This window comes from Colias croceus, chromosome 20 (genome assembly GCF_905220415.1).
Source record: "Colias croceus chromosome 20, ilColCroc2.1".
NCBI lineage: Eukaryota > Metazoa > Arthropoda > Insecta > Lepidoptera > Pieridae > Colias > Colias croceus.
This window is the reverse complement of record NC_059556.1, coordinates 7,711,963-7,784,051: the sequence shown is the minus strand read 5'-3', so window position 1 is coordinate 7,784,051 and position 72,089 is coordinate 7,711,963. Positions and strand designations below refer to the sequence as shown.

At 31.5% G+C, this 72,089-nt stretch overlaps 2 protein-coding genes and 1 non-coding gene across 3 annotated transcripts; 2 read left to right on the top strand and 1 right to left on the bottom strand.

The window, feature by feature from the left end:
• Positions 1-14,191: 14,191 nt before the first annotated feature.
• LOC123701052 lies at positions 14,192-16,449 on the bottom strand. The gene is made up of 4 exons (XM_045648465.1): positions 16,246-16,449; positions 15,634-15,826; positions 14,923-15,041; positions 14,192-14,416 (listed from the first exon to the last, which is right to left on the bottom strand). Exons 1-4 carry the CDS (start codon positions 16,447-16,449, stop codon positions 14,261-14,263), a joined length of 672 nt encoding a protein of 223 aa, XP_045504421.1. The 3' UTR covers positions 14,192-14,260.
• A 20,916-nt stretch (positions 16,450-37,365) lies between these two features.
• Positions 37,366-37,448, top strand: Trnal-cag. The gene has a single exon. It is a non-coding gene; the product is annotated as a tRNA-Leu (tRNA).
• A 7,175-nt stretch (positions 37,449-44,623) lies between these two features.
• LOC123701051 lies at positions 44,624-51,042 on the top strand. Its single transcript, XM_045648464.1, has 4 exons — positions 44,624-44,836; positions 44,916-44,993; positions 50,440-50,587; positions 50,870-51,042. Exons 1-4 carry the CDS (start codon positions 44,624-44,626, stop codon positions 51,040-51,042), a joined length of 612 nt encoding a protein of 203 aa, XP_045504420.1.
• Positions 51,043-72,089: the final 21,047 nt, after the last annotated feature.

The window sequence follows — 72,089 nt, the reverse complement described above, 5'->3', positions numbered from 1 at the left end:
ATTTTTCCATACAAACAAAATTAATGTCATTGAAAAAAAAATTAAATACAAATAAATTCAGTATTTTCTGATTTTTTCCTTTGTACACTCACTATTACCTAGCTGATTACAAAATTTGAACTTTCTAGGTCATCTGGAAGTGGGTTAGGTTTTGTATATGTCTATAAGTCAGTCAGTCTTAAAAATTGCGATTTTTGGATATTAATATCTACGCAACTGTTTAATCTGTATTTATGAAATTTAAGGTTCTTGTTTATCTTGAGGTCCTCTTGATATGTACCAAATTTGGTTTATGTAACTTAAATAGTTTTCGAGTTATAAGGGGGTGAAAAGTGGCTCGAAATGGTTCGTGTAAATATACACACGGCTGCTGCTCGCCAGTTCTCTTCGCTTGAACTCGGCTTGACACGCTGCCGCGTGTCTAGATAAATGGAGAGATAGAGTTTGAGTTTATGGAAATAACATTAACTTAGTTTTAGTAAAAAATACGAATACTAACGTTTAACATTGTGAAAGATAATAGATCAGGATACATCGGCCATTTTTGCAAGTGACTACTATCAAGCTGATTTTCCGTTTGTAGCTTTATTTTGATGAGACACCGAATAATTTCGTGTACGAAACTCTCGATTGTGGTAGCTAACAGAGATAACAAGGATAAAAATTTTTGATTTGATGGTTCTAAAATATTTATTACGCAATTTGTAGGACAATATGTCTGTTGAATTATATTTATAAACATTAACTAAGTGAAAACAAAAAAATCAGCTTGTTAGTAATCATTTATGATGACCTCGTTATCGATACACTTTGGAAAGGGGGACTCTTTGAACCAACCATAGATTTTGTAGGACAAATATTTTTTCGAATAATTTAGGTAATTATCTTGAGATTGAACCAAAAAAAAAATTCAGTTAGTAATAAATATTTGAGAACCATCAAATCAAAAATTTTTATCCTTGTTATCTCTGTTAGCTACCACAATCGAGACTTTCGTACACGAAATTATTGGGCGTCTCATCAAAATAAAGCTACAAACGGAAAATTAGCTTGATAGTAGTCACTTGCAAAAATGGGCGATGTATCCTGAACTATAACTTGAGAATTGTCAAATATGATGATTTGGTAAACGTTTTCTTTTATTGGATACAATTTAAATTAGTACACAATATCTTGTAAATATATTTTTGTGATTTTTTTGGTTCTCATATTATTTACTATGGTAAACAACTACATTTACGTCTTTTTTTATGTAGATAAATTAAATAATGTCTGTCTATGTCGAGAGCCCCTGCTAACCCTTACCATTATATTATACTGAAAGAATAAAACAACGCACTTTAAATCGCATTCCATCAGCTAAATCCAAATTTCCATTACATCTGCATTATGGTTATCAAAAATAAAAATTCTATTTGGTTTCCATAAATCATATATTACCTGGTAAGATTATAGCAAGGGTTGTGGGTTGAGACAGGCAATTTGTCATATACCCAGTCGAGCAAAAGACGATTGTTCGCAGATTTGTTATGTTACGCTTGCATGGTTTTGGTGGATATGTAAGACAATTCTTTGGCTTCTGTTTATGTGATGAGTTTAATTTGGATTAAAATTCAAATTCAAATTGTCTTTATTTGCTGAATATAGTTACATAGCTGAGGTACAAATTTTATAGGTTCTTAGACATTCTGCTCGTAGTTGAGCGTGCAAATCGTAATGAAAATTTCAGGGTGAAAATAATAATAAATGGGTTAAAATGAAATAAAAAAAAAGCTTAATCTCATGAAATTATTGTCACAGATCGTTTACAACTAAAAAGTTTAAATTAAACCTTTCTGTTTCAAATAGGTCAATCAAGACTAAAAAGCTCGTCGTTTACGTACAAACATACAAATTTAAAACAGGTGATGCTCATAAAAGCGTATTAAAAATTAATATTATTCCTAAATAATTCTTAACGTTTTCGTGAATAAAGAAGTTTTTAAGTTTTAGTGTTGTCATGTTAAAAAATTGATGCTTTAAATTTGGCTTTTTTAGTAATGTGTGATTTACTTTCTCTTCATCTATCTTATCATACCCATATCTTATTACTTTTTTGATCTAGTCAAGTGATATGATTGACAATGCATACATATACAGATTAATTAGAAAAAAAAACATTGCAAATAAACTCCACTTACCTCACACGTTACGCACGGGTAAAAATCACCCATATTTTTTCAAATCAACCAAGGATTAACACATCATTACGTTACGTAAATCGATGCTTTACCATGTTAATTAAGGAGATTAACAACATATCCGCATGACCTATTTTTACCCCATGGTGTTATTTTACCCCACAAAGGGTACGATCGACCGGCTCTGAATAATGTTAATTAATTAAGGAATATTGCTCGTTTTTAATTGGACATCTATCTGGTGGCTTTGTGATATTTTTTTTTAATTACCACTTTTATATGGAGCGAGGGTAAACGTCATTAATGGTAACAATTTACCCTACGTATGAGTATAGATTTTGTATCCGGTTGCATAGATTTTTATATTATTTTTTTATGTCATAGGGTTAAAAATAGATGTGTCGTTAGAAAAGCTCTCTAGCTCTACATTCTCGTGAAGTTGCAGTTCGTTTTATTTAATAGTTTTTGTTGATAAAATAATATCCTCTATGTCTGTCTCATCTATGACGTCAATATTTTTGAACAATTTTGCTTTAATAGTCTTCATGACATATTAATTAATTGGGAGAATGCATAATAAATTTATTTTTGTAAAAGCTTAACAATCCATTCTGCTTTATATTGAATAAATGCATGAAATGCATTAATTGTGTTTTAGTGCCATTGAACTATAAATATTATGTCGAAATATGTTTGAACTTTCAGAAAATTTCCATTTTTCTTAATTATATTTTATTTAAATTATTAATTATAACAATGTAAGTTATGAATACCTACTATAATAACCGTTAACTAGATACAAAGACTTGATAACTCGTCTCAGGTGTTTAAGGAAATGCCATCTTCACCCTAATTACGTCATGAATGTTTTGTAATAAAAATAATGTCCCCAGGTGCCTTATGGCCTCGTTAAATTGCGAAATTTCGTAAACTAAGCTCCAATGGATAATAAGAATACAGAAAACCAAAACCTTTCTAACAGCTACCTATTTACAATTTTTGTAAAATAATTTGAACTCGCTTTTTATTAGCTTCACTTGTAAGTATATTTTGTACGGAACCGACTCGTTTAATCTCGATTTTGACCCACTTTAAATGGACAGATTTAATACAAACTTTGTACACTTTTGAAGTATAGGGGTCAATACGATAATTTCATGTTTTTCTTGTTATCCGTATCATATTTAAAAAATAAGCGTGCGTTTTTTATATAATATATTTATTAAATTTAATATGTCTCTATATTTTACTTTGTTAATTTTTCAACACTAAATTTATTATTTTTTTGATTTAAATATAACCGTAATAAAAACATAAACAATATTGAACATTAAAGTATTACAAATGTCTTTGATCTTAATATTAATTACTTAGCGCTTTTACCGTAATAAGTTTCAAAGCCTTGGGCCTTAGACAAACGTACGTAAAGCCATGGAATAGAAACTGCTAACGCTAATTATTGACATAAGCTCATGACATTTTGGTAATGGTTCGATCACACTACCAACGACGCAGACGACCACGACCAAAGTTCCAATCTTGCCGAAATTTGTTCAAAATCAATATTAAAATCTCCCGTCATTCTGGTACTCAGGAATAAAAAAATTCGAGGTCAATCAATAAAAAGAAATAGGGTTTTTTGCGATTTTCGCCGAGACGGTAAGTTTATCATACAATCACCTGAACCAAAATTGTATATAATCTAATTATCTATAAAAAAGGTTAAATACATTTTTTTCTAGGAGCCACCGTTTCTATGAAAAACCTGTTTGTTTATCCATTGATCTCAAAATTTTTTTTTCCAAACACCAATACGACAGGAAATTCTTAAATTTCATTTTTAATTGTGTTTTGCACAATTTTATTTAATTGCGACTGGATGAAAATTTTGTTCGTGGTCGTCGTTGTCGTTGGTAGGGTGACCGAATCCTTATGCAAAACATCATACGCTTATGTCAATTTCTATCGATAGCGTATTCTATTCCTTGGCGTTTTGCCGTTTGGCTAAGGCCTAAGTGTCGGATTATTCATTCACTTGTAAAGTCGACTTAATTCTTTATGAAATAATTATAAAGCCTACTCATATTTGTGAAGTTTATTACGGGATTATCTTAATAACTTCTAATATTACGACGACTGAACCAATTTTGATAAAATTTAATTCAGAGATAGATAAAAGTATTTTATGTAACTAAGTTTTTCCTATATTACATTTATATTTATTTTCATTGCTTAAGTATGTTACGATGTTTTACAACAGGAAAATTATGAATGAAGTCGAATAATTGAAACAATTAATAAATAAGGTAAGTATTATTCAACTAAACTGTTAACAGCTTTCAACATGATGAACCTAAATTTAACACCCAAATACTTACAAAATAGATTAAAGCGTTTCTCTAAATAATTAACAATATATTTTCAGATAAACCAAAACAATGAACCCAGCTAAAAGGCGTAAAACAATGGAAGTTTTGTCAAAGAAATGTCTAAACAAAACAGGGCTCGTTCACCGCATCATTTTCACCCTTATTTCTGTTATAAAAAACAAATGATTACTAAACTTTCAGGTTAAGGCTGTTCAGACGATGGATGAATAAACTAAAGTTATCGGTGATGAATATGAATGAATAAACTATATGTGAGTATTTTTGTAGAGGAAGTGTTTAAGGATTTTGTTTACTTAGCCTATTTTGTTGAGGTCTTTTGTGAAGTTGTTGTGAAACTATCTACAAGAAATACATAAAAAAATAATAAAGAAATCTTTACTTAAACCGTAACAATGTATTCATAGCATAATGTAGTCCCGTAATAATTTCATGGAGATTAAACTTGAATTCTACACTATGGTAAGGGTTAAAAACAGGTAGGTAGGTACAATTGAAAATTACCCATGTTTTTTAAAGTTTACGTTTTAACGTTTTAGTCAATTGTGTTCCGAGTTTTGATAACCTAAAGTGTTAGTTAAGCTAACCATATACACTATAGAGAAGTCCTCTATAGATTTTGTGTTTTTCTCGTCATTCAGTTTGTCTGAAATGCCAAAATTCTGTGTTTTTAGTTCATTAAAGGTGCGTGCGAGCGGAAACTGTCTCCGGCGGATGCCTTTTCTCGAGCGGCTACACTTTGGCGGCAAGATCAATGGAGTGACGTCATCGTGACTATGATTTGTGATTTGCTGGGACGAGGAAAACGGGGACTTTATGAATGAAGGAAATAACATATTTGGAGTGTTATTGGTTGGCTTATAGTTGTGGTTATTTAGCATTTTATTGTATATTTTTATCTCCCAAGGCATAGATCTCTAAATCAAAAATCATTCAAAGGGTTCAGAAGTCAGTAAATTCGCATATTTAGTATGAATTATATTCAATTAATTTTATTACACCTCGCTCTACAGTTTGCTCTATCTCCAATTATTTATTTTTATTTTTATTTATTTAGCATATATTATATAGAGTACACTATATACCATTATATTATAGAGTACACTTTGCTCTATCTACGGAGATAGAGCAGAGTGTAGAGCATCTATCGTAAAACGCTCCCAATTCAATAGATTACCCAAGGTTAGAACATAAACCTTACTTACTCTTACAAAATACATAATTCATATTCACCCTACATTTGTTTGATACACCGCCGCATAAACAATTACATACGAAATGAAAGCCTTCCTTCCTCAGGGAATTTCTTTTGTCAAATGATCATTCTTAGTATCTCAGTTATTTACCAAATGGCTTTCTATACGGGCTTAAGCTTTTGATCATTTTTATGGAAAATGACAGTCGTATCAGAATAATTATTATGGTAAGATTATTGCGCATTTTGTGCTTTTGTTTGAATTTATATGAATAACTAGTGGTCCGCCCCGGCTTCGCCCGTGGTACATATTTCGCAATAAAAGGTAGCCTATGTCCTTTCTCGGGTATCAAAATATCTCCATACCAAATTTCATGCAAATTGGTTCAGTAGTTTAGGCGTGATTGAGTAACAGACAGACAGAGTTACTTTCGCATTTATAATATTAGTATAGATATGGATACTGAAATTAGAAGTGACAAAGTAAAAAGCGTTTTTCTGTTGAAAATTATAATGATTAAACTACATTATAACAACAACTTACAGCATAATAATTAAATTATTTTTGATAAAAATGTATAATTTTGAAAACACGTACATGAATGTTATACCCAGAGCTTAAGATTCCCTTCATATGCTTAATTGCTTAATATATTCACAAAAAAAATTATTCTGTACAAAAAAATATTCACAACTTAACACTCCTACAATCTCTATTATTTAAATATATTTTCCATTTCCTACACTTATTTGTCAATAAACCCAAAAGTAAATTGAATCAAAAGAAAACTAAGTTATCCCTTGCGGTCCCAAAGCAAATAGAAAGGTGTTGGTAGGAAATTGGTACAACCTGCTCCAAATGAGGGTTAATGAACAGGAGATGAATCGCTTGACCCGTAATATAAATAGAGAAGACTTTGGTATTGAATTCTTTCAATTTATAGAATCTATAGTATGTAATATTATAAAGATGAAGAGTTTGTTTGTTTGAACGCGTTAATCTCAGGAACTACTGGTCCGATTTGAAAAATTTTTTCGGTGTTAGGTAGCCCATTTATAGAGGAAGGCTATAGGCATTAGGCATATATCATCACGCTAAAACTAACAGGAGCGGAACAATGCGGGTGAAACCGCGCGGCACAGCTAGTTGCCAATCCAGTATAGTTTAGTGTGTTAATGTGTACTTACATGATTTTTTACTTATGATTTAAAAATGGTACTTCTCTGTTTTTATACTGGCATAGTTTTTTCTACTCTGGTTCTAAAAAAATGTAAATAATAAAAAATCTGTTTGTCAGAGCATGATTCCATAATTTACTGAATATCCTAAGACACACAATTCACTGTAATATAGAAAATATTTTCTCTTTTCTCTTTAGCGCATACTTTAGCACCTCTTTTCTTGTTAAATTCAATCAAATCTAATATGTATTGTATGGGGAGTTGCGTCGCTACGTGCGTGCACTTTCATACTAGCCCATAGGTGGGAGAGACAAAATAGTTGCGGAGACAAAGTTGCTCTTGTGCGCTAGCTCGAATTTTAGTAGGTAACCCGTAACCGCAGAATATAGTAGCTAAACGCCCGTAACCAAGTTTTTTAAAAAACGTATCTTGATGTTTGACTGTTATAAAGAATGAACTCAAAAAGCTTTTCTACGGATCTATGATAGAAATTCAAGCTGAATATACACATCTGACCTGATTGCAATTCAAAAAGCTACTATTAATCATAGTCTCGATTCAAGTCCGTAATAATATCTCACAGTTTGATTCAAAAATCCGTGTTGCGATGTTTTTTATTCCTAGAAGAAGATAAATCTTTTAAATGCTTGTTATATTTCAATGCTTTTATAAAGAATCAGCAGTGTAGTTATTGATCGAAATAAATTTAAATTTTGTTTGTATCATAAGTAATAATTGTTAATTATAATCAACATCATTATATATTTTGTTCTTTCTGGAGACAGATGCCTTCTATAAAGCCAAGTGCAGGTTGGAACCTAGATGTCACAAAATGTTATCGAACTTTTGGTTCTGGAAAATGCTGGTTTCTTCAGGATGCTTAAACAATGTGCAAATGTAAGCTCTAAAATTACAAAAGATATGATAATATAGATTAAATGGTCTAAAAGTAATTACGCTATCTTAAAAACAAGTAAAGTGAATGAATAAATAACATTCCACCTGAAATAAAAGGATAGTAAACGTGGGAGTCCCCAAAAAGTAGTTAATCGTATTTAGAGACCGACTCGCAGCACGAATTGCTTCATTTACGATTTTTATTTCCGATTAGGGATGTGCGCGTTTATCGATAATATTTATTTTGTTGATCGCGAGTATATTGCGAGTAAATATAATATTCTATTTGACATTTCTTTGTATCATATCATAATAAATAATTATGCATCATCAAAGTTGTAATTCTTTCGTTTTGTTTTTGTTCCACTGAATCATCCCAAGAAAATGAAAGAAGTTGTCAATTATATTTGTAAACATTTCAATATTTTATATCCAGACACGGTTATTGATTATAAAGATGTTTCGTTGTTCTACTACCCATATATACAAAAATTTAAGATATTTTTGAAAACTGGTGTTTTCAAATATTACTTTGTTCAATGGAATTAAACATTGTCATCGATAATTTAAACTATCGATATCCACACATCACTACGGATAATAAGGGCTATCGGTGTATTGAGATTAACTCGCTTTTATAGCTGCAGGTTAGTGTGCATTAAATTTAACGATCCTACTTCATTGTTCCATTGCTCTGAATTGCCCGAGACAGTAACTATGCTGACTGTGCTAATAATTTACTAGTTGGTTGACCGAGCTTGAACTCGTTTCTAAGGTAATTATATAAAATAAGTCGAATATGCGACTTTGTTTGCGTAAAATAAGAATTCGCGTAAAAATGAAGCAGATTTCGCCAACATCTAGACACGCGGCAGCGTGTCAAGCCGAGTTCAAGCGAAGAGAACTGGCGAGCAGCTGCCGTCTGTATATTTACACGAACCATTTCGAGCCACTTTTCACCCCCTTATAACTCGAAAACTATTAAGGTTAAATAAACCAAATTTGGTACATATCAAGAGGACCTCAAGATAAACAAGAACCTTAAATTTCATAAATACAGATTAAACAGTTGCGTAGATATTAATATCCAAAAATCGCAATTTTTAAGACTGACTGACTTATAGACATATACAAAACCTAACCCACTTCCAGATGACCTAGAAAGTTCAAATTTTGTAATCAGCTAGGCAATAGTGAGTGTACAAAGGAAAAAATCAGAAAATACTGAATTTATCTGTATTTAATTTTTTTTTCAATGACATTAATTTTGTTTGTATGGAAAAATGGAAAAGTTTAAAAAAATAGAAAATAGTATATTCACCTTACTAGTCTTAAAAAATAGATCAAAACTAATCAGTGGCCGAAAAAAATTTTGAAATCCATCAATAAATGACTGAGATATAGATTATTGAAGTTTACATATTTTAGGACGAAACATCTGTAGATTCGAAGCGCCTCTGACATCACACTCACTCGCGCTAGTATCGCTAGGGCGGATTACTTCGATTGCATGATTTCTTTATTCAAAACTGTTATTAAACGTAAAATAAAATAAAATTGTAATAAAAATATTGCTCATACAGTTAAAAATAATATATAATTTTACATATATTCACATTTACTTATTCTTTATTTATGAGTGTTTACTGTTTAGTTTAGTTTTAATTTCAGTGTAAATAAATAAATAAATAAATAAATAAAATCTTTATTTTACTTTAAACGTGGTATTCAATGGTGAATGGTGATACAATTATATTAATAAAGCACAAACATGTTCAGCCAATACAAGCATGCAAAAATAATTACCATAAATGGTGTAATGGAAGAAGGCTTCGTCGAAGGTCGAAATGAATAATTTGCGTAATATTAATATGAGTGAAACATCTTTAGGCGCGTTTAGAGTAAAATTTTAAGATCGCGTCATGGCAATAACGTAACGTCATGGAGTAAGGCGACGATTCTTCTACAACGATCTTTGCATCTTGGTAATAGTGTGTGTACAAATTCACGCTGGATGTGTAGAAAATCATGTAATCTTTTAAACAGAAAACGAGTTTAAAAAATTGCAGATAATGACGGGGCAATGTGCGCTGACATTCATAACATACAAGAAAATATAGAAAATAATACTAAACAAACCATACAGAGAAACCGCAAGAAAAAATAAAAAAAATCGTATATATAAAAAGTAAAGTAAATCAACTTTGCAGAGTAAGTAATTTTCTGTACAAAAAGTAATGATATCCTACCAAAAACATAAATGTAAAATTTGGAGCCGAGTTCAATCGTTGACTTAATTTGCCAAAAAAAGAAATGAGATCTAAATGTGTGCCAAGTTCTGCAGACAGTCCAGAAATTTATTTACAAAGATGTATTAAGTTCTTAGGTTGACTGAAAACTCAATTGTTTTATTTTCACTTAGAGAACAATGTTTATTCCAAAATATAACTTTTTTAATTTGAATAATATAATTATTTTCACAAAGCAAACAACTAATGACCTATTGAACCCCATAATTTAATTAGGCTAGTTTTTAGAACCTCACAAAATATAAACAGTATGTAAAACTAGCCTCATCAAATTATGGGGTTCAATAGGTCATTAGTTGTTTGCTTTGTGAAAATAATTATATTATTCAAATTTAAAAAGTTATATTTTGGAATAAACATTGTTCTCTGAGGGAAAATAAAACAATTGAGTTTTCAGTCAACCTAAGAACTTAATACATCTTTGTAAATAAATTTCTGGACTGTCTGCAGAACTTGGCACACATTTAGATCTCATTTCTTTTTTTGGCAAATTAAGTCAACGATTGAACTCGGCTCCAAATTTTACATTTATGTTTTTGGTAGGATAAATAACGACGACGAGACGAATTAAAACCTATCTGTCTAATATTCATGTATTTGTTCTATCTATCTAACTAATTTTCATGTCTTGACCACATTGTTTTATCTACATATAAACTAAATTCTAAGTAAATTGAATTAGCTCCTTTGCTCGCATTTCGCAAGGTCTTACGCCACTAATTACCTTTCCCTTCCACCATATGTATCCTGTCAGTAACACAAACAAAAATAACTAATACCCAGAAAGTACCCAATATTTATCCAACTTAATTACATCCCATACCCTTATAATGACATGTATCACACACAAGCTTTAAAAAACAATTATCAGTGCAATCTAAAGCTCCCCACGCTTGCGGCGACTAATTAGTCGCATGACTTGGCGTCAATCGCTCTGTCGCAGGCGGGTTGATTAAAAATCGTGCGGAAGCAAGGAGACATACTGAAAGTGCTTACTTGACCGGATTAATTGTGTGTCACGAGTGAATGGCGAGCTTTAATGGCTATGCGATATGATATGAGTATGAATGGGTATTGTAGTAGTTTGTTATACGTTTATTGGTGTTCTAGCTAGAAAATGATATGAACGTTGAAACTTTATTACGATAAAATTTAAGCATGTATGTAGCTTTAGAAACAGTAGGAAAACAGCAATAAACAAGGAAATAAACACAGGAAGATCCTCTTTAAACTATTTGCTTACAATTATTATTAATAATTATTACCTACATAGGAACTAACGATGCTGCTGCTAAATTCAGTACCTACGTATTGAAGCGACCAGGACTGAAATCTTCTTCAGTTCTTTCATCTTAAAGAAACTTACCACATTCTACTCACCTCGCGATCCATCTGTTTGCATCCATAAAAACGTTGAATTAGAAAGGCAGGTGTCCATAAACTCAATAAAGACACTCAAAATCGTACAATAAAATTAGAAAAAGTACCCAAGAGACACGCCCTTCGTCTCTTTACGATCCTATTATAAAATGGTCTTTATGAGACGTTTTATTGCTAAAAGACTTAGGTAATTTCGTCAAAGCCGAGATGAGATCTGGAGTTAAATAGCTATTAAAACTTTTGAGAGGATTTCGGTCAGTGTAATTAAACCATTTCAATAGGGCACGTTATATTCGTTTTAATTAAGGTTTTGGTTTGGTGATACCGTTTCTCAGTTTATTGTTACAGGATTTGAAGAAAGACCTGTTAAATAACCATCATGTACGTAATATGTTCTTTTCTAATCAGAAATTTAATCCATACTATTACTAATATTATAAATGCGAAAGTAAACTCTGTCTGTCTGTCTGTTACTCAATCACGCCTAAACTACTGACCAATTTTCATGAAATTTGGTATGGAGATATTTTGATACCCGAGAAAGGACATAGGCTACTTTTTACCCCGGGAAATAGGATAGGTTTTATCCCGGAAATCCCACGGGAACGGGAACTATGCGGGTTTTTCTATGACTGCGCGGGCGAAGCTGCGGGTGGAAAGCTAGTTAATAATAAGCTATAGTCCTCTCCTTTACCTTTTCTATTCCTTTGTGTTGTTATTCTAGGTTTTGCAGAATGACCTGTTAAATTTTCATCATTTACCTACATAATATGTTCATTTCTAATCATAGATTTAATTAATAAAAGCTATAATCCTCTCCTTTTACTTTTTGTATTCCTCTGTGTCTTCTGGTTTTTCTGTAGTTTACATTTTCGAAATTCTTTATGTATTCGACTTCACCTTTGTATCGGACCAAGTGAAATGACGCGCATCCTCCAAATTTCTAGCACTATTTTATAAAATCGGGTACAAGTACACAATTTTGAACCTTAATCCATTGAAATAAGCGATAAATATAAAATATGATCGAGGTATCAATAAAAGGGGTATTCAATCAAAACGTATAAACAATAGATATAAAACAAGCGAACTGGAACACCCTCTAGGATTTGGCGGACTCGACGTTTTGTTATGCCTGTCACCGTATACAGGGTGTTCGAAAACTTGTCTTTTCGTTTTGATTATTATCTTACAATCAATCTGTTACATAATTAACACATATATTTTGAAAGATTTTATTATTTATTTATTTAAATACTTTATTGTACTGCCAACAAAAAATTTGATTGTTTTTCTTATACACAATTTAACGTGAAAGTTTCAATCATGTAATTCAATCATGCAAATTCAGTTCTACTTCTTCTAACCTTATTATATATCTTTCACTATTAGAAGACATGTTTCATTCTACACTATATTCTACGTAATGAAGCATTGTTCATTAAAAATATAATTTTCCCTATAACTTTAAATTGAATATTATTTGATAATACTGAATAGACTATAATATTAGAACATCCTGTATATCTTATTTTATACGACTAGATACATAAGTAGAGCTGCCCGATACAGAATCAATCACACAGCGGGACACACACCTGATGTCTGTCTGTCAATTCGTCAATATGTTTGTCTATACATAGTATAGCAGTTTGCTATGCATTTACTAGAAATATATTCACTTCTTGTATTAAAATCTCTCTAATATTATATTTATAAAATTCTCGTGTCGCTGTGTTTGTAGTTATACTCCTCCGAAATATAGACCGAATCTCATGACGTTTTGTGTGTTACACTAAAATTTTATGTAATTTGAATAAGAGTAGCTCTCGTCTGTTTTTTGGATATTTGGTTGTCTACAAAAACATAATTTCAAATGTTTTCTCAAAGGCTCTATATAAATTACCTTGTAAATTTTCCTTACTTCTAATACACTAAATATTAAACTGAATTTTCCATTTTTCAATTTAATTTTCAATTAAATTCATTCACCTTATAATATATCGTGATATGGTTTCGTGCGAGACAACAATTTGTAACCTCTTCGACCAGAACCGTAAATAACACTTTAAAATATGTAGCTTGAAATCAAGCGATTAGCTGCTCGAATGAAATTACATTTATCCTCATGTGAACTATTATTTGTAGAATTATTCGTGTAATATAAAGTGAATTAATAAAATTTTGTTTTCACTTTAATTGTTCACTAACTTCACATTTAAATTTCATGTTACTTTATCTAAAATTCTAAGTTGTACAAAACCTGTATTTTAATGATAGATACTTCATAACACTGATAAGCCAGAATAAGTAATTGCTTAAAATATTTAAATAACAAAAAGAAAAGTTGTATCACATGGTGTGATTATGGAAAGTTTTTAACAATTTACATTGAAAGTATGAAAGTTCAAGATATTGAAAAAAATGTGTGCGTGTACTAGCTAGTGTACACACGTAAGAAGTGAAACTTCTTTACAACCTTATTTTTCAAAAAAATAATATTTTACTATATGCAATTTTACAGATAATATCACGCGTGATTTTACAGATAATCACGCGTGGTAGGGATCAGAAAAAGATGGCGCGTAACGAAAAAGCGTTACACTAAATTTTTTCCAACCCCGCTATAGAAGTTTCACTTCAATAAATAAAAGAATTTAGAATATTGGTCATTTATTTAATGAATATTAAAGAATTACAAACCCAATAAAAAATTATAAACATTTTGTATTAATGTAATATTTTTGTAAGCATAGTGTAGTTAGTCTCTTGTTTTGGACTTGTTGGAGTCAATAAGTCTAAATTACAAAGCTTCGGTTCGACCAGATTTTTTCTGTACATCGAGAGGAATTCATATGCAGGTCGAAGTTGCTCTATTTGCACGTCCTGTAAAATCAACAATTATTATTATTATCATTATCTATAAATAATAATATCATAAAAATATAATACATATACATTAGGTATTTAGATAAAACATTAGATATTTGCTGTTTTAGCGCATGCTGATAATGTCCCTGGTCGCATATTTATTATATTTTAAAATTCATGCATATTAGATAGATGTTTTTTTTAACCGACTTAAAAAAAAAGAGGAGGTTATCAATTCGGCCGGTATGTTTTTTTTATGTATGTACACCGATTACTCCGAGGTTTCTGAACCGATTTACGTGATTCTTTTTTTGTTCGACGCGAGATGGTGTCGAATTGGTCCCATACAAATTTAATTCGGATAGGCCCAGTATAGTTTTTATTTTATGAGCATTTTTGTCTGTATTTGTAAATGTTGCAAGTGCAAGTTTGAAGTCGGTTGTTTTTAATGCAGTTATCACTTGTGTAAAAAACACTACTTATTTCATATTAAATATACATTAGTTTTATTAATAACTTACCAAGTCTCTTTTATATATTATGGCTGATATTCTTCCCCAAAGGACTTGTAACAGAAATACTCCATAATCTGTCTCTAGTAGATGCAAAAGCGTCGGTGAATCTAAAGTTTTTGATTGATCTGAAAAATAAAACATAATATCAAAAAGAATAAATGAATAAGTTTAGTATTCAGTCAGTTCTTATGTCCGTTGTTAAATAAAGCTGATTTGAGCTATAGTTGTTTCTATTTAGTATAATTGTTTAATTTTCTTATTTTGTACTAGCTATATTTCACGACAATTATTATCAACTAGCTGTTGCCCGCAGCTTCGCTTGCGTGGAAAAGATAAATTTTCATCCCCTATTTTACCCCTCCAGGGGATGAATATTCTAAAATCCTTTCTTAGGGGACGCCTACGTTATGACATCTAACTGCATGCCAAATTTCAGCCCGATACGTCCAGTGGTTTGGGCTGTGCGTTGATAGATCACTATATCAGTCACCTTTGAGTTTTATATATATAGATTTGTCCATCATCTATTACGAAGTATAATTTACCAATGGCTCACTAACATTTTCAAAAACTTTACTAAAGACTGATAAGACTATCCAGATTTACATTAAGTATATGATGTCTTCAAAAGGCTACTCAGCTACCAAAGAAACAAGATCACATAATATATATTCTATGCTTTAAATCAACCATCTATATGAAAACATATCTACATACTTATATCTTTCTCATTGCTACTTAAATCAAGCAACTGTTTATAGCATCCTGTCACACCAGGCACCGCCTTGGACCAGATGTCAAAAGGTTCGTCTGTATGGTACCGAAGGCGGATCACCTCCCCTGGGACCTTATCGATTATGTCATCAAATCGTTTGCCGAAACGTTCCTTTATCATCCATTTTAGGCCAGCCTGTAAAAATAGATATATTTGCATGGTTGATATAAATATCATATTTAATATGAGTATACTATTCTACATGCAAATGAGAAGTTCTGCAAAAACGGCAAAGCTACGGAGGGCTACGGAAAAGCTCAGAAAATCATGAAACTTGATTTGAATTCTCTTTACGTTTTTACGTATGTAATATACAGTAGTATTATTATATTACTACGTAAGCTTTTTGTAAGGAAAGATTAGATTTCTATGTTTAAATACCATAAACTATTCTTACGATATTGACAATTCTTTCACCAGTAAAAAGCTAAAGTGTTCATAATTTTATAGGTTAGGTCATTTCTAGTATTATTTTATTTTAATACAATCTAGCAGCAAGGAAAGAGAGGGATCACTTAATTTATATATTTCTGCTACATAAGATACACAAATACCTCATCAACTTCACTAAAATCCACTTGATAGCACGAGAAATTAGTATCGAGTTTTCTAGAGAAATTCGTGTCCGGTATAACAGCGACCACGTGCCACGGGCCTATAGCCTTCTTTATATCGAAATCGGTTTTAAACCCGTCACAAAACTCATGTTCTGCTCGTATTATAGTGAAGACAGAGAGAAGGAGGATGATACGATACATCGTAAAAGACTGAATTAATGTTGGCTAGGTTTATCTTGAGTGGTTTAATTTTGGGGGATTAAGAATGGTATAGACGGGACGGTAATTGACGTGAGTTAATGGAAAAATTGAACAAGCAAATAAGTCTAAATTGTCTGCATTGAGATTTACATTTTTTTTCTGTATATAAACTCTGTATACAGTCAACTAATTTTTGTTTAAGATTAGAATGTTAATCTTTGTTAAGGGGTTTCATCGTTATTTTCTTATAATACTTAAATAATTGAAATAATATTAAGCTCTACATCAATTATTTATTTAAGTACCATTCATTATTATGTTGTTCCAAATTTGACAAAATACGTATCTTCAAACTATCGTTCACGATTCTATAACAAACACATACTTCGCTAAAGCGATGTATGAAATTAAATTTTGGGCGCTCTAAACTTTATAAGGCTTTAGTAAATTTAGTACAAAATTAGTACAACGATTCACAAATAGGATAATAGGTTAATAGCGCAAATACGAGACGTTTAGAGTTACAACAGATTACCTACGATTTGTAACTATATTACGCATGTACTAAAATTTCATGTGGGTGGAACGGCCTTGTGATTACGATAACCCAAGGTTAAAGGAGTAAAGTTCATGTTTGCAGAAGTTGTTAGTTTTTGGCTTAACTCTGTTACCTACCTTAATGATAAGTATATAAATAACGTAATAACATCCTTCATTTGTAGACGAAATATTATCATCGTGGGTATATAATTAGATTTTAATTGCGCTTTAACTTTATAATGCAAATCAGATCATGCGATATCATATTTTAATATCCAGAACAATTTATGTGCAATAATATGAAACATAGTAATATCATGCCACAATTAAATAAAGTTAAATTGTATGAAGCACTAAAAACAGTTTATTGCCTTAACCAAATGTAAATAATTGACTGGAAAACGCTAAGCAAACATATGTATAAAATTTTCATTCTCTGTTAGCTTTTTAAATACATTTCACTCTAAATTAAACATAAGTGAATCGATGCTCAAGGGAGCGCCATTTTCCTAAAATATTTTCCATTATCTGTCTTCTGCTGTCTTCAACATCCGTCTTAAAATACGGTCATTGTTTAAAAAGAAACCTACATACATTTACTTGAACAAAGGCAGTAAAAACGGTTTATGGACTTGTTATTGCCATCCCAGCGGACAGGTTGATTGGTATCTAGTATAAGCGTAAAGCGTTTTATAAAAATCTATATCTTTTGAAAACGCGTATGCTCTTTGCCTCGGCTGAGCCACGTCCATACTGACTAAGCTGCTTCGCACAGCAATTGCTCTGTTTGTACCCATCTATTGATTTTATTATAAGTAGAACTACTAGTATTATAATATTATCTGTGGTAGAACTATAGACATTTTATTTACTGCTTGATAAAAATGCATACTTTTAAGGTCTATTCAAAAATATCGGGTATATAATTGAATATGTATGTTTTATGAGATGTTAAAAAAACTTTAATTTAAATTGTTGTATTAATTCATTTTCCAAAATTTATGATGCTTCATTTTTAACAACCATTTTAATGACTCTTGTTTTGAAATATATAATCGCTTCCGCTTATTCTCGAAGTCGCATCCAAACTGATGCCGTAGAAAACAGATTTTAATGTATCCTATGAAAATCTTCATTCAGAAATCTCCCTTTGAATTTTAATATGAAATTTCGAATCGTGAGTTTATTAGCGTCAAATGAAATTATAATAAATTCGGAAGTAAGTTCTTTATATCTTCAATTTTGTTGTAAATTTGAAGGAGAGTATTCATTTGCATTATATTTCTATGTTAAGCGATGTTACAAAATAATATTGTAATGTTATTGTCGTTACATCATACATATTTATTCTGAATATAAGTTTTGTTAATTCAAGTCTAATTTTAAACACAAATTACAATTAAGTATTGAAACTCATAACAAAATATATTTAAACACAAATAAGAGCATTTATTTTGATAATAATTGAAATGAACATGTTTCTTAATCCTAATTACTTGAAATTATTTTTAAAGAGGTAGTTGCACTTCTCGTCGCTAGAATTTCTTGTCGGCTGTTCTATGTTGATTCTGTTCTCCGAACCGGTAGTAAATTATTATTTTTCTATATTTTGACGATCTCTCTCTCTTTAGTCGTGCCCTCATTACTGAGGATCGTGACTCCCACCACCAGGGTCGTTAATTAGTTGTCGCCATCGAGTCCGGTCCGTGGCAAGATGTAGCGCCGTATTCATCGGTAGGTCCATGTGTTCGGTAATCTGATCAGACCAACGCTTGGGACTCCTTTCTCGTAGCCTCGTAGCCTCGTAGCTCGGCGATACAAAAGCGCTTATAAATGAAGTCTAGCTTTATAAATATCTGCTTGGGTTAAGTTTACATAATATGATATTATATCGATATTTAAATCTAAACTTTACCCTTTTATCGGTCAATTAAGGAAAGCAGCCCCCCTAGACAAGTGGCTTTCTATTAGCGTAACGTTTGATAGAATAGATTATGAATGTATGAGATTGACGTAAGCTTTCGATACATTTATCTACAGCTTATGTCAATCTCATACATTCATAATCTATTCTATTAAACGTTACGCTAAACGAAAGCCACTTGTCTAACCCCCCTGGCATGTTCACAGTACTCACACTTATGCAATTTCACTTACAGTATGTTCAAAAATAAATGCGACTCTAGTTTCATTTTAGACTTGAATTGTAAAATGGGTGCGTTGTAGATAAATATATTATGCAAATATAATTATGAAAGCTCTCATAATTTACCTGTAAAATTATACTTTAAAAGTAAATCAATTGATGAAGTTAATTATTTATTCTAATAATAATCAATTGGATAAAAGTATTAATAATCATTCAATTATCAAATAATAATTAAATTTCAGGTCATAAAAACAAATCTTATCATAACGTTACATAATCTTTAAATAACGGACATCTTCTGCAGTTGCGGAGCAGTCTTGTCCTGACTTTAGTCGAGTAAAGATATCTAAGAAATATTATATTTGTAGTAAGTACGTAATACCTACCAATACGCGCTAACAAATATTATGTGTTACATTTTTATTGTATAATTTTCACACTATTGGTTTTAAACTCAAACTCAAACATTTATACAATTAGACTTCTTCTAGAAGCACTTTTCAATCGTCTTAGCAGTTTAACAGTTTTAACATTTACCACCAATTCAGAGAGCAGTATCTATAGAGAAGAAGAAGAATCTATTTAATCATACCTAATCGTAATCTTCTACTTCACTGAAACTTTCATCGCTCGAAGAACTCGCTGTCGGAATTTCTTAATGTTATTATAAATGAGTCAGTGTAATTATCTACTTTTGGTTCTAATTGAATATATTTTTCCTCATGTTCTCGCGTCTTTCTCCAAACGTCACTAAACATATCCAGACTAATATGGCATTTGCTTCCTTTCTAAATAATTCTTCCACAGTTTTCAAGTTAAAGTTCACATTTTGTGATGCTACTTTCCCTTTAATTATGCCCCATAGTAACTCTATTGGGTTGAGTCCCCATATGTCCATGATCTTTGAGGATTGCATCAAGTAAAAATTGTGTATAGTTTGGCTTATTTTTTTTAATAATGTGATAACTCTGATTATTAATTAGTAATTTGATTTTTGAAAAAAAAATGCCGATTTTAGTCAAAATTTATATTTTTCTAACAAGATCCTTATCATCCAAATTTCCACCTTGGTGAGAAAAATTGACATTTCTAATGAAAATGAACAAAAAATTAAATGATTTTATTAAATACTGTAAAATAGTCTATAATTCTTCCATTTACTGTATCACAAAAATCTTTATAGATTTTTAGATATTCGTACTACACCAATTACATCACCCTGTATTTATAAACAATTGCAAAATATGACACATACATAGGCCGGGAGATACTGACACAAAATTTCGGGTCATTTGTAACAGAATGGCGGTTCTACAGAGGTCTTATTACGCAATGACTAAAAGAAAAATGATGGTCAGAACGCTGGTACCGGCGGACTAGTCGCGTGGGCGTTAGTCGAACTCGTCGTATAAATAGCGAAAGTCAAACGATTTGTGACACAAAAATTTTAGAATTTACCGATAGCCCATAAAAAAGACGCCGCCGGTACCAGCGTTCTGACCATCATTTTTCTTTTTGTCATTGCGTACTAAGACCCTTCTAGACCGCCATCCTGTTACAAATGACCTGAAATTTTGTGTCAGTATCTCCCGGCCTAACATGTGCAATGTGTAAATGTGTTGACGTTCCAGCTCTTCTTAATATATCAATACCGACTGTAACCTTCACTGTAACGTCAATTTTATATTCAATTAACATTTATTAATATTTTGCAATATTAATACCAAAAAACGAGTAATTAATCATACCCTTTCACGAGTTGTTACCGTTTATAAATAAATATCGTCGAGTTTCAGGCTCATTAACTTGCACTCATTATGGATAACCCTTTTGGATATTTTAGCATGCCATTAATAAAAATTGTTCTCAATTATACTTTTAGGAGGAGAAATTTGAAGTATAGAGTAAAATGTTGTTTAAGTAATATGCAGTTTTAATAAGTATAAAAATACGATTCATTTTTTGGATAAAATTTACGGATATCCTACTATCCTACGTAAGTAATGAATGCTTTTATAAAATAATTTTGTTTTCGCTGATTGCAATTATTTTATTTATAAATTGTATCGTTCCCTTATACGCCTACGATACGATTTAAAAGATTTTCATATTATGAATATTTATATTGGGGTAAGGGATGTTTAAAAAATTAAAGTATAAATCAGGTATGTTTATTTTTACCAAAGATTATTATTATTATTCATTGGAACATGTAAAAATACGATTCAATACGATTTATTCAAATATATCCTGAATGAACCCAAAATATTCCAATAATAAGCCGCAAATACCAAAATGAAAAGGTTTTGCTGTCAATCAGTATAATTCAATCAAGAGGCCATGTTAGCCCTCACATTACGGTAAGTATTACAGAACGCTATCGGATGCTGACCGTAAAACTTTTGGAACAATTATTATCACTGTAATTTATAGATATACTAGCTTTCCGCCCGCGGCTTCGCCCGATTTGTCTAAAACCTAATAAATCATATACTTAAGCCCTTCTCTTTAATCACTCTATCTATTAAAAAAAACCGCATCAAAATCCGTTGTGTAATTTTAAAGATTAGCATACATAGGGATATAGGGACGGAGAATGCGACTTTGTTTTATACTATGCTGTGTAGTGATATTGTTATACTTATAGAAAATATATTCCAGCCAACCTCCACCCAAAATATTCCAATAAAAAGCTGCAAATACCAAAATGAAAAGGTTTTGCTGACAATCAGTATAATTCAATCAAGAGGCCATGTGAGCCCCCACATTACGGTATGTATTACAGAATGCTATCGGATGCTGATCGTAAAACTTTACGAACTTTCACCCTCTGAAGTTATCTGTGACAATCATCTTGAGGCATAGAGTAGCTGGGAATAGAGGGAAATAGTTTTGATATTAAATTTAATGAACGAACAAGAAAGAGCCTTATTTTAAAATTCGATGAAGTAAAGCTCTACAAGAGCTATTGAGAATGCTATTAACTTGATTAACTTATATTATTTTGTGCGGAACGCAGAATTAGGTACAAATAGATACCTATTACAATTAAACACATCATAATATTATTTTGAAAAAAAAAACGATTTAATGTTATTATAATTTCTATTTACCTTATAGCTTATGATGCAACCGACGTATTTCCTGGTACTCATGATGTAAAATAGAACATATTACATAATATATCTATAACATTTATAATATAGGCTTTACAACTGTTACTATAATTTAATTGAGAATGTCTCTATATTTGCCTACTCTTCGCACTTAACTGAGATTTCAATAAACGTCTTCCGATCTGTGATTGCCACGCTTCAAGAGGCTTCACTAGTCTACGTATAGTCGTTAAATGTGACAGACAAACGTGTTACTACTGTATTACGGCTTTATTCTATTATTTTTGGAAGAAAATCATGTTATATGGAACGTTTTATAAGAGGATAATATGAAGATTGGAGTATGTTTGGTTTTGTTGGAACAAATTGTATGAATGAACTTAGCATCTTATGAGTTGTTAAAATGATTGCATGATCTATTTCACTGTCAATAATAACAGATTATAAACCGTGTTATATTTTATAGACTGTCTAGTGTCCATGTGCAATCACAAAATGACATAACAAAATGGAAAATTAGTCAGGTTAATTTAATTCAAATACATAAGAGTCCCTCAAGAGTCTAAGTCATAATCGAAAAATAAATTAATTGATTCGTTAATCGCAAAATTAACAAGGCAAAATGATTGCACACTCAACAAGAAAGTACGATACATCCTCATCTTTAATATCCACTGTTTAACATCACTTTTAAAATATCCTTACTAACCTAATTTGCTTTTTACTTAATACAGCATTTACTTAATATCATTCAAAGTAACTGCTAATAAAATATCTTCATTAATATCACGAAAACAGAAGCAATCAATAAACTGCAAGTTTAATGCACACTGCATAGGTGTGGCAGTGGGCACACCTAAACCATACAAATCGCTAAATTCCCCCAGTGTAAGCAACGTCACTTGTTATTATAAACGGTTCATCAGTTATACCACATCCGTTGCACGTCATGTTGCTGTACTGTGACCAGGTCTTTGAGGAAGGCGAATTTTTAACCGACTTCAAAAAAAGCAGGAGGTTATCAATTCGGCCGGTATGTTTTTTTTAATTTTTTTTTATATATGTACACCGATTACTCCGAGGTTTCTGAACCGATTTACGTGATTCTTTTTTTGTTCGATGCGGGATGGTGTCGAATTGGTCCCATAAAAATTTTATTCGGATAGGTCCAGTAGTTTTTATTTTATGGGCATTTTTGCAAGTGCAAGTTTGAAGTCGGTTGTTTTTAACGCAGTTATCACTTGTATAGGGATAGATTGTAAAATCGTTGAAGGAAAACGATAAACGTATTGTTTAAGAATGAACATAAAGCTTGTATAATAACGTAAAGAAAGTGTTGTTGTATACAGTACAGGTACTACAGATACTATAATGCATTATTAATTTTATTTATGTCTTCGTGTTAGCTACGCCGTAGAACAGTAAGTTAACCTATGATAATTATTAATATGTATTTTTTCCAATTATTTACATTAAATTTAACAGCATTAAAGATTAAAAACAAATCTTAAATATATACATTATAATTTTATATCCTGGTAACCCTACACCGTACCGTACAAACGTGATGAATGCAATCGCTGCATCAAGGCGCGCCCAGGATCGTGGTTTTACATTTCAGCGGAAAGCGCGGGAACATTTACATTTTTTGACGTAACGTTTTATGTCACTTCTAATTTATTTTTAACGAAATGTTAAGGTTTCAATTTATTGTTATGTAAGTTTTGTTTGTTTAGTTTATTCCAGATTTATATTTAACAAGCTTACCGCCCGTGGCTTCGCCCGCTTTGTCTAAATCCAAATGAATTATATACTAAAACCTTCCTCTTGAATAACTCTATCTATTAAAAAAACCGCATCAAAATCCGTTGCGTAGTTTTAAAGATTTAAGCATACAAAGGGACATAGGGACAGAGAAAGCGACTTTGTTTAATAATATTATTATGTAATTTGTATTTTTACTGATCTATGTGTATTGTGTACTAATAACGTCACTTAACCCTAAAATCTATTATCTCTTAGTAAAATTAAATTGAATAATTAATTAACAACAATTTTTTGTCAATTATGTATGTGTATTTTATAGATGTTAATCTAAACAGGTATAAAAATTTAAGTACCCGTCTGTATGTCTATTATCATGTTTAATTATTAAAAAATCTACATTAAAACAAAGACATTTATAAGAAAATAGATACGATAATAAATATTTTTAACCCAAACAAAGTCACGTGCTCTACCTAGTTCAAATAATTTACAACTTCATATGCAAGTAATTCCCTTGAGATTTACAAATGGTTTGTGAACAAATGACACTTGCATTATCATTCGCACACCCTTCATGCAATTAGCGGATAAGTGAATTACTTTAGTACTTTTTATTTATAAATTGGTCTTATTTATTTATTTGTTGTAAAAATTCATATTAAATAAAAGGTATTTTTTATAATAATTAGTTATAAAAATCTCCGGAAAGAAAAAAATCCGAATATAATATTCCAGAAACTAATTATTATCCTACTTATAAAAAGTATAATATGGTAAATGTTCGTTATTTAATTAAAACTTTACATAAAAACGTAACTTTAAAAGATTATGATTTAATGTATCACACACATTAACATAGGTACAAACAAATAGGTATCCTAAATTAATAATGCATTATTTTATTCATTATTTTATCCGTTGATCCTTGCATCATTGTCCCTGCAAACACTCAAATAACCCTTAAAAAATCTTCACCATCTAAAATATTCCACCAAACCGACAAAGAAATAAAACGGGACTCTACTAAATAATTACCCTTTAAAAAGTCGATTAAAAATTCAATCCTTAAGAGGTTGCTCAAAAGAGTTACTCAGGTGTGAAACGAAGTGTGCAGTTGTCAGGTCTAATTATAGTATTAATTTGGATCTTTCGCGCGAATTATTTACCTTTGAAGATTGTATTGGTTTGTTAGTTAAGGAGTGGTTTTAAGATTGATAATATTGTGTAGCAGAGTGGAAAGTGTTGCGCCTTAAGTAAGGTTAGTGGAGCTTTAGCAAAAGTTGCGGAGTAGGTTATTAAAACATTATTTATTAATGAATAATGAATAACGCAATATTAAAAATATAATTTTATATCAGTTTTACTAGTATCGCAGAATAAAATGTATTATTGCGCACACCTTTTTTAATTTAAAATATATAAATAACTCTATATTTTTCTCGTATTAAAAAGCATCTACGTTGTTATATATTTTGTGTTTTGCCTACGTATGTTTCACCGTCTTCAAATTTTGCAAAATAACTTTTGTCCAATTGTACAATTTATATTTTTATCAAAATTATTCAAATTCACGCATAGATGTTAATATCATGCACATACATTGCACATACATGCATACATGCACATACATTACATGATTACTACCTATTTTACTAAACACATATTTGAAAGCACTACAATCTCTCCTACTACTTACTATAGTATACTCTTAGCCATGCAAATTATCAACAACTAAATATGAAAAGATGCCAACAATAAAACAGAAACTCTATTAGAATTTAAGATTGCCAGGATGTCTCCAATTAAATACGCGTCGCCGGTGACAAACGATCTCTTCCCGCGGGAACTGGGTCGGAGTTTAAAGTAAATGATATACAGTCTCCTTTGTCAGACTTCTTTTGAGTGTAAATGTAATAAATAAAAACTTAATTGGGGGCTGGTTCTGTCTGAAAATTTTGTTTTGTTGAAAAATATACTTTATTAAACCTGAAGAGTTTGTTTGTTTGAACGCGCTAATCTCAGGAACCACGGGTCCGATTTGAAAAAATATTTCACTGTTTAGCCAATTTATCGAGGGTATTTTATCATCACGCTAAGACCAAGTGGAGCAGAGCAATACGAGTAAAACCGCGGGGCACAGCTAATAATATTTTTCATCCATATCAAAACTTATTCTGATGTTTTTTTAAAGGTGTAGGAAGCATGTTGTTTGATTAAATGGAACTACATATTGTTAAAAGGTTTAAAGAAAATTTAAAACAAAACAATTGTGTTTAATTATTTTACAAGACCCGTTGACCACGACACAAACTCAAAAATCTTAGTTATAAAATCTTTTAAATCTAAACATTAAACCATAAACCGAGATATCACTAAAATAAAATATTTTAATTATATTTTATGATCACTAAAGCCGTGTAAATGAAAAACTGTCTCGCTTTATGAAATCGTAAAAAAACTTGTCTCTTCCGCGAAGCGTGGAACTTTAATGTGTTTGCATTGTTCAGATTTCATTAAGTTTTTACGACTGTGCTTATTCATTAGGAATATTTCGTATTTACTTTGTTTTTCTATTCATTATAGACGAAAGCGTTATTACGTAATATAGACTATAATAATATTAGTTTATAAGGTTTAAAGGCACCATTTCCTTGTATACATTTTTTATTTATACTTATTTAAAGTACTACTTTCACAAGTTTCTCTCATTCCTTTGAAAAATAACATTAAATTAACTACTAAGTTACATATTTTATAAGAATTTCCTTTATGTCTAAACTAAAATGCTTACTTTTCAACACGACAAAACTTTTGACAAAACAACAATGAACCTCTTTACTTACAAAATTGTGCAACCTGTATTATAACAATAATATATTATTTCTTAATAAAAGAAAGATTACGTCCTTAATTAAAACAGCACATAACATAAATAATGCCATTAGGGCACTGACCTTACAGCGGTTAAATGGAGATTTTTCTTACGCGTCCGAATTACCGTCAGCAAATAAATAAACCCAATGAGGGCAAGGAGTAATGATCCTGAACCTTTACGGTCAATGTTTTAAGAAATAACGAATAATATGGAGTTGATAAAACCAATGTTCTTCTTGTCTCTATGGCAGCAATTTTTATTAATTAATTAACATAGAGATATGTTAATTGTTAGTTATACGTAAAATATTACAATATCTTTAAATGTGTTTTACTAATTAAACTTCTTGAATAATAAAAAAATTAACGGTAATACAAACAGAGCATTATCATTCTTGTTTATTTTCATTGCTGTTTTACTCGATTTATTGATTTGATTTATGAATACGAATATTGGCAGTGTATATTGATTTAAACCAAATCTTCTCTTAGTAGATAGCAGAAACAAGAGCGTCCAATGTGCAACAATGAAGAAATAACTTATTTAGGGCCGATTTTTCAATCCTTTCGTTGAATATCGTATTAAATAACTATTTCAAAAATATGTATACTTATATACTTTATTGAACGGATAAGATTTAACCAAGGATTGAAAAATCGGCCCTTAGTCAGTTATACATAGAACAAGTGCTTCATTTTCCTGAAAAAAGTTTTAACAGCTCCATATAAATCCAGTTTTAGTCACTGTCTCCACCGATACACTGATGAGGCCAGATAGAGAGCAGACGGGACGCAGTTTTTCCTTCTTTATTTATTGGACTGACAGACGGACAAATGTGCGCAAACTTAATGCGAGTGTTTTTTCTTTGACCTCGTTACGTGTGATTGGATGGAAAATTGCATTTTTTCAACTTAATTGAGAGCGATTTATTTATACGCTTTGAAACTTGTACAGTAAAAATAAACTGTGTAGGTATATTATGACGTATAAAATAAACTGTCCATTTCAATACGTATATTTTAGATTTAAAATTAATACTTTTATAAAGTCGGCACTACAAAAACTTCTGTTTAATCGTGCTAATCCTCAATTTACAACTACCTTAAAATCATTATAAAAATGAACTGCATTACTGCATACAAAAAACTTCTAAAAAAGCCAACATGAATATTGAATACGTTAACACATTACAAACAAGAAGGAAACATAAAAAATTCAAAACATACGCCACTTGAAATATGTATAACGTCCTGACCAGCAGCGGTCAACCGAGCGGCCACTCAAATGACCCTTTAACAAACCCTTTCCTCATTATTTATAGCTTTCAGACTCAATTTTGCGTACTTTACGATACCAATAACGTACTACGATATTATACTTTAAGTCAAAGCTATAGAGTCGAATGTAGAGTAACATAAAAATGGATTACTTTCGTGGTTTTGAAGTGTGTGAAGTTATTGGGTGCGTTGATGAATTTCAATAGTTTGCAAAGATTGGTCACTTTCTTCTGTTTTAAATGTAAGGAACCCTTTGCATATACTTTATGTAAAGTGACAATTCCTTTTCGAGTTTTTGTGCTTATTCTAAAATTGGTTGTAAAATGATTTTCTGAGTACCTATTTGAAAGATGGCTTATCCAAAATGTCGATTAGAAAACTACACCTTTTTTAAATTTATGCATACGTATATAATTATTTATATTGCAAGTATTTATACAAGTAAGTATAATATTAATTCTTTTAGCAATGCAATCTAATTAGTTTTGTCGTATTAGTATTATTTAGTAAGGCAGATAACAAATAGGTGAGTAAGGGATAATGTTTGATAAGATATTTAATTTAAATCTCTGTTTTAAAAGCCATCTGTTTATATACAGAGCAGGTTGAATCCCATATACATTTAATTATATTCAATGACCATAAAGCATCCTGTGTTAGCGATAAATGTTTTACGATAGATCAGAAATCGTAAATATAATGTATTCAAGTTTGATGGGTTACGCGACAATGCATATGAATGAATGCATTATAGGAATAAGGAACTGTACACGCGACTTCAGAATTGAGTCGTATTATATTTGCAAGATGTAAGTGTATTTTATATAGCTATAGGTGTGTGTGTGTGTGTGTAAGATTCCTCGTGCTAGGGTAACTTCTATGTTCTAACTTCTAACTTCTAAGTTCTAGAGGTATAGATTCATATTATTTGGTATTTTTTTACATGTTATAACTCAAAAAAGGACATTATACCAACTAACTACTAAATAGTTATCACATTATACTATAATATTATTCATCATAGTAGTATAAAATGTAATTGTGACCTATTTGGAAGCGGAATAGCAGTGAAAAATGTCTCAAAAGCGTGAAACAAAGCTTTTAATATTTCCTTACGTGCGCTCTATAAACGGATATAATATAGATACTAATTGCAATATTTTTTCTTTTCACAGATTTACTATGCGTAAACGTTTCCATACGTAAAAGAGAAAAATGATACATTTTCGTAAAATAGATGATCAGGAACAAATGAATATAATCACAGTCAAGACGTTCAAGGACACCCAAATGACGAAGATTGTCTGATCCAGCAAGTGCTCTCGTAACTCAAGACAATTGAGCCAATTTATTCGCCTCTTGTATTACTCTCTAGGCTTTTTATTTCCCCAATCAAAGGTCCGAGTGGGAGGGAATGAGGTAATGAATTCTTGACTTTCATTAGGGGTTTGGAAATTTTTGGGTATGTTATTGCTTTGTGGATATCAATCTAAGGTACTGGTCCTTTGTTGATAGTATTGTAATTTCACGTCATTTTATAAGAAAATATTCCATGATATTGTTTTATGGAAAACTAAGCTTACTAATTCAAAGTACTTTAACTAGGTATTATATTTCTTATTTTATAAATTATAACATTTACAGACATTTTTACACTACACAACTTAAAGCTTAAAAGCGGTAGGTAACTTAAAACTGTAAAGATAAAACGTTTTTCAAGATACCTACAATCTACCTACAGAAAGGTATAAAAAAATGTATAAATCCTTTTTTTTTTCACGAATCTGAATCGAACCTACCAATATAACCACTGCACCAACAGGGTTGTCAAAAGTCAATCTATATAAAAAAGATCCTCCTCATCTCGCAAGCTCAAATCTCAAGGGTGGCAAGTCACGGGGGCGCATTCCACAGATTATAGCGATGTTGCCTTCATGAGCCGTTTAGTACTTCATACATGGATATAGAGATACTGGATTTGGTATAAAATTTGTAGTAAATAATAGTACCTATTTTCATGTGGCGATGAGTATTGAGAAATACAAAATTAAAACTAGCTTTATAATATTATCTTTATAGAATCAATCAAGGAAAAAAAAAAAATATTTTTTTCACTTTTATTTGGAAAGTGAAAGTGCTAACTTCATTGATTTTAGTACTGACATCTAGATTTTGTTCATTTTTCTTGAAAAGAATTTGTTTTATCGAACACCTCGAAATATTGAAATCTAGATTAAGTTAATTTTTTTGAACAGAATTTGTTTTAACAAACACCTCTAGGTTACTCATTAAGTGAGAAAAAGCTACATTTTTTTTCTATCACAAAAGCGAAGAGAAAATACAAGTATAATAACAAATTTTAACCTTTACTCATATTTCAAGGCTGCATTCATTTTGTCTGTTTGATTCACTTAAGGCGCTAATATTAGATTAGCTAATGGTTCATATTTTTCAAATTTATATTTTTAAACATTAGCCATTATTGGATAGACCATTTGCGATCAAACGACGCTACGCTTGTTTTAAACATCACCAACGATCCCTTCCAGTACTCTAAATCCCGAACACGTTTTTAGCATTAGCCGAAGCCCTGCGGGTGTTTGCAATTTGCTTCAATAATGCGGCTTGTCCCCACTTACTGTCTCACAAAATTTATCGGGTTACTCAAGTGCTATCCTGCTTGGTACGTGATTCTATATATGTATACTCATAAATATTGCATTGGTTACCGTTACTTGAAACGTAATTAGGTACCAACATTGAGAAGTACTCGAATGTTTTTTTTACTGTTTTTGTTAGCTTTTTAGACGAGTGTATTGGGGTAAAATTTGTATTTGCACAAAATATCAATTAAACAAAATGTTGATAAATGGGGACAATATATTCTTTGTAAGCTCTAATGACACTATCTTCCAAATCACTGGCATATGACTTTTGAAAAAGGCTTTCTACACGAATTAATTAATGTTCAACAAAAAGCCCTATCTTAATAAAACAACAAACAAACAATTAAAAAGCAGCAAATAAATTCATTCAGTTTATAAAATAATATCAATCAGATAAGAAATGTTTATCTGTTCGTTTTTCTCTAAACTAATTATTATTAAACACTTAAATAATGTTATGAAACAGACACAGGTGTCATCATAGAATGGGGTAAAACAAACTGCATTTTTAACTAATGCTTAAATGATTACACGCTGCATACAGCCAATTACTTTTTAAATCACACCCTCAATTTTACCTTAATTAGCATCTATTTACAGTGCAATTTGAACCTTAATTTAATAGATTCATGTTCCATATTCAATGAGCAGTTCATTTGAATAAGTATGATGACTCTATTTCGTGTTCACGTTAAACAAAATTATTTTCCAAGTTATTTGAACGAATCATTAAATTATAGATAACTTCTATTTATGAGGTATCAATAAAGTTTAATTAAGTAGTAATTTATACATAATATTATTATGTGAACTTTTATTCGTTGATTGAGACACCATTACGTACTGGGGGAAAAATATAAGATGTAAACAACTCAATTCTATAAATCTATTCCTTAATCCTTTACCACCTTTACTCCCAAAAATAAATTGTTTATTATCGATAGCGTAATATTCTTCAATAATAAAAGCTTTTCATTTCCTTTTAATTCCCTTTGTAACGGAAAAATAGATACCTACGTACGTAGAACCTAGCCAAAATTTTCCACGCTGGCAAAGCGCAGTCTTAAAACTAGTTAAAAATATGAAATGAAAACGTAAGCAAATTAAGGTTTGCACGAAGAGCAATAAAAAACGTTCATCCGAACTATGTGCCGTAATTAATACGTACGTGAAACTAACAAGATTTCTGTGTAGCGTTGCGAACAATTCACTTATTTTCAGATAGTTGAAAACATAGTTTGTTCCCTCAATCTCGTTTAGGGGAAGCTAGTATACAGCTAACTATATTACTTTGCACATTTTATTTGGAAATTGATTGTTATGTACGTACATTTCTTGTTATCTACGAATGCTAATTTTAATTAAAAAATGTAAAACAATTGCACACGTATTTACTTAAAAAGATCAACAAAAAAACCTTGCGTCTCAAAAAGTCAGACTGATTTTCGTACAAAAATTCTTAGTTTACTTTCCAAGTGCAAATCATGTACTTTCAGCTTATCGCAATAATTAACAACTAAGTAGTAGTATAATTATATGTAAACTATCAAATTATTTTTAACGATCGCTCATCACTATAACAAATTAAAACCCAATGTAGCAAAAATGATATTCGCAAACGTGCTGCGTCATCGCACGAGAAGCGAATGCAATCAGCTAGTTCCACTAGTTTTAATTAAAGGGAGGACAAAAGGGGGAGGTAATGGAAGCCTAATTCACTTAGAGCGTCATCAGGGAATGATTGGTTTGATGACTGGAGGAAAGTGCCGGCAATAATCCTCTTAGTCTGGAGGAAAAAATAGATTTCGATAGGCTTGGAGGCATTGAATGTTAAATGCTTCGGGAACTTTAAATGATGACGGGCTTTGAATTGTCTGGTTAGGTATGATTGGACGATTATAAGGCTTAATGTAATGCTATAGTTATCTTTAAGGGTATACGTTTCAAACAAAGTATAATATCGTAAATATAACTTCAAGAATAACTGGAAATATTGTATATTTTTTTTTCTGATTAGTATGATGAATCAATTCACTTTGAATCAAAGGTGTTAATTTCCATTTGTTTCGTAGACGTTACAATTATTTTCAGAACATTTACAAATATGAATCAGTCGTTTAATTAAATTATACGAATTTATATAGACTTATTGTATTTTAACAAATGTAATATAATTATGTTAAGCTCTTATTTCATTTTTTTATGACTACGCTTTTAATCCTGACAATGTAATATTACTTATGTTGAAAATGTATTTTAGGAAGTGTTTAATTGTTTTTTATAAACGAATATATACAAAAAAGCCATAAGAAGCTTAGCAAGTTTTAGCTTTTGTTATTCTAAATATTATGTTCTAATAATATATTATCTAGAATAGATATTAATCTAGAACAAGGTCGTTAGTGCACATTGTAGTTCCTAACTAATGGATAACCAGTGATTTGCATCAGCCACTGTTGTGTTCTGCGTAATTTATTACACTGAGTGACTTAATCTGTTAAAGTTTCATTTAATTTGAGACACTACGTATTGTATACATAGTTATTTAAGTTTGTTTGCACTATCTAATCTTTCTGGTCTCTCAAAGTCAAACATTTATTTATTCAATTAGACTTCGTATATAAGCACTTTTGAATCGTCTCTATGTTGGATTCATAGCTATTTATTTCAGTATTAAAATTTACTAATTAATTTTTATTTTCAGTAAGGTTGTCTGGTAGAGATCGCTGCCAGGTAGGAAGTATTGTTCAGCTTAAATTGCACACAGTAAATGACTTTTAATTTACTATTGTATGCTTATTATTACTGCGTTACATTAAATCACCTTAGGTGCAGTTCTTTCTTTTGTTTTTAATTAAAAATATGGAACATTTTTTTCGGTCATTGATAGACTCAATCATAACTTGAATACTATTAATATTATAATTTACTCGAAAGTTTGTAAGAATGTATGGATTTAAGTTTGTCACCACTACACGCAAAAACAACTGATATGTATGAAATTTGGTACATATAATATATACATCAAAGTGTGGATGAGCACAAAGGCTATTTACTCGAGTATTACGCGAGTGACGCCGCGGGTTCCAGCTAGATACACATACAAAGTTGCATACCCCATCCATGGTCCACTTGACAGCAATTATCCGGTGATAGGCGCGGTGCAAACTAATTCCAATGTGTACGTAATGTAATTGAATGCTAAGTGCTGATTGTTAGAAAATTGTTTACAATAAGTGTATGGGAATAATATTGGCCACACATGCAAGCATTTTGATGTATCTATACTATGTACATTCAAACTCAAAAACTTATTTATTCAATTAGACTACTCTTAGTAGCACTTTCGAATCGTCATAAGTATTTTTAACATTTACCACCGATTCGGAAAGCAGTATCTATGGAGAAGAACTGGCAAGATACTCCATAGTTGCTTTTTTAAAATCATGTCAATATTACATGATATGTAACTTATATTACCTATGTAATATTGACATGACCATAATATCATTGTTTATAATTGTAGGTACTCAGATCCGAATAAAATATCTAACACTACCTGATACATTTTTGAACGTTACTTTATTTAAGCATCCATTTATAATAAACATTTACGAATATTTTATTAATATTAAAAAATAGCATTTACCATTACTTTTTGTCTTATTTCTTTATTGAATTCTAGTTATTAACAGTAATAACTTCTTCTTTACCGAAATATCCTTTACAAAGGATATAAGGTAAAAGCACCTAATACGGAGGTATTTCGCAACATTTGAAAGTAAGTAACAAAAATAAGCATTTGTAAGTCTTTCTAACGGTGCCAAACCACTTTATCGTTAAAAGTGGAACTTAAATTTTGTATTGCTGTTGAATCTATGTTTATTTTCATGATATTTCTAATTTTAAAAAAATATTTAAATAATCATGTCGATTTTCCCTAATACGGAGGTATGATATTGGTCAGAGCCTATTACTGCGGTAGGCGGCTCCTAATACGGAGGGTCAGAAATTATATTAAATAATATAATATAATTGTGTTAGTAAAGTAAATTGTAAGTTTTTCATTCATTGACCATTGGTTTGATTACGTTGATGCACTTATAATGTGTTAAACTAATGCTTTTGGTTTTATAAAAAAAAAACACGCATATCAATTATCAAATAAAAATCCACATAAAAATACACCAAACTTCTTATTTATTTACGCAACCCTTAATCTGGTAATTTTATGTTCTATAATGCCGGGCCGTAATAGGAGATCATATAACCTAATACAGAGTTACCTGGAAATAGCTACCACCGTAATAGGAAAACTACTCGTGTTTTTAATAATCCTAATTCTGACCCATCAAAAATTCTATAAACAAGAGAATGTAAATGCTTATCAAACGATAATAGTTTTTTGGCTCAGATGTGTAAAACTCAAATCAACAGCTAAACAAAATAAATGATTTGTGATACATTAAAATACACCTTCCTATTTTACCCCTTCTAAGAAACAAACATTTTGTACTCAACCGTTTTCATATTTAACTGGTTTTCTAATTAAGAACACATACCGCAGAATATGGTTTCTAATTTATCAGATTAATAACTATTTCAACTAATCTTGGAACTAATTCAATAACTAAATAAATTGAAAGTTATAAGCAATTAAACATGCCCAGTATTTTTCCTATTTCGGAGTTATACCACCGTATTAGGATTAATCTATAAAATTCGTATCGTATTACGGCGGTATTTTATTTCTTATTTTTTGGGTAAAAAATTACTTACAAATATGAAACAAGCTATTTAAATAGTGAGTGTAATAGTAGGAAAATGCTATAAACAATACATATACAAACTTGAACGGCTTATTAATATGAAAAACTTAGTTTATAAATATTAGAATACTTACTTTTCTTGTTTCGCGTTTGTATGGAAACACCACTCACGTCGATGCCGTTACACAGATTGATTGATCTTGTTGTGTTGTCTATGTTCTATACTTGCAAACGTTAGTTAAGTGATGAAGTAATAAATTTGGAATAAATAGTTTACGTTTTGGTGTACTCAAAATTAATAAAACAGGAATAAAACCCGAAAATAGAAATACCACCGTAATAGGAAGCGATTTTGACTACCGCCGTATTAGGAGCTTTTACCTTATACTAACTTTCCTGCTCAAAATAATTTTTCAATTCAAACCTTAGATAAGTGAATACAACCTCAGCTAGAAATATTGTTGTGTTGATCCACACAAATAAGAATAATTTCTTATCTTGTTAATTAACTACATTTTCCCAAAAAGAACAAAATATTTCTCTAATCTCCATACATTATATCCACTAGATATATCAGTGCACGTGGCAGTGTTGTGAGAAATCAACCATTTTACTGTCCTTTGTCTTCTTAAATTGTCCGAGTAAGACAACTAGTCGGCAAATAGGTATTCCCTGTACGGAGTTTGCATTAGATCTTGTTTGGCAATGAGTAATTTGACTAGCTATGGTAAAAAATTGCATGGTAAATGTTGAAAGAAGAAACGAACTATTGTAAATGTTGAAAGAAGAAATAAATTATTGTAAATGTAGTTTGTTTACGAATTCCAACAATAAATTTGTGTAACACACTATATTATGCAAGCGAGTTAATAAATTTCTTCCGTTTATACTTGATGTTTCTTATGTATTTAATGTAACATGCTTTGGGGAGGCATTTATAACTGACAAGAGCCTTAATTGCAATGTATTTTAACAAAACCAATCTCAATATTATTTTTTATAGCAAATGCTCTATCCGTACCCTAACTAGCACTTGTACCGTGGACGCTGTCAGTATCAGATTTTTGCAAAGCTCGTAAAGCGAGGTACAAACAGTCGTCCAGAGAAATGGGGTGGAAGCGAGAAATGTTTACTCACCAACTGCAATAACCCTGTTAATCTATCTGGTTGGTTTGTTAGAACATTCTGGAATCCAAAGAAATATAGAATGGAAATAGTGTAAGTATGGTAAGTTATAGTATAGACAATTGGCCCAGAAATAGTCGTTTTGCAACAGTAGTAGATGGAATTATATTTTACTAGCTTTCCACCCGCGGCTTCGCCCGCGCAGTCAAAGAAAAACCCGCATAGTTCCCGTTCCCGTGGGATTTCCGGGATAAAACCTATCCTATGTCCCGGAGTAAAAAGTAGCCTATCTCCTTTCTCGGGTATCAAATTATCTCCATACCAAATTTCATGCAAATTGGTTCAGTAGCTTAGGCGTGATTGAGTAACAGACAGACAGACAGACAGAGTTACTTTCGCATTTATAATATTAGTATGGATTTGCCTTGCGCTTTTGATTTCTTGCAGATTCTTTAAAAAACTGTTGTACCAAACGTGCTTATATTAATTGAATGATTAGCATTTCTTAGCTTGAACGTATTTAAACCTATTCCATAAAAGACGAAGTTAATTTTAAAATTGTTTATGAAGAAACATTTCAATATTTTAGCAGGTATTAATTGTCTATTAGTATTTAAAGCTGACTAGATATAGTCAGGATGGCCGAGCGGTCTAAGGCGCTGCGTTCAGGTCGCAGTCCACTCTGTGGGCGTGGGTTCGAATCCCACTTCTGACAAAATTACTTTTTACTATTTTTTCTAATATAACATTTGTAATTAACATAATCATACAATCCCTTTATGTTGTGACTTGATTTATACAAATTGTTTATTAATAATATAATATAATTAAACCGCTTAAAACTTTAACGATTTCGAAATGGCAGTAATTCATAAAAATCTATGATTTCCTCTGTAACTTGTTTCATTTAAATTACAATTAAATAAATAATTATTATTTACAAGCATAATAATTGACTCTCCTCGTCTATCATCTACATTCAAGCTATTTGAAGCAAAAATTATACCAAATTTCGTGGTACCTATACATTATCCTATACATCATAAGTACAGCTACTAGAACATTCGCAAGTGGGAGGGACGTGCCACAATGATAAACTGCCTCTTGTTCAATGCTAATCGTGTGCTAAGTATTCCTTCTGATTTATGTCGCCAGATTAAAGTATAATTATTTACTGTCAGATGCTAATTGCGAGTTCTTATCTTTTGTGTTATCTGTGGATAGAAGATTTTCTCTTTGATGATGATTTGGTAAGTTTTTAATGACGTCTTGCGTGTGATATGGCTTGAAACGGAAGTGCGTTTTATACAGATTCATACCTAACTTTTTGTTAGTAAAGTATATCTCGGTCTTCTCGGTATAATATTTTAGTTTTTAGGAATAGACTTTACCTATCAACCTGGCATATAAGCTTAACTGAAAATTTCATCTCAAACTATCTAGGAGTAAATATAACGAATTGTCTTTTGCTTTTAACCTACAAATGTATAATTAATTATTATTAAATAACCTCAACAAAATAAGTCCCCATTACATTTATTACATCTTGAAGAAAATTAAGACGTTAATGCACTATACATATTATATATATTCACAACACCACACACCAAAATAAAAGGCGTACTATAAAAACATTTCAAACAGATCATTAGCTATTAATGATCAATGGACAGTCTCGAACAAATTAATAGTTATCCAAGGTATCAATTTAAAAGGGTGTTGGCACATCCGAGTAAGATGGATGCCGGTGCACAGGAAGAGGAAATGGTGTTGGATCGTGCCCTTAACAGATTCATTTTTCACTGCTATGTGAATGGACCTTAATGATGGTGTTTAGATAATGACATGTTTGTAGGAGTTGGTGTGATGTATTTTAAATGGGCTCTGTTCACAATTGGCAGCGTTGGGCGAATATAGGCAATCTCGATATGGTAGAGAGCCAAAATGTGTGATCGGTCGTCAATGTAGATGTTTATTCATAATCGACGTAATGGCGGCAAACATCGACGATCGTTTGTTGGGCCAACGCTGCCCATTGAGAAGAGGGCCCATTATATGTTCGTTGGAGTTAGTGTGATATATTTTTGAAGAATAATAGATTTGATTTTGATAGAGACGTATAATTGTACTAAGTAAAGATTAGGTTTTGTGTGTATCATAAGTCAAAAGGATAATGATTAAGAGGGATTTATTTCTTCTAAAATACAAACATAGAGCTTATGCAGGAATAAATAAATATTCGTGATTTGTCTTAGCTTTAACCCATGTATGAAAATATATCGCATATTATTCATAAAATTGACCCGTAACGTTTTCTTTATTATTGGCACTTACAGTTCACTTACAGTGCATTTACAGTTCATTGGCATATTATGATATATTATGTAGTTAGATATAAGTTTCATATATTGTAATATTTACATGATGTTAAAAGAGCAACTATGGAGTTTCTTGCCGATTCTTCTCCATAGATACTGCTTTCCGAATCGGTGGTAAATTTTAAAAATACTTACCTATGTAATGACGATTCGAAAGTGCTACTAAATAGTAGTCTAATTGAATAAATGAATGTTTGAGTTTGAGTTTAAGATCGAATCCCTTATCATTAAAAATATCACAAAATAAAGCTCAACATTACTGCTTTTATAACATAGAAGGTATCAATAATTCCACATATAAAGAATCACAACTAACGAGTCATATTCTCTAACAATAGGCTCTTCACAAAATCCTCGACTTCTGTTACAAGTCTAAGTGGTGGATAATAGTCATCATTAAGTGCGTCCATCTTTTGTCCATCTAATTGCGTTGCCATGGCAACAGCGGGGCTTACGGTATCAATGGAAAAATTAATTGCGGTATTATATTTTGATTGGTCAGTTACGTATGGTTAGTCAAGCCTAAGATGTATCTAGTTAATTGGCTTGAGTTTTATAGATAGATGTATTATTTATTAATTCATTGTGAGAAGCATAATAGTGTTTACCCAATAGGAGCTTTAATATTATTAAATCCATCAAGATTGTAAGCGACACTTCACTACATTATAAAACAAAGTCGCTTTCTCTGTCCCTATGTCCCTTTGTATGCTTAAATCTTTAAAACTACGCAACGGATTTTGATGAAGTTTTTTTTAATAGATAGAGTGATTCAAGAGGAAGGTTTTAGTATATAATTTATTAGGTTTTAGACAAAGCGGGCGAAGCCGCGGGCGGTAAGCTAGTAAAATTATAAACTTCGAATATCGTGAAGTAACTAAATGCATTTGCCTATACATAATACTTATTATTTTCATAGTAATAGATTCAGTCATTTAATTTGAAAACAATAATGCAATGCTTGACATAACCAGTAACCACCCTCAAAATTATGATATTATCAAAGATTGCTTAACAAGAGAAGCACCCTTTGTTATTAATTTTAATTCGCACAGGTTTCATCTTGAACCCAATTCAACTGTATTTTACACTAATTATAAAATACAAAACCCCACTCCATTAACGAAAAATTAAAGAAGACAAAATTATATTCCATTAACAACGAGATCACTTAACATCATCCACGAAATTCAAAAACAATTTGACAGTGACAATTTTTGTGGTCCTGTGTTCCGTAGCTTTTGAAAATATTTATAGTTTATATATATAAATCTCGTGTCACAATGTTTGTCCTCAATGGACTCCTAAACCACTTAACCGATTATAATAAAATTCGCACACTATGTGCAGTTCGATCTAACTTGAGAGATAGGATAGTTTAAATCTCAAATCGTTTTAGAGAAAGCGGGCGAAGCCGCGGGCGGTAAGCTAGTAGTTTATATTTTTTGTAATCTTTTTCAGAAGCGTATTTAACAATTTTTTCTTATCTTTAAACTTTCAATTACTATTAAAATCAATTCAGTTCGTCACTTACAATAATACACATAAAAAATTATACTAAAACCGCTACCTCGCATCGCTCTTTTAGTGACATAGAAAAGTGGCAAATTACATATCTCAACATAGAACTAGATATTATATTAACCGAAGGCTTGTTTCAATCGATTTCTTCATCCTCAATTAAAAACCAGTAACCAATATTAGACATATAAACTTACAAAATCCTTTAAACAATATGAATGTACCAAAACTGATAAATTTCGAGCACGGTACCCTAAACGAAAGGGGTTGTCGAGACAAAAAGATATTGTACTCGACCACACAATTGCTCCGTAATACATACTCCAAGTGAATTTAATAGTAAAAAATCCAGAGTGGTCAGCGGACAAAGAAGTTGGTCGGAGCAATTTTCTACTTCATAGAAGTGCTGGATCATACATGAATGTGGTTAAATGTGATGCGGCATTCGAGTAGTGTCGTTTATTATTGTATTCGAATGGGAAGATAGATCATGCCTGTATTAGTATCTTCCACTCAAATGAGAAGGTAAATTAAAGTCTGTATTAGAAACGACGCTTTTTATTCAGATACCACACATAATTCACAGGTAACTTACCTGTTAATATATAGATAAGTAAAAATGTGTCAAAAAAGACGAAAAATGGAAAATTAAATTAAATAAAGTTACTAAAATGACAAATCAACCTTTCGCTAGGTTGAACTACAGTTAAAATTTAGCTGTTATCAACTGCTACGAAAATATAAAATCTTTTTATTCATAAATTTATATTTGAACGGATTCAATGAAATTTAAATTTTAATACCTAACATTATATAAAACATATTATTAACACATGCCATGTAACGAGGTTCAGGAAAACACCTCAAAATATTAGCGCATCCAAACGTTTCGTAATCCCAGCATTTACAACGATGCCTCACCGGTCATTGACTGTAAAGCGCAGAAAGTGCTGGAAACTTCACAAAGCTCGATCATAAACAAAAAACGAAAGAAACCGGTAATTCCCTTGTGCCGTGTAATCCCTTTGATCGCGGTTTGTCTTTGGCGAGTTAAAAGTTAACGACTATTTTGGACAATACGCAAAGGGTAATGAAAAACTTGGAATTAAAATGTGTGTGTAAATAAATAATTGCCCTAGACAACGCTTTCAAGGCTCGATTTTTTCAGTACTTTATTTGCTTTTTAAAAGTTTTGCTCCTGTTAAATTGTATCCCATGGGTATACAATTTAATGAGTAGATTTGTTTTTAAATTATACAACTTTTATTATATAATTAGGAATTTTGTTAATTTTCACTAGAGTCATACTTGACAAGTTTTTCCACTTGACTGCACATGTAATCTTAAATAAATTGAGCAAAATAACGTCTAAATAACACACATTTACAAGTAAACGATAGTGATGTTTGTAAATAATGAAATAGGGAAAAAATACAAGCCATTATTATTTACGAGTCGTGCTCTAGTGCCCACTCTATTGAACACGACCTGCGATTTTCCTCTGTATACAGAATGTTCATAATAATTTATGGATTATAATGATGGTTTTTTTATGTGTGTGCGATTAATAAATTTGTACCAAAATATAAAAATAAATTAACGTTCTTTGTATTTACATTTTTAAATTAAATATGTTCTAATGTTGCCTACGTTATATTTTCGATTCAATTTAATTGGATAAGCTCATGTAAAACAATTTTTTATATACATATTTTAAGTTTGTGATTTGAAAAATTATACAATATCTAAAACTACTAAAGAATTGACAATTTCATCCTTATTAATGAAATTTGCACATCCATATACAGTAAACGCATGATAGAGCACCCTGTATATCAGACAAATTGAAAGCAATGAAGTCGAAAGCGTAAGTTCTCAATCATTCAACTTAACGACAATTGAGGAGAGGGGCTTCCATGGAAAAGAAATCCTGGTTTTGGATAACCCTCGTCATTAGGGAAGTATGTTTTAAAATTAAATATATAAATAAATAATTTAAATAAAATATATAACTCAGCAGAGGTATTGCTGAATATAATTCTTGCTATTTGGTTGATAAACGATGGATTAATTTATTATTTTTATGTCAATACTCATAACTACCTACACGATTTTAGTACAACATTTTATAATCTCCGTATGTGATTTTTTTTCTAGTGCGATAATTACTAAATGAATATACAAATTTGCTTATAGAATTTTGTTACAACTGAGTTGTAGAAATGTGTTACAATATGCCTAAAATAAGTAAATAGATAAATATAAATACCGCATCCAAGACCCTCGTGTTTCATAACTCCATGTTCTGCGTATTTCACGTAGCAATAACAACTTAATAGTGTAAAAGCGAGCGAATTGTCGACTAAGCCGACTAATGGCGAGTCTTAAACTATTTACGTACTTTTATGTCAACGTTTCCTTTCTCAATCGCTATTGTTTGTGAGGAAATCTGTTATTGTTATAGGAATACTTATATAAAGTAAAGGAATCATATTTTGCATTTTTGTAATAAGGCCATCGTGTATACTTCAGGCATGAATTTTTCAGTTTAATTTTTAGTTGATCATTCAAAATAAAAATATGGAAATGGCAAACGTTTATTATTAACTAATAATCTTGTGAAGAAGTTGCACAAAACGCAGTTTTATATTTTAGAGCAGCATCTAGGTTACAAATATTTTTTAATAATTCTAATGACAATACTTTATTTTCTTCTATTGTTTTTCTTCTAATACTATATCTTGAAATATTTCAAATTATTATTTATAAACATTTGAAGACAAAACATATTACGTAGAGCTTTACATTTATGTAGAGTCTTTTCAATTACATTTCATAAAAGAGTGAAATAATCACATTTATCAATCTTAAAATCAAACGGTTCACGAATTATTAATGTAGACAAACTGTTGTTGTATTTATATTTCTAAACCTTTGATATTCTGTGAACAGTAAAGGTCTTTGTGACTGTAGCGGTTGGTTCATGTCAATACAATATGAATTTGTAAAGGTGGAAATTGATGGATTTATGGTATGGTGTTCGTAGTTGATACTATTTGCGTTATTTAGTAATTTATCTATTAAATTGTAATATTTCATAGCTCTATTTTGCAAGTATGTGATGGTAAAAATATTATAGAGCAGAAGATTTTGTTTAGTCTAACACTCCAGGAACTCTCAGGAACTACGTGTTCTGAAAAATTATGTTTGTGTCGCATAGTCAATTTACGAAAGAAGAAAGGCTATTATATCATGCTTGAATGAATGGAAGCACCAAAGAAAAATATGCTTCACTTACAATAACTAGCGTGTTACTTCACTTGCCTTTAAAATTGCTATTTACTTGTTATTCAGTATCCAATACTGTATAGGTAACGGGAATACGGAACTGCAAGTTTCGGTAGTAAACTGAAATTGTATTGACAAACGGTTCCTAAATCGCTTTGACGTTGCTTTGCCGGTCGGTTCCCAATTAATTTGTAAATCCTAATTATTTCAAACAATAAAGCAGTCGAACAGAATGCTCACAAAAATCGAACAAAACATGTACAATTTGTATCGTACCGCCATCATTGTTTTATTCATCTGTGGTTTCAATTTTAAAACTTACTCCAACACGTTGCTGACCAAAATCCTCGCACAAATGTATAGCATGTGCCTCGCTATTCTAATTTCATATAGCACGTTCACTTGCTGTTACTTGTACAATTTCTCTCAAGTCTGGGCTCTCATTGAATACGACCTGAGTGTCATCATCCTTATGATCTACGATAGTAAAGTGATCAAATACATTTCCAATCTCAGCCACCTTGACGTCTATTTGAGGATCAACAAACGTCATTACACATTCGTTATGAACAGATCCCTAGTCATCATTATCACTCTATGGCTTATAAGAGTTGGATATACCGCTGTATATTGTTTTTCCTACGACTGTTTCGATAACTTAGCCCTTTTTCTTATAAACTGCCTTTCTTCCTTTGCTCTTGATATGAATAGAGTGTGGAGGTTCATAGTACTCGATACTATAAGGTATAGGATAAAAATGCTGCGTATGCGATTAGAAGAGATGCCGGAAAGTGATTATTATCTATACGTTAAAGACATGAAGACGTTGAAAAAAGATAAAATTCCCTTCTGTTTGCGTCTGTACAGAGATATTGCTGATTTATTGGACCTAATTCTACCAGAATTACATGCACAGGTAAATGTCGGCTAGTTAATTGAAAATTAATTTAATCTCCAACTAGAGATGTTTAAATTAACTTTTGTAATACTTACAGATGTTTCTAAGCATCATTTGTGGTGTGCCAAAGCTTATTTATGATGTATATAAATCTCTTTTGGTGATTGAAGGCATGGTAAGTACATTATAGTGAGTAGGTATGTGTTGAGTGTATTATAATATGTTTATCGTTACATTTTTCATGTTTTACATTCTTTTACTATCATATTAACGTGGATAACAAAATAAGTCAAGTATATCTATACATATAATAAATCTATAGAAGGGTCAATTCTGTACAATGAAAATATTGAAAAAATAAATAGCAGGGGGTGTTACTGGATCGATACCAAACCCAAATATGTGATTAAAAAAATTTTTGTCTGTCTGTCTGTCTGTCTGTCTGTATGTGAAGGCATCACGTGAAAACTAGCGGTTCGATTTCGATGAAACTTGGTATAATTATACCTTATTATCCTGGGCGTAAAATAGGATACTTTTTATCCTGGAAAAATACGTAGAAAAAAATTAATCTTAATTTTTCAGTTTTATCCATAGACGTTATTCCGTAGAACCGCGAACACACGTTGCGTATTATTATAGGCCTAGCCGTATTTGGGAATTGGGTCCAATAGATATTTATAAGATTTTATTGTCAGAGGTACCTACTCAAAATGGAGAAAAAAACCATCCACGCGAAGACCGACATCCGCGCGGACGGAGTCGCGGGCGGAAGCTAGTAGTTAATAATTACATAATATCTGGGGGCACGGCAGTGCCCCCGCCAAGACGAGCCAAGCGAAAGAGAAGCGGACGGGCACTACCTACCTTTTCTCGAAGCGCTTCGACGTTTTTTTGAACCCTCATAACTTGGGTTTGGATTATGCTAGAGCAACAAAATTTTCGGGATATATTGTCAATAGCAGACTTATTGAAAATATTAAGTTTTAATTACATTAGCTTTTATACTTCAGATTTTATTTATATCTAAAAAACGCTAATTTCGTCACTGACTCACTGATGATCATCAAAATTCTTAAGGTACTTCCTAATGTCCTAGAAAGCTGAAATTTTGTATGTAAGCTAGTATTAGCACACAAACAACAAAAAAATTATAAAACATGTAACTTTCATCCCCCAACCCCTTAAACTAGGGGAGTTTGTATGAGACCTGTAATTTTAAATTAAATTTTGATGACGCTAGAGGTCTAATCTAATAATCTAAAACTTGGTTCTCCTAGATATATATATATATATATATATATATATATATATATATATATATATAAATACCAACTTGGGCACTAAGTTGATCCAGCCCGACTGCCGTGCATTCCTGACTCCACCTTTTCCCCCTTATTACTCGACTCCGGTTGCATAGATCTTGCCCGGAGTGGCAACAGCGCAAATTTTTCGGCGACGTTGCCAAACGTATTCATGGAGAAATTGATGTACTCAACATTTTTATTGCTAAGATCTTGAACTGAATCGACTCCGTAACGGCCGAAATTCAGAAACCCATAAACACTTGTTGGCTCCGTTTTATATACCAAATCCAAAGTCGTATGTTGATCAGATCCATTTATATTATCAAAATTACAGCTTTATTTGATCCGACAAAACGAAACTGTATATTAAGTAACATAGATTATTTTTCGTAAACCCTACAGTATTTGTTGGCTCCGTATACAAACATATTATAGTTAGGTAATGTTCCATACATTGCTAAATCCGCCTAGACTAGACGAACTCGACTCCGTAACGGTTCAAATTTTGAAATGCTCAAACACCTCTTGACTCCGTTTTATATACCAAATCATAAGTCGTATGTTGATCTGTTCCATTTATATTATGCACTTGCATGACATTGACATGGGGATATGAAATTAGGGCTAGCAAAAAATCATACAGTGACGGTGATAATTCTCAAGTAGTATGCATCCTACAAATAACAACCTACCTCTTGAATCATCAGTAAATATCAATATAATTATCATAATATTTATTAACGTGTAGCGTTCGCCTATGCCCTGATTCTGATATCAATCTGATAAAATAATTAAAATGTTAGATTTAGGTCAAACAAATGACGACTCATATTCCTGCACAAATTATCCATTACGGAGTAAATATGAGTGTACGCAGATCGCCAACACGTTTAACCAGCAGTGGTGCAGTGGGTACTGCCGGTGGATCGCATCCCGATCTATCGAAGCTAAGTTCGTTTTCTAGGAGTTCTACGCCAACTGATACTCAAATTACTTACAGAAAACGGAAACAACCGCTAGAACAAGATTGCAGATTTAGTGATGATATGAAGGATATTCGGTCCGAGTTGAGCCGTATTAGTACATTACTTGAAAAATATGTATGCTCAAATGAACAAATAGTAAACAAAATTCATTAAAAGATTTCTGAGGTAAAAACACAAATTACCGAAATTAAATCGTCCAACGAACAATCCTTGAATTTAATTCGCCAAAATACGAATCAAATCAATGAAATTAAGTCATCAGCATGTATGATAATTAGGTACTGAACAAAACATATTGAAGAGTACTATTTCTCAATTAGAATCCCAGATAAACCAGGGTGAGAGTAAAATAAAATCACTGGAATTAAATCTTCAATCAATAAATCAGTCAGCCAACGCATCGGGTTTTACGTCTAAAAATCAACTTCATATAAATTAAAACTTAATCAAGGAACTACGGGACAGAAAGAGCCGCGAAAAAAATGTAATTTTTACTGGTTTCCCAGAATCGACATCTTATAATTCAGAGGAGAGGAAATCTAAAGACAACTACGAAATTTTAAAAATTACCTCACTAATAAGTTCAGACCTACCGAAGCCAGTAAAAATATATAATTATAAATAACCTTAATTCAAACTGTAGTACAGGTCTTGATAGTATTAATACTACAAAAGCAATTAAATGCATCAAAGAAAAATTAAATCATACCTTAAGCGACTGTTTTAACCAAGCCATAAGTCAAAGACGTTTTCCGGACTCGTTAAAAATAGTGAAGGTAACTCCTATCTGTAAGAGTGGCTCAAAATTTGAACCTGGTAACTATAGGCCAATTTCGGTTTTGCCAGTATTGTCAAAAATATTGGAGAAGATTTTACACACGAGATTAGAAAAATATTTAGACTCATTTAATTTTATTTCAGTACGTCAGTACGGATTTAAGCCAAAAAGTAACACTCTGTCAGCGACTATGGACCTAACTATTAAAATAAAACAGAACATTGACGCAAACAATATAGTTTTGGGAGTGTTTATTGACCTACAAAAGGCCGTCGATACCATTTCTCACGAACTTTTAATAAAGAAATTAACATCCATTAACATTAATGGTAAAGCACTAGATATGCTGAAATCATATTTAAAAAAATCAATCACAAATAGTTAAAATAGATAACCACGATAGCATTCCCTTACCAATTACATGTGGCATACCGCAAAGTTCGATTCTAGCCCATTGCCTTTTTTTAATTTATATTAATAATTTACAAGATTTAAAGCTAAATGGTCACCTAACACTTTATGCGGATGACACCTGTCTGTTTTATTTTGGTCCCTCTATACATGATATGATAGCGCAAGCACAAAATGATTTAAATAAATTAAATAAATGGTTTCAATGCAATCTACTAAAAATAAATATATCTAAATTCAAAGCTCATAACAAAATTATTCCACCACACGCTCCACTTAAAATTAACGGTGTTGTATTAGAACATAAAACTCACGAGAAATACCTAGGTTTGTGAATCGACAGCTCTCTGAAATGGAATTATCACATCGACCACCTAAAAAATAAATTATCAGCACTTCTTAGATCTCTGCGTAATATTACTTCTTGCATTCCTCATAAATTACGCCACACCATCTACAACACGTTAGTAAAGCCGCACGTAATGTATTTAATAGAAGTATGGGGGAGTGCTTACAAAAATAAATTAGCGCCACTCCAAATTTTACAAAATAAAATCATTAAAACTATCTTTTACTATCCTCTTTTAACTAAAAAAAATCTACGACGACACTAAAATAATGAATTTAATACAATTATACTTTTATAATACGTGTATGTTCATCCGCAAAGCGCTACATAAAAACATAAATACAAATATTATATTCTCAACATCAAATCGCCACTATCCTAATAGACGAGCTAGCTATCTTGCCCTCCCGAAGATCCGAACAAATTATGGAAGGCGAACGGCAACATACGTTTCTATAACGGGAATAAATGTCTTTAAACCTTCAAATGGCTAAGGCCGCAAGCGACCAATGGCTGAGCTCGGTGGGCTCTGATTGGCTCATTTGAATCGGATCAACAAGAGCTAAAACGCAAAAAAGGTGGATTTGTATAAAAAGCACGTAATTATTATTATTACTGATGGTGACACTTGTGGCTCCGTTCGGATCCACATACGGACGGTGGTGTGGCAATGGATCCACAAATACCAACCGGATCAACAAGTGAAAACGGATCAAATAATTACTAACTATATGGCACGTTTGATCAACATAGTGCCCATGGAGATATCTATATATATATATTATGTATAGGTACTCCTTGTTAAAAAAAAAATTAAAAATTTAATCGACATTTATATTGAGATATATACTTCAGATCAGATCATATAAATATGAATGAATAGAAGTGTTGCGAACGTCTCCTGCCTCTTACGTCCACACAGTAGCTAAAAATAAAAAAAAAATTGTCCTTGACAAGAGAGTGGGCTATAAAAAAAGGCGTCTCTGATGTGCAAGAAATACACCCCAAAAAACAAAGAAAAAAAAATTTGTTACAAACAACTTACAAAAAGAAATGAAATCCCACCAAAAACATTTTCATGTAAAATGTTGCCCAGACGAGCCCATATGACTCGCACTGTCAAAAAGTTATCAGATCTAATGTAGAGCCAAGCTTCTAAACACTACACGCCCTAACTCTACAAGGCCTAACTTCACAAACTCTACACCTTAGTCAAAATATGTGGCTTGGCCGTTCGTTACTACAAGAACTATTGTATAACACAAAAGTAATGAACAGTGAATTAATTTTTCACCTTACGCCGATGTGAATGTAGCGAAATGGCCAAGCCACATATTTTGACTAAGGTGTAGAGTTTGTGAAGTTAGGCCTTGTAGAGTTAGGGCGTGTAGTGTTTAGAAGCTTGGCTCTACATTAGATCTGATAACTTTTTGACAGTGCGAGTCATATGGGCTCGTCTGGGCAACATTTTACATGAAAATGTTTTTGGTGGGATTATATTTTAGTTGAGGAACTGTAATTAAACTAACAGTAAATGTTTTGAATAACAGAATGTAGAGATCACGTTTAAAATTAAAAATCATTTACTTTATTTTATACCAGATTTACGCCTGCGGCTTCGCCCGCGTTTTTAAAGGAAAACCCATTCCCGTGGGATTTCCGATATAAAATCTATCCTATGTGTTAATCCAAGTTACCCTCTATATGTGTGCTAAATTTCATTGTAATCGGTTCCTCTTTATAATATTAGTATAGATATTATATTGGATAATTTGTTTTATAAATTTCAGGAACCATACACTTTATTGATATTTTCAATAATGCATATAGTGCACGTGGCTTTTCTTCTTTTTTCTCCCTCATTTGTTATTGAGTTCTTTGGAGTGGAAGTGGACAGGATCAGGTTGTTTTTGATACATCAAATTATTGATAATAAAGGTATAAGTTTTTTATTTTTATATCTGCTATAATTTCAAAGAAAAGTATATGTATATATGAATGCACCATCAATATGGTATTTGATTAAAAACTCAACCTTGAAACGTTAGGTTAGGTTAGGTTACCAAAAACTTTTAGGTGTAAGGTAAACGAAACGTGAAACCTGTTTTGTTAATTATGCATATTTAAAAAAATCTGCCTCCTAATGGCCAGTTGTTAAAGCTCAATTTTATTTACAAGAGTTTAACTATTCATAAAATTGAACAAAATATTTTTTTTCAGATCAAAAATGTAAGGAAGCTGCAAAAGTATTCCTAGAATACACAAATATAAGACCATTCTCACATAAGATTTGGAGATCTATACCTGTTAATATTGCTTTGCCTCTGGAAATTCTGAATATTTGCTATTCTGCTGTTATAGTCATTATTAATTTTACACATCTGTATGGTTAAAGTGATTGATTAAAAACAATGTGTTAAATGTTTTTAAATTATTTATTTCTTACTAGCTGCGCTCCGCTCCTGTTAGTCTTAGCGTGATGATAATATATAGCCTTCCTCGGTAAATGGGCTATCTAACACCGAGAGAATTTTTCAAATCGGACCAGTAGTTCCTGAGATTAGCGCGTTCAAACAAACAAACAAACTCTTCAGCTTTATAATATTAAGTATAGATATGTTATATCTAGATTGCATCTTTAACTTCGACCTTATAGTCTAGCATCAAATATTATTCACTCGTAATTTGATAGTGTTATTAGATTATAAGTTTTTTTTTATCAATTTTAATATAAAAATATCCTTTATTTGTGTTCTTGTTTTCTTATATATCAAAGAAATAGATAGGTTGAACTGTTTTATTTACGAGTCAAGAATTTAGAAGCCGAAGAAGATATTTTAAATAAAACAACTATTGTTTTATTCAATTAATACATTAACGTTGTCGTGTGCATACAAAATAATCATAACAAATTTCTTAGAATATTATTCCCAAACGAAAACTAAGTGCCAAGTATACTCTATGAAAGGAAGGTAAAAACAATATACATATAAAGTAGACGCTATAATGCCGTCATAAAGTGTTAAGTGAAGGCAGAATTACGAGTTGTTTACCAGTTTCCAAAACGTCATTATTCCGCCCCATTCAATTGGAACTTCGTCTTATCTAGTATTTGAATTCCCCTTAGCGTGCCAAGATTTTATCTTTTATGCGGTGTTCATTTAGGTACTTATATTTAGGTATATCTGATATCATTATACTAAGATTGGGGATTAATCTTATTCATTTAATATATGTAAAACTATAATTAATATGCGACCAATATTAAAGTATTGAATATAGATATAACGCTGTCTACGGAAACTTAAAGTTCAATTCTAAAAAAGGAGCACTTGTTAATTCCCTCATCCTCGTCTTTAACTATTACCAGTGTTACAAGTCAAGAGTTGTTTTGTCCTCTAGAAACATTTACAAAATTAAAAATATGGTAGATACTGTGCTAAAATATTGTGAAGAATAAATACAGTAATGATGTGATTCAAACCCATTTTAACGAAATTAACTATTTTTGTAATCGCTCAAAATAATTATTGAAGTGAAAACTTCTTTAGCGGCGTTGGGTATAAAATCTTAAACTCGCGTCAGGACACGTGGCCTGATCGAAAAAGCGTAAGACGGATTTTTTTTAGCCCTTATATTCCATGCGTAAGACGGATACCATTCCAAAATATCAAACATGCTGAACGTTAATAATCAAGTTTTCACTTCTACCGGCACTCCCGGAGTGCAACCCGTCTTTTTTATTATTTTGTAAATAAATACATTTTGAAAGTAAATAATATAACAATAACATCTCTAACCCTAAAAGCAAGTTTTACAAACATAAAACGCTTTGTTAAAAACAACTTATTTAAAAGGGAATCCCCGTTGTTAATCCGATGTTCAACCAATCTGTCATGGGATACTTCAAACATGTCAATTATTGTTCAGTTAAATAACATTTTCCAATTCAATAAAGTTGTTGTTAAAAAGTTTTTCGGAATTCAGATTTACAAATATTGAGGTGAATGTAGAGTTATGGATTGGGTTTAACTCGGTTTAGGATGAATGAATATTCTATTTGCATATTAATTTAAACGTTTAAACAAAATTTATTGGCGTGGTACAACTTGACGTACCGTATTAAAAATAATTACCTATTAGTCACAGTCTGCGGTTTAATAAGATAGTCAATGACGCGAAGACTAAAGATGGATTCGTGAACGATTTTTTCAAGTCAAGAAAAAATATAACAGATTTTTCAATTTATCTGCACCTTATACACACTATCAATCATCGTTGAATCGATGGAAATATTTTGAAGACACTTGTATGAAGAAAAAAATTCAACGATATGTGACGTCTGCCAACCCAAACGTCCAGAATGATGGATGGTGGATTATGGCCTTAACCCGTAAAGGAAGCATCCTTTCAATGGGCACAAATAGTACGATATATTAGTATATAAGTGTTACATTATAATACGAGCAAGTTATCCCATAAATTATTCGCACCTAATACATTAACAAAAGCCATTCATCCGAACTCAGACGAAAGTATTGACTGTACATAATTAATCAAGAGAAACTTGGAATAACAATAGATTCAGTTGAATTGAAGCTGTGATATTCCCAAATGGAACTAATCACTTAATGCAGGTGGAAGTTTATGTCGCTGAAATATCGTGAAGTTTGGAAAGAGGTTGCATATTGAAATTGGCGTACTATGGAAACTCGAATGTGAAAACAAAGTGAGATTCAGAGTGTCTTGTTATTTGGGTTTTCTTTTTTTTCACTTATAGCTTTTTTGACTCAAGTAGAATATTTAACAATAATATAATAATAATGATGAAGGTATTATTAGTCTCATTGTAAATTGAATTCTTCCTTTAAAATTTAAATTAATTGTAAGTAGGTGAACACTACTTTAAAATAAAACAAGCTGATTCACAAAAAGTAATATTTTTTTCCATTTTTGTTACATATTTCATTCCAGTGATAACATGCTGCTAAGAAAATGGCGTAGCGTGATATTATTGCTTATCTCAATAAATATATAATCTGCCAAAATAATTATCCAAGTGTTCCATAAAGGATAAAATATAAGTCCTGTTAGAATCAAATTTTTACAAGATTGTTGAAGATGATTGCATGAACTGTCCGCATTCTTATGATGTTGTAATGCAATAAATTTATCATGATTCGTGAACAAATAGTTAAGATCTTTCAATATAAAATTGGTTCGATAAAATCACAAAGGTTTACATACCGTGTTTGATTTTACTCGGAGAACGTAGCAATATTTCTGAAAGCATACTTGAGATTGCAACATGCTAAAAGTACTTGAGGAACAATATTCGATTCTTCATACTGTATCAATGTTAAATAGATGCCAAAATATTTACATACTGAAGTAGTATATGGTAAGTGATATGAGCGCTTTACATTTACAAGCTATACATATAGATTTCAATATTATGTACAAGTAGTGCACTATATGAATTTTTTATCTTTGGGTTTTGCGATTAGTACATTACATGATGCTACATTTATCAAAGCAAACATTTGCAAATGTGCCTTGCACATACCTACTCATTTTTGAAAGTTCAATTAAATTTTTTATTTTATATAACAAACTAGCTTTCCGCCCACGGCTTCGCCCGCGTGGTAAAGGAATAACCCGCACAGTTCAAGTGAGATTTCCGGGATAAAAACTGGACGTACAATCCTACGTAGTTTCTCAGGACTCAAGCTTTTTTTTTAACATGTCTGTCAATTTCATCGAAATCGGTTCAGTGGTTGAGGCGTGACGAAGAAACAGACAGAGTTACCTTCGTATTTATAATTAGTTTATATAATTACGATTTATAATATTATAACGTGTGTATGTGTTCTTGTAAGTAAAGGTTTTCTCTCTATATAGTGGGTCATCTAACCGTTTAATTGTACTCAGTGCTAATCACTAAACCAAGGCTATATAGTTAACAATAAGCAACGCACTCAAAGGAATTCTAATAACCATTCGACATCAGAACCGTTAAACGGAGCTGTAAATCCTGGATGCCGTAGTCATATAACCCATAACGGCCGACGAAACCGTTCCCAATTAAGCAGATTGAACGTAGCTGCCGGCGCGTCATTAAACCACGTTTAAACCACGTTTAAATAGTGAATCGGACAGTTTATTGCTTTGCCTTCGAGATGCCAGTTTAGTGTCACACGTTTATTGTCTATGAACGGTGTTTATCTATGCAGATAACGTTAGGCTTTGTTTGTGTCTGTATGATGGATAGTTATTATATTACCCTATACTTATTTACCCGACTAAAGATAGTTCTTACTTATATCTATAATAATATATTAAGCATCAGTATTGTGTTTGGTTGCTTAACCAAAATATTTTGAAACATTTGACTGCTCTTAACTGATGTTTCTTAGGTATACATAAATTTAATTTAATACATCTGTTCAAAAGCTTACAGGGTTGAATTTGACATTAGTTTACTTAAATGATAAATCGTACATCTAGCCAATAAGATGATTTTCTTAAATTAGTATATGGTTTTTAACATTCTGCGAGGAAATCATCATATCAAAATTATATCCAGCCATCCTCAACGTTAATGAACAATCCTAAGGAACAATCTAATATATTATTACATAAAATCACAAATTTATTTATTCTACAAAATAATACATACCAATAATTGATAACGTAATAAATACTTAAAAGGAAAACCCAACACTAATACAGTACATTTTTATAAAGCTTCAATAATACTCGATCCTCGATTTGTAACCACAGATATAGACTATATTCGCCTTAGCAAATCACAATAAAAAAGCACTTCGCGTGTGTGAGGGCCGTGTAGGGATTCCTGCGTACAATTTACTGCCCTTGCTTTACGCTTTGATACTCCCGTCTTAGGCCCTTTCTTTGAATACAGGGTGCTGTGGTGATTTAATTTTGCTTCGAGTAAAAACGAAAACTTCTTTGGACACGTTGAGAGTAAAATTTCAAGGTCGCGTGATGGCATTACTGTCATGGAGTAATGCGACGATTTTGGTATCTTGCTTGCTCTTTTTTCTTACAGATAAATCTACTCAATAATATATTAATATTAATACTATTTACATTGAATGTTAATACAAAAAATACAACTTTTTATTAACATTCAATGTCAATAAGTATTTGATACACTATTGAGCACAGGTGTAACGATTCAAGATCGATGCAATATAAACAACTAGCAAACATAAACGATGCAATACCTTTATTACTTGTGTTGTTACTATTTAACAGTACACAGTCAGTATAATTATCAAGTCTATTCTCGTAAATTGTGACAGATAAATAATTAATAACATCTATACTAATATTACTAGTTTGTTTGTTTGAATGCGCTAATCTCGGGAACTACTGTTCCGATTTGAAAAATTATTCCAGTGTTAGATAGCCCATTTATCGAGGTTAATACCAACAGCAGCGGAGCACTGCGGGTAAAACCGCAGGTAAAAAATAAGTATCCAAAAAGAGCATCCTGTTTCTGTTAGCGAGTAGTTGCTTCGCGACGGTTTCTTTTGTCCATTATTCGTAATCCGATATTATTGGGGCACAAATTGAATTGTCATACATACCGGTGCGTTTTAATGGTGTCCGCGCACGAGACTAACAATGTTTTCCTAAATTGTGGTAAAAAAATATTGTGTATTTCTTTATTATGTTTAGATTATATACATTTATAATTTCATGTAATAGAGTGAAGTTACTATACGTTACGTTATTTACCTCATATTTTTCTTTTTTAACATTATATTTTATTTAAAAAATTATCCTTTTATCCTATAATTGCAATGATATTACATGGTATGAAAATTAGAAGTATTATAATGCTGAAGTCTTCGGTAGTATATCATACTTATAGTCAATACAATACTTATACCAATCACATGTTCATAATTCTTTTGTATTACAATAAATTTTAATTAAATTTGTATATATTTTTAAGAAACTGAGTTTATTAGTTTAAGTGTAGCCACATATAAATTAAAGCAGTTGAATACGAAAAACACATTTATTTTAAAACTCACTCCAATATCTAAATCTTTCTGAAAATCTAAGATAAGAAAAGGAATCTTAAATCACGCGATTCACAGACGATAGATGCTACGTTACTACGATCCACTACGAGCTACGAGCTACGGAGTGCTACGGCGCTACGATTTATCATCGTGACGTGTGTTGTGTCGTGATTACATGCAGTGTATGAATCATGTGGCCTGGAAATGCTGAGATACGGAAGTTTTATTTAAGTACTAAGCAATTTATACTTTAGAGAAACTGTTTTTCCTATGATTTTTAATGAGAAAATTTTTAACAATATTCTTGAAGTTCTCGATTTGATTTAATAAAAAAAATACGCTAAATGTGAGTTTTTTACAGGTAAATCTACAGCCAATCGACAACAATCATAAAAAAATTCTATCATAGAGCTGATTATTTTACAACAATAAGTAAGTGTAAAGTGGGTCTTAACATTTATCTGATAAACCTAAATAAATATTTTTTGACGAAGTAGACAACGTTAGTGTAGAATGATAGAGTATAATTTACTCTTTATCAAAAACAATATTCAATCAACTCCATGATTTCACACAAAAACTTTGAAATCATAAAGTTTTATTCCCCTAAGATATAAAGACCTATCTGTACGAGTATTAACTGTTTGACAAGATACGTTAATGTTTACAACTCAACGCGTAATCAAGGGGTTCAGTTTTCATCATACTTTACGAGTAATTAGAGGAAATTTGTTCTCTGACGTGGAGTGATGGCAGATATAAAGTATAATGGTTTATGTTGTTTCTGTTTAAGAGTATTATTTAAGATCTTGGTGTATTGCTGTTGGATTAAGATAGCATTTTAATGTAAGAACTGCAATAATATAATGATGTAAACTGTATATGATTCTCTTTTGTAACATGTAGTTTTTATAAAGTGGGTGGTTTAAATAGGTTATTTAATCCTACTAATATTATAAATGCGAAAGTTTGTATGGATGTATGGATGTTTGTTACTCTTTCACGTAAAAACTACTGAACCGATTACAATGAAATTTAGCACACATATAGAGGGTAACTTGGATTAACACATAGGATAGTTTTAATCCCGGAAATCCCACGGGAACGGTATGCGGGTTTTCCTTTGCAAACGCGGGCGAAGCCGCGGGCGGAAATCTAGTATTGAATAAAATGTATTTGTTCATGTATTACAAAAGTTAGGTACACTATAAAATAGGTGTTTCATATAAAATAGGTATATCATTTCTAGGTTATACGTTATAGATAATTATGAATTATTTTTAGCAGTTAAAATATAATAAAATACATATAATACCTATAATGTCTACTGTTTCCTAAAGTTTACAAAAAAATCTGTGTATTTTACAATATTTTAACGTTATATTTCAATAAAATTTCCTCTAACGTCACATACTTAAAACCATTATTTAAATCATTTAATACATACTCATATTCTTATCACCATATTCTTACGAGGCCTTAACTTTTGATGACGTCACGCGTCTTGAGATAAGCGTAATTTTGACGCGCTTTTGCGCGCTTTACGCGGATTAGGAGAATCACCGCGTAAACTTTACGGCACATTACTAATGTAAGTGCTAATGAGTTTCGTGTTTGCGGTGTAAAATAGTTTATTATTGATATAAATGGAGTGTTTTGATTAATAAAATGATTATTTATGAGTAAACCTATTCTTTTTTTGCTATTTTTATGTAAAATATTGTGTAAATAGTTTCTTACGGGCTAAATCGGAATTGGATTAAAAATAAAATATAATTAAGCTAACTCGGTGAAGTAGCTCTCCAAAAGTTTTGTAAGTCGAGTATTTTTTTCAGTTATTGAACCGTAGCATCGTAGCAATCGTAGTAATCGTAGCCTTATATGTAATATAAATGTGGTAAAATATTCCCTCCTTTATCTATTATATGATATGAATTTATTCACTTATATCATGACCACTTTCCAAATAATCTGGCAAAACAAAAAATGTCCATCCGTTAATAAAAAACCTTACGCCAAATTATCAATGTAAAAAGCTTTTCATCGCAAAAAGAAACAACAATTAACACATTAAACGCATTTCACACGGGGCATTCAAAAAATGGCGTCAAGCCGGTCAAAGTGAAAATTCCCTTTGACGAGGTCACGCGTCGACGCTTCACAGCGGTGGAATTTTGACAGCGTCCCATTAAAATTTAATAATTTCCATCTCTTTGCAAATGAGCGTAATTTGTAATGAACGCTTTGATCTGAAATTATTTCTCGTGATATCTGTTCTAATTGATGATTTTATTCGGTGTTTGATGAAAATTATTTTATTTCTTGCGTCTCGTTCTTTTCATTCTTTATCGAATTAAATATATTAGATGGTTTATATGTATTAGAGTTATAACTTTCTTAGGAAAAATGTAACGTAAGTATTGAATTACATATCCCTGTCTTTAATTTTCAATTAAAAAAAGGAAACAAATTAGAAGCACTTTAGAGCTGATGAATAAAAATATATCTTAAGACACTATACGGCTAATGCCTCATAATATTACAATGTAATTAATTATATTCAAAATAAACATACATCCTATCCACAGTAATTATCAGTACATCCTATGCACAGTAAGGATCGCATTCTTTTATACTAAGCTACGGAACTACCCACCAAATCATACCAACTCATGAAAATCTATATCAATAACAAATACCAATTTATCCCTGTCCACCAATAACACATGTCAAATAACGAAGCCAATTCGTTCAAAACAAGGGTCGAATTACATCAAAGCATATCACTACCAATATGTTTTAGATTTCAATAGATTGTCCTTCGAAAATTAAATTGACTCTCCCTCTGGGCACGTTTTAAAGGTCTTCCTTCTGACCATTATTTTTTTCTTTAAAATATCACATTACGTGTGCACTGGGGTTTATTTGTCTTATTATTTTGACGGACAGACGTATGAGGGAAACCTTAATACGTGTACGGAATTTATAGTATTTTTATTTGAAATTTCAACCGCAAGTTATGTGACAACCCTACGCTATATGTAATGTGAAGCGCTGACGGTGTGCTTTCGTTCGTGAGAACGTTTTATTCCTTTAAATTATAATATTAGAATAAAAACATATTGTGAAGCATCGTGCTCATAATAATACGTATATTGTAATTTTACTTTTTAATTAAAATAATTTAAGATATATAATTCTTTTTATTAATTCACTGGAAAGTGAATTTAACTGGCGCAGTCGGTAGGATACTCGGGTCGCCCGCGGGAAGATATCCGAAATGAATATCGGTTCCGAGGCCCCGCGCGGCCGACCGGTTTTTTTAAAAACCCAAGCGAGTATCCAGAACATCAGCAGTATCCAGCCATCGATACAGAAACCATGTCAATGTGAGTTGCACAGAATTATTTTATTGTGTTGCTTTCCTATATTATATTCCTATATTAATTTTAGAATAAACCTTCACGATTTTCCATCCTAGGAAATCCCGGGGTAGCGAGGCTGTTAATACCCAACAGTCCTCGAGAAATAGTTTAGTTGATAGTATTAGAAGTATTGATAGTTTTAATATGTCGTTTGACACGGAATAAATTTTTAAATGCTTAAGGGTGGTCCCAGATTTTTATGGTAACCCCCATGTATTAACAAAATTCATTAAAATATGCGACCAATTAGTTATTATAACCGTACATTATTACTATATAAAATTAGGGTTCAACATTTAAACGAAAAATTGGATAAGGCATCGTCCTTGTTAGAAGCTTTAAAACCAGTGTAAAACGTAGATTGATGAATGGTTTAGGTTCTATACAGAATTAGCGCAATTCCTAGACTCCTTAGACGATAATATTAATGATTTACTTTTAGTAATAAGAAATATAGAGGATAGTTTAGCTTTTACGCGTACATCGCGAGCGCACCATGTTATGTTAGGGATAGATATATTAAGTATTATAATTAGTTACTTTACGTTCCTTTTACGATTCAGAACAAATTATTATTAATGTAGATCTCCGCGAATAATTCGCACTGGATCATACTTTAGTAAAAATAGGATAGTAATTATATTAAGATTCCCCATTATAACTCCTCACACTTTAATCGTACAAATCATAATATTATCATCATACCTCCCTATCCCTATATAGCAACCAATAAAGATATTTATGTGCACATAGAGGCTGAATGCCCGAAGTTCAATCGAAGAGCAATCGGTTTCTATGTGAAGAGACCCTAAACCATCATACAAGAAGTTCACCCGACTGTATTGACTGCACAAACCTCATCATCACGCAAGAGATATCCAGCGATTGTGAATCCACCTGCCTAACATTAACTAAGCCAGCAATGGAGAAATTGGACGACAGTCACTACACCATTATTTTCCATCTCACAAAAGTTGAATTATCCTGCAATCATAAGGAATACCTTCATCTCCAAGGCAGTTTTATAGCAACGTTGCCGACAAATGGTTCTCTACGTACTGACGACCTCACTATTGTAAACTTCAATGTTCCTGTGCTATCGTCGCTACAAATCAAAGAAAATGAATATTCAGAAAACACAGAAAACATCAGCCCCAGAAGTTGATCCTGCCGCAACATTTTCACTCAATGTCCTAAAATAGTTGCGGATCTGCGGGGGGAGGAGTTATGTGACAACCCTACGCTATATGTAATGTGAAGCGCTGACGGTGTGCTTTCGTTCGTGAGAACGTTTTATTCCTTTAAATTATAATATTAGAATAAAAACATATTGTGAAGCATCGTGCTCATAATAACACGTATATTGTAATTTTACTTTTTAATTAAAATAATTTAAGATATATAATTCTTTTTATTAATTCACTGGAAAGTGAATTTAACTCGCACGGTAATATTGTTTACTTTGTTGTGGAGTAACTTTTGTTTGTTTATTATTTCTCTGATAGGTATACTACAGTATGTTAAAAAAGTTAATATTTTAACGTCTGACTATTTTCATAGAGGTGAGTGCTTTGATATTGAAGGAACCAAGGTTCGATATCTATACATATAATAAATCTGTAGAAGGGTCAATTCTGTACATTGAAAATATTGAAAAAATAAATAGCAGGTGGTGTTACTGGATCGATACCAAGCCCAAATATGTGATTAAAAAAATTTTTGTCTGTCTGTCTCTCTGTCTGATCACGTGAAAACTAACGGTACGATTTCGATGAAACCTTATTAAACCTTATTATCCTAGGCATAAAATAGGATACTTTTTATCCCGGAAAAATACGTAGAAAAAAAATAAAACGTAATTTTTCTTAATTTTCACCGAATTCCCGCGACTCCGTCCGCGCGGAAGCTAGTTTTTAATACAATCTTTCCTTCAAAGCTAAGCGAACAGCTTCCAAGCTATCAAGGATGTTGCTTGTTTTTTGCTATTCAATATTATTTAAATAACAAAAAATATACATGTATTGGTGTAAAAGGTACTTAAACGTAACCTCCTTAACCTTATTATATTTATTTCACTAGGCGTCCAGTAAAAATACAATATAATAAACTATTTTTAAGCCGAAAAACGTTCCACAAACTTGCATAAACTAGCCAATTTCAATCTCTAAACAGGACACAGCAAACGCAAAAATATTTGATGACCCACTGTATCCATATAAACATTTCATTTGTCGTATGCAATCACAAACACTGGAGGTCCTAAACCCTTTACGCCAAAACCAATCCACTCGTAGGAATGAACAATACACGTATTTTGCAGCCCGACGCGACCTGACAAAGAAAACTAAAACTTTAAAGATAAACTGACAGTCTTATAGCTATATTAACAGAGCACATTTTTGAATAACTTTTAAGTAAGTAGGTGCAAACGTTAGTTGGATTTAGCACAATTAACAGTGAATTCTACTTCTATTTGCAAATGGATTGGATTGCCTTGAATCTGAATGACATGAAATTGTTCTTGTATGTCTGCGATATATTAAATTACGGTTCTTGGGTTTGGATAAAAGCATGTGACGTTATTGTTCGCAAATGTTGAGTGTTTAAAATATTTTCATTACCTATATAATTGGAAATTCGTTAATTAAATTAATACATTTATGGACCTACACAATGTGGTGCTCGGTAATCATACTATTTAGGGTCGATTTTTCAATCCTTGGTTAAAATTATTTTATCCGTCCAATAAAGTATTACACGAACATTTAAAAATGTCACCTGTAAACTGTCATATACGGACAATTAGAATGCATTTTTGAAATGGTAGTTTAATAATTAATACGTTATTATGAATAAGTTTTAACCAAGGATTGAAAAATCAGCCCTTAGAAGACTTTTAAACTAATCGATTTTAAATTACAGCAAGTTCATATTAATATTAAGAGCTGATTGATCAGTTAGAACGCTTAACACGATACACAACACAAAACGAGCACAATTAGATGCATATTACAATTTTAAAATATTTTTATTTAAAGTTATTTTTAGACATTTTGATCTAAAAAAATACAGCACTTTTCAATGTTGTTAAATGTATAGTTTTTATCAAATCAAAATTCTTAGCGCTATCTTTTATACATTTCGCTTTTCATTATAATTTACAAAGATATTTAGTACAATATCTAACCATATCAAATTTCATACATTCTATTTATTAAGAACCATAAAATCTTATTTCAATCTAACGAACAGTAAAAATAAAGTGGCAGAGATAAGGATAGTGCTTATAATGAAACATAGAACCGGATATAACCAGCTCAAACTGGTTATCGTCTTCATATTGTTAAAGATAAAAGAAGTTGGGGCGAAATTGGTCATTCCACGTATATTCGCTTCTAGATTCTTGTTTTTATTCGTATTTCAGCTTGAAAGTTCTTATGTTAATGGGATACGGGTGCAAGGAAAATATTTCTATTGGAGACTCGATTAAAAATAACAGTGAGGAAAAAGTGCGGAAATTAAGCGATTTTGTTTTTCGTTGTGGAAAAGTATTTTAAGGGAATAATTTAATATTAGTCTGTTTCAAACACAATACGAAAAAAAATATAATTTTCACTGACTGTTTGGAAGAATACACAATATTTTGCATAAGTATTACTTAACGTGCTTACCGCCCGCGGCTTCGCCCGCTTTGTCTCAAACCTAATAAATTATACACTAAAACCTTCCTATCTAATCCCTGTATGTATTAAAAAAAACCGCATCAAAATCCGTTCGGTAGTTTTAAAGATTTAAGCATACAAAGGGACATAGGGACAGAAAAAGCGACTTTGTTTTATACTATTATATTATTACTAAATGTACAGTTTAAATATAAACTATACTAAGTTATACATGTAATGTACTTTTCCTATTCTCTATCAAATCTCTATACCACACTCGAACATTGCTCCCTTACAAGCAAACAATACCGGAGAAATCTGAACAATCTATTCAAGAAACAAATTACCCTCAAACTGTACATAATAAGAACATTGTAATTATGCTAAGTGCATCGCAACAAAACCGTGTGATTAATAGCATCACTAGCCATCAGTCTAGACGCTAAGTAATCCGGCTGTGAGTCAGCAGATATTGCTTAATGTTTCATGGTATTATAAACAGGTAATCTATGCAACATTAGAAATTCCAAAATCGGATCGTTAGGTATTTATGGCAAAAAAATGTGGACAGAAAAGGCATGCTACTTTTTTATTAAAATATAAATTTAAATACCTAAAATATATAGAGTATATATAAAATAAATAAATAGAGTAAATATATATATAGAGTATATATAGAGTATATTTAAATATATACCTCTATTTAAACTCTATATTTTTTTTTCCAGAAACAATTAATAATTTATCTGCTTATGTAATAAATACATTAGTGTCTAAGTACTTACAAATCATGGCTTTATTCAATTACATTTACAGTATATAAACACAAGAAAACCCAACGTTTACATCTAGCTTAATTTAAAAAGCAATACTCATTTTAACACAAATTGTTTCTTAGTATTACATATGAAAACTTCAATATAAGAAATACGAATGTAATATAAAAACTTATTAAACATGCAATCAATGTCGAGTTTACAATTTAGGAACGAAAAATTAGAGAATGCATGCGACATAATGAAATTCGAAATCAACGCGATACGAAACAATTGGCACTGCGAACGATTTTATCCCGGTCCTACAAATAAAGAAAGTCAGGGGAACTTAGCGGAATACAGATGAATTTGGGTAAACATACGGGTAGAAATTTGCCGTGCAATGTTCATTTTTCATCTAAAATAACGTATATTCTTCTGGATATAGGTACGGTATACTAAAACAAATTATGAATGTGTATTAACATTAAATTGAAATAAGTTGTAGAAAAACACACATTGTTTAAACTAACTTTATCATACGGGGATACAATGTTTATACAATTTTTTTTAAGCTATTGCATAGCTTCTATCGCGGGCCTTGAGCGCGGGGAACGAATCCAGAAATTTAGTAACGAAAAACCTCACGCTCCCCACTCCGACGGGCGGGGGTGTGGCTTGAAGGCATAGCATGCAATAGCTTTACCGCGGCAGTCCCCGAGTGCCAAACGTCTTTTTTATTTATACAGCGTTTTATGCAACATATAGACTGTACCCGCGATTTTACCCGCATTGCTCCTCTTCTATTGGTCTTAGTGCGATGATATCCTATCCTGATACTACAATACCAACACATCTGTAATAATTTTGCTAAGAATGCTCGACACAACACATTCCCCTATACTTTCTATAAGCAAACAAAGTCGATTGTAGTCATCGTTTACATACAGTTTACAGATACAAAGCTTTCGATACTCTCCGTATTGCGTGTTTGTAGTTCAAATGCATTTGTAAATTGTATTTGAATAATTTTATATTAAAATATGAGTTTCTGTTTCTAGACAGGACGTGGTTTGTAAAATGATCCATTTGTATACGGAAAGAGTATATTTTACAAATTGTTAGTCTGTGTAAAACAAGGTTAAGTAATCCATACTAATATTATAAATGCGAAAGTAACTCTGTCTGTCTGTTACTCAATCACGCCTTAACTACTGAACCAATTTGCATGAAATTTGGTATAGAGAAATCCTACGGGAACGGGTTTTTTCTTTAAAACGGTTAACGGTAAGCTAGTCAATTTATAAAAAAAAACAAATGCGCTATAAATTTAAAGTTAATGTCAAAAAAAATTCTATAGGTAGCTTTTGATCTCATAAATTAACTTACGAACATAACAATTTAAAAATATAAAATATACTGAACAATCTATTTTAATATTCGGTACATCTCTGCTTTATTTTCAATTTTTCAGGTACATAACGGAAGTAAAATTACTACCAAACTATATTGAAAGCTGTGGAATTAATTTATTGTAATTTTGGAAAGTTTTAATTATTAATATATCAATAGCAATTACACTAAATCCTTACTCTTCTTCTCGCCACAACGCAGCAACTTTACTATATGATTATTGATGACAATTACTGTTATCTTCTCTTATTTTTAACCGACTTCAAAAAAAAGGAGGAGGTTATCAATTCGGCCGGTATATATATTTTTTATGTATGTACACCGATTACTCCGAGGTTTCTGAACCGATTTACGTGATTCTTTTTTTGTTCGATGCGGGATGGTGTCGACTTGGTCCCATAAAAATTTTATTCGGATAGGCCCAGTAGTTTTTATTTTATGAGCATTTTTGTCTGTATTTGTAAATGTTGCAAGTACAAGTTTGAAGTCGGTTGTTTTTAACGCAGTTACGACTTGTTAGTTTATTTTACCATACAAGCAAACCACGACGGTAATACAACAAACACATTAAATACTTAAAATTACATCCTAATTAGGCACACAAATCTTATAGTACATTCAGATCATGTCATTATGTAATCAAGTCATTTATTATGCAAACACGTATATTATCCAACAGATCTCGATCAGCTGATTTGCATCATATCGCTTCGGTGGACAAATCAATATTACATTTAAATTTGTAATACGATTAGCAAATTAATTTTGCATTTGATTTGATTAGAATAGCTGATTAGTAGATGCAATTGATTCTGTGGTATATAATGTTATGTACGCAAGATATTTAACATGAATTGGATTGATTTTGATATAGGTATATTTTATATATATTATGTAAATGCTGTGCTTTCATAAAATATGTTTTCTTATTTAGGTACTGATATAATATGAAGAATATTTATTTGTCTGTTTCTGTACACGTCTTTTCTTTTATTAATTCATTTTTACATAAATACAATTTCATTTTTACTTAAAAATCTAGCTAAAAATGTTAATATTTTCTGTCTTTTAGAAAATATTTTACACTTTGGCAAATATTAAATAATACAAATAAAAATTTCCCCTGTCTTACACGATCTCGTCGCAGGATTAGAAACAAAACAAAAATGCAAATAAAATCCATACCAGTAAGAAAAAATATAAAAACATCGACATAAATGCCATACATCAACCCCACTCAGTCATCCGTCAAAAAACCGCTCACCGTATTTCATTGTCTAGCAACACTGAACACCGGGGAAAATTCGTTATTTTCCCTTATTTTTATTTCGCTAGCAACATTGGGTCGAATGTTTTAAACATTAGGAACATGGTATCGAATAAGCGTATTTTGATGGATTGCTTGCGGATTGGTAATCGGTGAAATAAAGCCATGAAGATATTGAAAAGTAATTGTTTCAATGTATATTGAAGAAGTAGTAAGGCTTTTAAAGTAGCAGATGAAGGCCGGTTGCAGAGCTTGACCGACCATCAGTGCGTATGTCAGTCGCGCTTGTCATATGTATGGAAATTCATTCATAAAACCGGTCATAGCTAGACCGACCATACGCACGCGTATTGTCATACGTATTAGTGTCATAGTCATACACATTGTTTATGCGTATCGTCAGGACCGACGGTACGCACTGATGGTCGGTCAAGCTCTGCAACCAGCCAAAGTTGAAACACTAAAATTACCTATTTCATGAATTGCGAGAAACCAGTTAACCCAGATTGATGCACTAAAACAAAATAAACAGTAACACTGCCTCTATACAAATAAATAAATAAATAAATAAATATTTCAGGACAATTTTCACACACGGCACGATCTGATCCCATACTAGCTTTCGCTTGTGTTATGGAAACCAGATGGCTGATAAACATACATATATAATTTTTAAATAAATACTTATATAGATAATTAACACCCAGACACAGAGCAAACATCTATGTTCATCAAACAAATATTTGCCCCGGATGGGAATCGAACCCACGACCTCTGGCTTGGAAGGCAGGACCACTACCAACCAAGCCAACCGGTCAGTCAAATAGGAACAATGTTTTATTAGTTTTTCTTTTTTGCTCAGGAATTAACCATAATGTATTAAATATTAATTTCAATGGTTTCTCTTACATTATCAAAATTCAGATCGCAAATAATCATCTATATTAAAAGTTAAGCTCAAAACATTTTTCGTATTATGGATTTATATAAATATCAAAATATCCTTTAGAATTATCTAATAAGAGGCTTATCCAAACTTCCTATTTGAATGAAATACATCATACATGAAAAGGTTTTTATAAGCGATACCAAATCCCTTGATATTATAAAACCTTTATATCTTATTACACTGCAGTCTAACTTCACCTTTAGCTACTAAACGATAGAGTTGTTTTTTCGCTAAACGTATTAAATTGATATTATTTAGTCGCGGTTATTTGTCAACATGCCAAAGTAGCCCTTTGATTTCTATACCGAATCCCTTTTTATAAAGTAGAGAACAAATACACAAAAGGGTAGAGGATTTCAATACCGTAATAAACTGTTACGTGAAAATATTACGCAGAAAAAATGGATTATATTTCATACGTAAAATGCTTTATGGATCTGTAGTTATTAATATAATAAATGGGAAAGTTTTGTTGTTTGTATGAGTTTTTTTTTTTTTTCATTGTCCAATAAAGGTTTTTCCTTGTTAGCAATGATGTTCTATCTATTAAAATTAATTTAGTGCCTAGAGGGAAGTGCAAATGAGGGATAATTTCGGAAAATAGTTAATAGGTACCACTTTGGAGGTTCGTTTTTTTGTATTTATCGTGAAGGTATTGTATGAAAATATAAATATACAGCTTTGATAATAATGGCATTCATATTATTTCACCAATCACTAGTTATAGTCATTTCACATTATTGGTTTTGTTCCGTCATTCGGAATTACCCTGATGCACATTGCACACTATATCATATTATAATTGACGTAAAATATAAAAAAATAAAAAAGGCATGCTATTTTTTATGAAAATAATAAAAACAAATCTAATAGTTCGAAACTAAGCACTACTTATCACTTCTATTCAAAACCAACGAACCAAGAACCTGCCACTGAACAAAAACTATTTACAAGATAACAAGGATAGTTTTAATTTAGAATTAAACAATTTTCTCTAGAATGTTCCGTGAAATGAAACTATTCTTGTATATATTTTACTCACGTAGTTTTCTCCGAGTTAAGCCAAAGGACACTAAGAGATATGACGACAATTAGTATTCGTATTGTTTTATAGTAAGAAAATAATATACAATTTACTTCATGAATAAATAATTAAATGCTGAGTAGAAGCTATAGGGAAAAGAAAGTCTTGAATAAAATAATCAAGTATGCAGTCTGATTGTAATGGTTCTATTTCAATCAATAACTTAGTGTATTATTAGAAGCTAAAAATTGATAGGTAGGTACCGCATATTTTTAATAGGTACCTCAGAAACTATTACGAAATATTACTTCTTTATAATCATTCTGTCTATTAAAAAAACACATCAATTTCGTTGCGTAGTTTCAAAGATATAGCATACATAGGGATAAAGAGAACGAGAAAGCGATTTTGTTAAGCTATTGCATAGCTTCTATCGCGGGCCTTGAGTGCGGGGACCGAATCGATAAATTCCGTAACGAAAAAACCTCACGCACCCCACTCCGAAGGACTCGGAGATGTGGTTTGAAGGCATGCTATGCAATGCTTTACCGCGGCAATCCCCGAGTGCCACAAGTCTTTTTTATACTGTAGTGATAATAAGGTACGTTATTTTTCCAATACATCGTGTAGGTAGTACAAAAAATCCATTCCATTTTCACTTAATAAATATTTTAAAAAGTACAATTCAGTCGGTCACGTGCAAGCCGTTGAAAAACGTTCGAAAATAGAGAAACGAGAACAAAGGAGTGGTCTCTGTCAACGGCATTTCCGTTCTGAAATCGAATGCAGCGGTCCACGACGGTATAGTCTGCTACGAGTTTAAATGTACACAATACATATTGAAGCATTGATTAGATTTTTCTCTGTGATTGTACTGTTCTTTTACAAATGTATTGAGGTTTAATATAAGGGAATTGGAACGAGAGACAGACCTTCGACTGCAGATAAACATCTAATAGGTAATACTGGCGAAAAATTTACTATCTTCTGTTTAATTACAATTCATTGTATATACTTAGATAAAGAGGGTTTTTTAAATGTTCAACGTGTAAGTGAGATATGATACATAATAATATGGAATATAACAAATTCCCGAAAACGATTTAAAAAGCGTTTTAAAGAAGCTTTTTTATGTGCGATATAAAAGAAAAACATAAAATTTCCTTGCATGATTTTTATTAAACAATACATCCATTATACAGCAGTATCATTTGAAATCGCTTGTAAAGCAATAAATAACAATTGTCGGCAGATATACAGCGGGCCGCGGTCGTAAAGCACATAGATGATTAACAGATCGACTGCTAATAGACCGCTGGTGTAGGGCTGCCACAAGTGAGTTTTAATAAGTAAATTGTACCCTTAATTCGTTGTTGCCTCATTATTGAATAGATTTACTTCTTACAGAAACAAGAGTAAATTATAATCAGTGGTGGTAAAGTTTTATTTAATTTAACCAAAAAAAAATTGATATCTACGTTACTGTCCGAATATACAGAAGGCATGTTATATGATCAACATTCAATTTTAACTCGTCATATTGCAGATTAATTAAAATCTTTATTTTAATAGTATAATCTACTCAATTACTATAGGCATTTAAATAATTGTTAGATATATATAAATATAAGTCGGCATATGCACAGCAAGTTATATCTAACAACAACTTACACACAACATTAACAGATAATTTTCAGTGAAGATTACGTCTTTTGGCATTTGATACAGTATCTATCTAGTTCGTTTGTTTTTTAAGGTAAAACAATCCCAAAATAAGCTTTACCTTTTGTTAACTTAATTTTAATTTTTGGCAGCCCTAGCACATTGTGAATATTGGTATCGCTTTACGGCCATAAAGGCGTTTAATCACGCGACCGATTTCGGCATTCTGATTAAGAACCGGATTACTTTCCGCTAATATGATTGATGGTTGATTGTAAACAACGCTTGTTCGAAGTGTTCAGTTTGAAATGTATTGCGAATTGCAATTATCAAATGCCATGCTGATGACTATGTGGCAATGTGCTACGATTTGAAGGGGTTTTTATACGCCGGTCTTGAGAGATGAGAACTTTAAAATGCTTACGAGCGTTAGATTGAATTACAGATATGATTTAAGTCGCATGTCTTCACTTCCTGATGAAGGAATAGACAAAGAAAAGGAAAAACAAATAATCATTGTAAACTACAATTATTATTTTTTGTTAAGCTTTCTAAATGTTCGCTACAGATATTTTCCAAAATATAAAATTTTCTGACCCAGGGGTTTAAATTTTAATCTTCTCCTTATGTTCACAGGTAAACCCCTGCAACAAGAGAAACGCGATCAGAAGCCATCCAACCTGCTCCAAAGTAAACATGACCAAAGCCACGGGCAGCAAGCTAATAAGATATCTTGGAAACAACTAAAACATAACGAGAACTTATGAAGTAACAATAGCTCAAGACTCTATTGATTAAAAAGCGGATACAATGTCCCAAGCACCTTTGATCCGACCCCATAATTGAACAAGACTTCATTAGTTACAAAAATTGCAACGTTTTTATCAAATACATCAACACTTTCAAAGAAATCTGGCATTAATTACCGTCCGCGACAAAGGGTTAAAACCCAACCCTTTCTGGGTAAAAATACCCCGAAGCCATTTTCATGCACTCGTAAACTCTTTTAAACTTATTGTTTTCTTTTGTGCCAGGGACTTTGAATTATGACGATTATTAGTGTTTGATGTTTGTAGGTCGCGCCTGAATTTAAATACTTTTGAGTTTTTACGAGCATCAAAGGGTTATTGAATTCCTTTGTTAATCGCGAGTGCTTTACGAAAAATCGTTGTACATTTTCATTTTTATTTTTTCAATGTAAAGTCTAGGAAAGTGATGTAATT

What these genes read in the sequence shown, in the direction of transcription:
- LOC123701051 (XM_045648464.1), top strand. Translation starts at nt 44,624, where the DNA reads ATGAATAGAGTGTGGAGGTTCATAGTACTCGATACTATAAGGTATAGG. An exon ending in TTTTGGTGATTGAAGGCATG is followed by an intron (nt 44,994 to 50,439) that starts GTAAGTACATTA and finishes TATAAATTTCAG; the next exon opens with GAACCATACACTTTATTGAT. An exon ending in TCAAATTATTGATAATAAAG is followed by an intron (nt 50,588 to 50,869) that starts GTATAAGTTTTT and finishes ATTTTTTTTCAG; the next exon opens with ATCAAAAATGTAAGGAAGCT.
- LOC123701052 (XM_045648465.1), bottom strand. Translation starts at nt 16,449, where the DNA reads ATGTATCGTATCATCCTCCTTCTCTCTGTCTTCACTATAATACGAGCA. An exon ending in ATTTTAGTGAAGTTGATGAG is followed by an intron (nt 15,827 to 16,245) that starts GTATTTGTGTAT and finishes CTATTTTTACAG; the next exon opens with GCTGGCCTAAAATGGATGAT. An exon ending in TAATATATAAAAGAGACTTG is followed by an intron (nt 14,417 to 14,922) that starts GTAAGTTATTAA and finishes TTGATTTTACAG; the next exon opens with GACGTGCAAATAGAGCAACT.